The following is a 61,815-nucleotide window of genomic DNA, read 5'->3' as shown; positions in this document are numbered from 1 at the left end:
TTAGCTTTTTTATAGCCTTCTACTCCATTCGTTTCTAAATATTCGACGCCGTTGACTTTTTAGCACATGTTTAACCATTCGTCTTATTCAAAAACTTTTGTGAAATATGTAGAACTATATGTATACATATAAGTATGTTTAACAATGAATCAAATGATTAGAAAAGAATTAATAATTATTTAAATTTTTTAAAGAAAACGAACAGTCAAACATATTTAAAAAAGTCAATGGCGTCAAGTTTTCAGGAACGGGTGGAGTATTAGAGCAAGTTTAATAGTATAGCCAACTACTAGCTCCAAATCACATATAGTCAACTTAATAGCCAATTTATACAATAGTTACATACTACACTATTAATATCTGGTCCCACCTGTCATGCACACACTGCATCTTGAAGTCCGTACTACAGCTGACTATAAATCTGTAGCCCGCTGCTCTTCTCTTTCCTATTTTATATCTCCTTAAAATATAGGATTATTTATAACTGGCTTATAGCCTACTACTACTGTACCTACAATAGCAGGCTATAAGCCACCTATAAACATATTTTAAAGAGATAAATGAAGAGAGAGAAGAGCAGCGGGCTACAGATCTGTAGCCAGCTGTAGCACAGACTCTAAGACGTAATGTGTGTATGACAGGTGGGACCAAGTATTAATAGTATAGTAAGCAACTATTGTATGAATTGATTATTACATTGGCTATAAATGATTTGTAGCTAGTAGTGGGCTATGCTATTAAACTCGCTCTTAGAGCAGGTACAACAGCATGCTATAAGCCAGCTATAAACATATTTTAAAGAGATAAAGGAAGAGAGAGAAGAGCAGCGGGCTACAGATTTGTACCCAGCTGCAGCACGGACTCTAAGATGTAATGTGTATATGACAGGTGGGACCAGATATTAATAATATAGTAAGCAACTATTGTATGAATTAGCTATTACATTAGCTATAGATGATTTGGAGCTAGTAGTTGGCTATACTATTAAACTTGGGCAACATATCCTATGCACACAGGCCCTCACGTGTACACACGTGCACACCAACTAAAAAATATCAGAAAAAAATTTAGAAAAAATCACACACATACTTTCAATTGTATTACACCTAGGGTTAAAATCTTAACGTCAAATTCATTATATTTTAGCCGTAACAAAAAAAATCTAACAGTTTTAAGGTTGCAATTTTGTCAGAATTTTATCTTTTTTGTTATTCTCTATGTAGAATGAATTTGAAGATGCGACTTTGCACATAGATACTATTGAAAATACATGTATGAATTTTTCTAAATTTTTTTAATAATTTTTATTTGGTGTACACGGTATGTACACGTGAGGGTCTGTGTGCATAGGATACGCTCCTTAACTTCCTCTCATGCAGATCTGGACCGCACTCTCCACCCTCCCTCGTGGCCCGTGCGCGCGCGCGTGCGTAGCGTACGGCGCATTTCCTCGGCACCTTCCCCAACTTGGCCCTGTACGATGTTGTTGGCTGCCTGCGGTTACGGTATGGACGCGGGTGCCGAGCTGCCTGTGGGTTGGTGGGTGGGGGGTGGGTCGCTCGTATCGATCTTGTCCTCGATTTTATTTTGGGGGGGGGGGGGGGGGGGGGGGGGGGTGTGGTTAATCTCGCCTAATCTTATGGCCAACTTGCCCCGACGATGCGTGCGCGGTGCGCCCCGCCTGCCTCTCTCGACCAAGTGGCCTCCGCCTAGTTGGCACGCGGCCGGCGCGGGAGCCCATGGACGGGCCATGCCCATGCCATGCATGCGCCACCCCAACCCAAGGGCCAGTTGGGAGTGATTTCCTTTTGGGCATTTTGACTTGACCTGTGTGGGCAAGGTTCAGTTAATCAGTTCGATTTCTTCGCACGTATTTCGCGTGCATGTGGATACATATATACGTTCCTGCGCAGGACTTTTCTTTGCGGAAATCTTACATGGTTTTATCGTTTTTATTACCGGTTTGTTTCGATTTGCAAGTTGCGGTTTTAGTTGTGCATGCTAGAAAACGAGTGTACAGGGCGAAACTTCAGCTTCATTGAGAATTGGGATGACGCCATGGGATTCTTTGGCCAAGTGCGTAACGTAAGTGATGATATGCACATGCATGGATGTGGTCAGCTCGAAGCAAGAAGCCAGCGTCGGGTCATCTGGTCGCTAGTTTTGTTTGCACTTTGCACACGCCTTCATCATTGTCTCGTGGCCTTCGTTTTCTATTATACTCATAAATGGGATGAGTTTCCTGTTCGGTTGATGATCATGTTCTGTTTTCAGCGATCGTGTTCTCTTCAGTTCCAAAATACACCCTCCGTTCCAAAATAAGGGGTGTTTAGATATAAGGGTGCAAAATTTTGACGTGTCACATTGGGTATTATATAGGGTGTCGAATGGGGTGTTCGAGCACTAATAAAAAACTAATTACATAATCCGTCTGTAAACCAGCGATTGTTTACTGTAGCACCACATTGTCAAATCATGGAGCAATTAGGCTTAAAAGCGTCTCGCAAATTAGTCGCAATCTGTGCAATTAGTTATTTTTAGCCTATATTTAATACTTCATGCAGATGTTCAAACGTTCAATATGACATGGTGAACAAATTTAGGGTGGGATCTAAACAGGGCATACATTCATTTTTCACACTTCCCACACATATTACAAAACCCCAAAAAACTATGATATCCACACTTTTATCAAATCCTAATGTAATTATTTTTTCTATATTCCCATTACATCTATACCACATTTTCACAAACTCTGATACAATGACTATAAAAGAATATATTCTAGGACAAACTGAAGAGATTAAAAATAATTTAATTATAGAACGGATGGTTTGCTAGGGTCTAGGGCTCTTTTTATTCAACTTAGGATTATTATAATCTGGATTATTAGAAATAAGCTGAAACAAACAGATAACTTATTATGATATATTATTATAATATATAAGCCAGATTACTACAATCTAGTAATCCACTCTAAAGGTGTTTTTTTAGACTATTGGGTGGCTAACAGCTAACAAACAGCTTATAATCCAGGAAAACAAACGGCTCACAGCTTATTTTATATCGGCTTATTATAATTCAGCTTACAGTAACCTGTCTCAATAATATAGATTACAATAATCTTAAACTGAAACAAACGGTTCATAGGTTAAGAGAACGCAGGACAGTTGCAGCTACCGGTTGGGGTGTTTTCACTCCATCTTCCTTTTTTCTTCTCCTTCATCTTTCTTTTATCTTCTTCTCCTTCTTCGAGCAATCTTGTTAGTCAGTGCGCGGTACACATCCTTTTGGAGGCCCTGTTCTTTTCTTCAAAAAAAAAACTGGATAAACTTTTAGATAAAAGTGGTAAAAGTGGCACGTTTTTCAAGTTGCTAAACGGTGCGTTTCGCGTGAAAACTTTCTATATGAAAGTTGTTCTAAAATATGAGATTAATATATTTTTCAAGTTTTTAATAATTAAAACTCAACTAATCATATGTTATTATCACCTCGTTTTGTATGAAACAATTAATTTTTATCTTTATCTTTATCTTCATCTTTACGTGATTCAAATATCACCAGAAGGTTACATTTTGAGATTAGCTCACATCTATCCTTTTTTTTTTTTACCAAAAGAGAACCAGCAGATCGCTCTTCCCTAATCCACTCATGAAGTCCAACGCACTCTCCGCTTTTCTACCTATCACGACTTTCTCCTAATTGTACTGTTCTGTTTATTTTCTCTCGTTTTGAGCTCAGTGTTTCCAACGACACTTGCTCTTACAATCCACTATTTCCAAATCTCATGGTATATATGTATGATACATGCATGACATTTCATCATTCATACCTTCTTGCATTCTGAGGACTTAAATAACTTTTATTATAAGAAAACAACCGATGCCTAGTCCAACCTGTCTGGTTAAAATTAAGATCATAGCTATAGTTCCACTGGCTGCATCTATTTGAGGTGTGCTTGTTTCTGAATTATCGGAGCTTGACCCGCCAATTTCCCGTTTTGATATTTCTCAACATGGCCAGATGGACCGTTACAAAAATTCTTAGATTAATGGCCCCTTTGAATCAAACGATTTATGTAGGAATTTCATAGGATTCAAATCCTATAGGAAATTGTTCTATTTGGCCCTTTGATTCAAATGATTGAAGCTTTTCAAATCCTATGAAATTTCTATGGAATGACACATTGCATGTGGATTTTGGAGGAAATTTAGCAAGAGCTCCAACCTCTTAGAAAATTTCCTTTGAGTCTATCTCTCTCATCCGATTTCTGCGTTTTTCCTGCGCTCCAATCAAATAACCATTCATGTGTTTTTCCTATGTTTTGCAATCCTCTGTTTTACACTTTAAGGGCCCCTTTGATTCGCAGGATAGGAAAAACACAGGAATAGGAAAAACACAGAAATTGAAGTAGTATGATTCTTCAATCCCGCAGGAATCAAAAACATAGGAAAAAAATGAAAGGTGCCCTTTGATAGTGCTATAGGAAAAATACAGGATTTCTCTTCCGGTTTGAATTTGAACAGATAGCCGTTGGCGTTCAAAGCAAGTACTAGCCGTTGCATGTCCTTATATATATTGCTGTAGCTGCAATTGGACATCAACAAAACTAGCTCACCTCACCTTCGATTGTATCGGCCAAGCATGACAAGAGCTCAAACGTGGCAATTCATTTGGTAAGTCATAAATGATTTTTTTTTTCTTTTTGGTATGTATGTAAGGATTAGCAACTTATTTGCTTGCTTCTGCTCTCCTATAGATATTGGTAGACTAAACCATCAGATTTATTATTTGTTGTTGATTTCCCCTGTGATTGTCATGGATCCAAGTTATCGACGACGGTCACAGAATGAAGATGAGTTCATGCTTTTTGTTCTCCCTACCATCGAAGGAGATTCGTCACAACCATCATCTAGTAGGAAACCGATGCACACATCAAAACTTTCAGGGGCTTGTCGTGTTAATGAAATCTTAACAGGTCATCAGAGCCTAAGCAAAAGGAATTTTCGCATGGAAGTTAATGTTTTTCGAGCTTTAGTCAATAAGTTGCGTGAGAAACAACTACTTGCTGATGCAAGAGATGTCTCAGTAGAAGAACAAGTTGCTATATTCTTGTATGCACTAGCAAAAAATGCAAGTAATGAGACCTTGCAAGATCAGTTTCAACACAGCGGGCAAACAATAAGCAAGTATTTTGGGGTTGTGCTTGATGCAGTTACACAACTTACATGTGTATATATACGGCCACCTTTCCTACACCCCCATCATATCTTGAGAAGACCAAAATTTCACCCCTTTTTTGAGGTATGAACAGATTCATGTTTTGATTTTTTTTTTACTTTGAGTTAAACCAATCATTGTACATAAAAAGACTTAATCAAGGTTATATTTGTATTTGTATAGAATTGTGTTGGCTCTATTGACGGGACACATGTACCAATGATACTTCCACTAGACCAGCAAGAACCATACCGGAATAGAAAGCAAACAATTTCTCAGAATGTTATGGTAGCTTGCGACTTCGATCTGAAATTTGTACATGTACATGCCGGCTGGGAGGGATCAGCTTCAGACGCAAGAGTTCTTCAAGATGCACTAAACCATGGTTTTGAAGTACCTCCTGGTAAATTTTTTCTTGTAGATGCTGGTTATGCAAATACAACACAGTTTCTAGCACCGTATCGTGGGACAAGATATCATTTAAAGGAACAGGGCAGAGCTAATCAGAAGCCACAAAATTATAAGGAGTTATTCAATCTTCGGCATGCACAACTCAGAAACCATATAGAGAGAGCAATTGGTGTATTAAAAATGAGATTTCCTATACTAAAGACCGGCTCACACCACCCAGCTCGTAAACAAGTTGATATTTCGGTTGCTTGTTGTGTTCTACACAACTTCATACGCCTGCATAATGGAGATATGGTGTGGCCAAGTAATTGTCGTTTGGAGATTGATCCAGATCATATTGTTGATGTGCCAAATGGAGACGAGAACTATAATGGTGATGTACAAGAATTTAACAACTCTAGAGAAGCTGGGAATAGAAAACGAGATGACATGGCACAACGGATGTGGAACCATTACGTAGCACGAAGGAAATAATATATTGCATTTGACCACCATGGCATTCAAGGTCAATTACTAGTCTTGTACTCCAAGTTTGTCACATTCTACTTAATGAAGTAACTACTTGCATGCACTCCCTCTAAGCAAAAGTATATCCTACTACTATCTGCTTCACAAAAGTACCCCCTTTGTTTCACAAAAGTACTATCCTTCTATTTGCATGCCATCTGTTTCACAAAAGTACTATCCTACTACTTGCATGCCATATGTTTCACAAAAGTACTCACTCTAATGCTGCGATTTCCTTTCTAATCCAAGCCAAGCGTAATGCATCACTTGAAAAGGACAAGAAAACTTCCCTATTATCCTTACCTTTGAAGATATCAGCTGCCACCAATATATCTCCTATTTGTAGACCATGTAAACCTTCAAGCACTGTGATACACTTGTTGATGTTGTAAGGATCCTCCAATTTCTTCTCCTCAATTGCAGCAAATCGATCTATTTCTTCTTTTTTAAGTTTTAGGTATCTCTCATGAAATCCATCATCGGGACTAACAGATTTGATCTTTTGTTTCTTCCCAGGTCGAGATTCAGGAACCTCTGAAGGTGTTTGTGCCGAGCTAGGTGGGACTTTTGTGAGATGGACAGGGGTAGGTGAATGCTGTGAAAAGTCCAAATTGGCTGTCTCAACCTCTTCACCAAAAGGAAATTGCAAACCTGATTCACCTAGAGCATTTGAATTAGGGGATGGTGACTGATATGTATCAACCGCATTTGCTTCTTGTGTTGAATGAGCTGGTGCATTCTTTGTCTTCCTTGCATAATGGTCCATACCATGGCGAGTTCTCCCTTCAGCATAACGACCTGCACAATTATATTCTCCTCACGATCAGCATAACTTGCCTAAAACATTTCAACAAAACAAACAAACCACTGATAAAAAAAAATATAAAGCTCACCATCATAAAGTGGAGCTAAATCATCAAAATATGGGAACGACTTATCTCGCCAATGAATTGCATCTTTGTTCTTGCGATCAGCAAAAGTGTCCCAAACACTTTGTGGTGCACTCACCATCATTCTGTCACTATCCCACCCAAAACCACTTTGATCCAACAAATCTTTAACACTGCGATAATCTTTCTTCAAATCCTGCTCCTTTTGCTTGACTTGGTTGGTCGTAAATGATGTACCGAATTTTGTATTTAGGCGGCAAACAATATTTGTCCATGCTTCCTTACTCCAAGCATTTTGTGTTCGAAAACCTGGCACGTCATGATCTGTTAGGAGCTCAATAAGGAACATCTTCATCTGGTGACTCCATCTGGCTCTCTTTGCCGTCCCTAAATTTGACAAACATTTAACAATTTCAGTTTCAGCAGCAATATGAAACAAAAAAGGTTTGATGCAAACAACAAGTGAAACTGAATTTGCAAATATTACCTATTTCTTGACGCTCTGCAGTCCCATGCTCACTGTCAACATCAACATAAACCTGTGATAGAGGTTGCTGGCCTCGTCGATCGGACAAATTGCGTTGATTTGTCATGGTCATCTGAGAAGAGCCTTTCGATGGCATTGCTTTCCTAACCCCAAAAAAAAAAGAAAGAAAAAAGAAATACACAATCCTTATCACAGAGGGATTTACACCTACAGTGCCAATGAAACAAACTAGTTCCAAGTAGTCAGCTTAAAAATTCACTAATCCATAGATCCAAAGTACAGAAGCACTAATAAGTCAATAATAAGTCAAGTATGAAAGCTCAAAAGTGCAGACAAATACCAAATCGATGGCCCTGGCTGCTGCCCTCGATGGCGGACCTGCCGCACGCCTCCGCCTAGCGGAGCCCAACCTGCGCGCCAGATGGATGCTGTGCTTGGTTGCTGCGTGCTGCTAGTTGTTGGGCCGGCGTCCCCAGCGGAAGCCGCATACGCGACTGAGCCGGCGAGCCTCGCCTCCGCCTTGCACCCCCAGCGGCCGGCTCAAGCTGCTGTCTATCTCTATCACAGTTGGCTTTCTTGGCTGCTAATATGTGGTCCTCGGTGTTCTCGTTCCCATCTTTCTCTCTCTCTTTTTTTCTGGAAGAAGCGCGAAGGGCCACGGTTTACCGCCAAACACACAAAAGTGGCGCCAACGACGACGTGCGCACGCGTGGGCGCGCCCTTCTTTCGCGCCAGGAAAGTTTCCAAAGAGGTCAGACCTCTTTCTTATTTTCCTGTGAAAATGAACTAAAGGAATGCAATCCTTAGGAATGTTTCCTTTCATTTCCTATGAATCAAAGATATACATAGGAAAAAATCCATAGGATTGTAAATCCTACAAAAATCCTATGCCAATCCTTTGAATCAAAGGAGCCCTAATTCTTATCAGAATCCTGTGTTTTTTCTATTCCTCTGCTTTTTCTGCTCTACGATTCAAGGGGCCTTAGCCATTTAGGTGCTCACCGGTTGGACCTTTATCCCAAGGAAAGGAAGTTTTGACATAGGATAATGGGCCTGTCAACAGTTGGAGGAATATGGGTCCTTTCTGGCCCAAACATGCATGAACGACGAGAACGCGAGGCCCATTTAAGTTTACCGCACGGGCCTTCTATCTGAAGAATCTGACATAGGACAGCCTTGTGCTCGGACCATTTGCTCGATCGCCGTTGGCCGCACCGCGTGAACGAACCGAATTCAGCGATCAGAATTCAGAAGACCAATATGACAGGATATCAGAGCGAGCTGAGCGTGTAGATCACCCGAACACGAGATCCTACGCAGAGGGGCACAGTAACAAGCATAAGCTAGCCCCATAATCTCCACTATCCATCTGCAAATCAACGGAGGCTATAGTATACTCCCTCTGGTTTCATTTTAATTGACGCTTTGGACAATGACACGCTCTACAAGATATATCTTTGACCTTATTTTTCTATTATAATATATACAATAAATAAATGCATGTTTATTTTATTATAGTGTTTTGAAAGACAAATATATATATATGTTTTTCTAGTTTCTTAAATAAAATATTTTTAAAGTTATTGATGGTCAAAGTTATAAAAATTTAACCTTAACCCTGTTCAAAACGTGTCAATTATTATATAACCAGAGGGAGTATGTATTTTTATACAGCGGTAATCACCTGCAAATCAACAAAGTATCTTTATTTTTGTGTTTGTCCCTCAAGGACTCTTATCTTTGAAGCAATTAAACAAGGTGTAGCTATATTTATGGCGCCATATTTTTCACCAAAAAATAGTCGGCATGTATTTACATTGTAACTTCCTAAATTACATATGTAATTTTAGTGTATTTATAATGTAAATCTTGAAATTACATATGTAAATTCCAAAATTACATATGTAAATAGTAAAATTACATATGTAAATAGAGTGTAATTTTACATGTAGATAGCAAAGGAACGTGATCGATCGGATAAATCACAGCAAGCAGCACAGGTGCATGTGTATGTAGTACGAACTAGTGCTTGCACGCACGATGGCAAATTAAGTAGTCCTGCACAAATCTAAACGAAACTTTGAGGGCTAACAAACTGACTGTAATTAGAGAAGATTTATGGCGACATAACTATAGCAAAACCGATTAAACAATATATTGAAGTTTGCTAAAATATAGGATAAACGTATTGAAATTCATTAAAAGTGAGGACAAATATATTAGAGTTTGTTAAAGTATATTATAGTGTTTTACGGTATGCAAGACTGGGAAAAAAGGAGACGGAGCAAGTTGCAGTGGTGGTGGAGAGCCCCTAGCGCAAACAGGGCCTATAGTTCCCATCCTCTCCAAATTAATACAGGGAGCCTCCACCCCCACCATTTTTGCTATAGAAAAGATACTACTGCATGATGATTGATGAGTAGTTTCTTTTGAAAAAAAAAATGATTGAGGAGTAGTTGTAAAATGTAGAAGAGTGGTACTTCTGGAGGGTGGAAAAACATATATGGAATATCCTTTTATCGGACTGCTCCATGTTTAGATGTAAGCAGAACACATGGACAGCGTCAGGCTTGATAATGTCTTTTTCCCCCAGAAAGGAAGGATTAACACTCTAACTAAGTAACTCGTGATGACCTTCGGATATGATAGAGCTTTACAGATATGGAGTATACTCATTCACGAGCCTTGTCTTACCCCGTACATCACGGATTCACATCAAGACCAGAATTCTGCCCACCACTGGCATTATTGTCCTCCAAGATGAAGGACAGTGGTAGGCGCAAGTGCACGACTCTACAAGTTCTGCACAGTAAGAGAGCAACGACGACGATGACGGGTCAGTCAGTCAAGTCAGAGTAACATGGTCACTGAACTGTTCTACATATCGTGCACGGGAGACCCCTCTCCTCGTCAGTTTCAACCAACGGAGTGGTCTCTCTTTTGAGATCCTCGAACGAATTCTCAGGTCTTCGCGAGAGCGCGAGCGTGATCAGACGCGCCTAAGAACAAAAACCTGCCATTCCTGCCGAACAAATTGAAACGCCGCACGTCGCATGCTGGCCGTGATGGTCACTCACTCATCACGCCCAGATGGCGATCATGGACATGAGCCCTGCGCCGAGCAGCAACGCGACGTTCATGGCGAGCTGCAGGCGTCCCCTGCTCTGCACCTTGGTCTTCATGAAGTCCTCGGCGAGGATGTCGACGAGCGCCATGTAGACGAGTATCCCCGCTGCCGCCGCCTCGAGGAGCCCCTGCACCACCAGCGCCGTTGGGCTGTTCGCGTCGTAGACGGAGGAGATCCCGATCCCGACGGCGATGCCGGCCGGCGTCGTCAGGGAGAAGAAGAGCGCCATCGTCACCACTGACCTGACACGGAACTTTGCCTGCAGAAACAAGAAAGAACAGGTTATATTATAAGTTATTTTAACTTTTTTCTTAATCAAACTTATTTAAGTTTACCTAAATTTATAGAAAAATTAAGGAGTATTAAGAAAACCGCAGTAAGTTTTTTGAGTGAAAAATTTTCACATATAACTATAATATAATTGAAGTGAAATTACATTGTAACCACACTGCAACTGCGTTGTAACTGTAATATAACTTATATAAAACTTATATTCTACTATGTTTTGGTTAGCATCAAGTTCTTACGCGTGAAATGGGTGAAAATTTCTTTCTACCAATTATTTTCCTTCATACACAAATCTCGATGTGATCTGATGGCCACAAATCTGAAAGTTTTTTGGGGGCAAAAAAAACTTGCGGAAGTTTTCTAGCAATTCTGAAAAATTATTAACATCTACAATACGAAATTAATTTCATTAAAATTAACATAAAATATATTTTGATAATATATTTGTTTTGGGTTAAAATGTTGTTATATTTTTCTATAAACTTAGTCAAATTTTAAAAAGAAAGTTAGAACGATTAATAATAATATAAAATAGAAGGATTACTTTTGATTGAGATTAATTAGTGGAGGCCCAGCCGCCCAGGGAAGTAGGATGGGATGCGATTTGAGTCGTGATTTAACAACTGGGCCCCTCAAAGTACTAAGGCCCATCTGTAAATCTGCAAAATCGGAACGTCTTTTTCTAACTTTTTGGTAGTACAAGACATCAGTTGTCCTCTTGTTTGAAATCGGTATCTTCGGACGAGTTAGTAAGCACGATGGATTGATAGGATGAACACCAAAAACGTTGAAATCTTTCTCTCTCTCTCTCTCTCTCTCTCTCTCTCTCTCTCTCTCTCTCTCTCTCTCTCTCTCAAAAACAGGTTGAAATTGACAATTGTGAGTGCGGAGTAAATGTGTGGGTAAATCACCTGAACGATGCATCCGCCGAGCCCGATGCCCTCGAAGAACTGATGAAACGTCAGCGCCGGCACGAGCGGCCGCACCGTGCTCGGGAAGTCGGAGGCGCCCAGCGACATCCCGATGATGAGCGAGTGCACCACCACTCCCAGCTCCAGCACCTCCACCATCAAGGACGCACAAGCAAAATCGATTAAGAAAATAAGAACAGAAATTTTGATTGACTTTTCTTAATTTGGTTGCGATTTTTTGTTTTCACAGCTCTGTTTCTTGAATGGCGCGGTGGCGGGAGATGTAGTATGACATACCTGAGAGATGACGCGGTGGCGGACGAGGTCTTCCTCGCCGGCGGGAGCGACGGACATGACGGACATGCCGTGGGCGTGGCCGTGGCTGTGCTCGTCGGAGGCCTCCAGGTCGTCGGCTGGCTCGTCGGCGACGGCCGCGGCCTTCCTCTTGGCGTCCGTGCGGTGGAAGTACCCCGTGGCGACGGTGTCGACGATGAGCGTGCCGATGGCGGAGACCATGGCGACCATGCCGGCGAACGGGAAGCGCTTCCACGGGCCGCCGACGAGGCACGGCGAGCTGAGCGCCTCGAAGGCCGCGGGGAGGATGTGCACCAGGCCCGTGGCGAGGATGACGCCGCCGGCGAAGGCCTTGACGGAGAGGAACACGTCCGTCTCCGGCTGGATCGCCGGGAACCTGCCGCCCAGGGACGGCAGCGCCGCCCCGACGGCGCTCCCGGCGAGGATGCAGAAGATGGCGATGACCTTGAGCCGCAGCGCCTGCGCCTTGTCCCGCCCCGCCGTGTCCGTCGCGCAGTCGCACTCCGCTGCCGCCGCGTGCGCCGGCAGGTAGCACGCCGCCACCAGAAAGAGCAGGACGAACACCTTGGTCATCGCCGCCGTCGCCATCGCCGATGGCTCACCTGCAGCTAAGCTTAGCTCGCGCGGCGAGATGTCGCGGCGTTTCGCAGCGGAGGTTCAGGTTGGCACATGCGCGAGCTAAGCTCCGCTTCGTTCTTCTAGGCCTTTTGAACCCGTGGACTCTCCATTTCAGTACATTCTCTAGTATATATGCTCCGATCCGTTGCATGTAAACAAACAAATTTAAAAAAGAAGAGAAATAATTGATTGCTGGGGCGTTCGCGCGCTCAACTGAGATTAAATTATAACTACTTAGTTAATTAATTCTTCGAGCAACAATAACAGTCTGGCTGGCCTTGATGCGTTTCCAATTTTTTGTGTGGTTTGCCTTTGCCACAACAGGTATATGCATGAAAATGTGAAACATGCACTAATCCGGTTCTTCTATTTCAATGAAATTGGTCAAAAAAAAAAAGAGAAAGAAATTCAATTTTGTAGGACACAGGAGCAGGTGAGGATGCCACCTCCTCCACCAAATGTGAGATGCACATGTCGATTCCTCTGTTTTCGAAGCAGAAAAGAATTGAAGTGTGTACTTGCTGCTCCATGCTTGCCGTACTTAATTACTCTCATCAAAGCATGCATGATAGATCTTCAGACCTAACGAGGAATTAAAGAACTACTCGTACTTCTATTACTACTCTTCGCAGAGACGAAACCGGAGCTGGAATTATTAATTAATAAATAAATAAACTATGAGCTCCTCCAAAAATAATTAGCTAGCAGCATCTAATCTACTGGTAGTTTATGGAAGTCGTCTCCATGATAGTACTGATTGAAAATTGGCAGTGTTGCTATAGTGTCGACATTCATCGATTGGAAGTATGCAAAGCTAGGTCATCTCTCCTAGATTAGATTACATTTGCTAATCTAGTGCCAATCTAGTGGAGTTGCCTAGCTATCTGGACTTTTCAAGTGTTGTTAAAGGACATACTAGTGCTGTGTTTAGTTTGTAAAATTGAGGAGAAGTTTAGAAAAATTAAAGTTGGTAGTTTGAAAAAAAAAGTTAAGAGTTTATGTGTGTAGAAAAATTTTGGATGTGATGGAAAGTTGGAAGTTTAGGGAAAGTTTGGTGTGAACTAAACGGAGCCTAGATTAGATTTAGCAGACGAAGTTTCTACAGCAAGCCACCGTACTTGATATAATTCTTTCTGTTGTACACGGCGACATTCTGGCGACGTATATATATGCAGTCAAAGTTTTGTGACTTAATAGTTAATACATATATAATGGTATTCATATTTATCGAACAAAAATATAAAGAGATGAATCATCGAGGAAAGCACTAAAGATGTGGTTATATAGGGGTTCAAAATCCTGGTGCTGATGAGTGTACGCTCTCGTTGGTGCATTTATAACAAGGATTTAGTGAGGCACGTGATTTGTTGCCGGTATTACTAAATAATCCTTAATATGTCATTTCAACAATCAAGCAAGGAGTAAACACTATATTAGTTATTAACAATAAATAAATTTTTTTTATGCTATGTTTGGAGAGAAATAAATTTAATAGCTAGCTCTGTAGGAGATTGTAAATGAAATATTATGTTGTTGGCCAAGATTTGCATCGCGAGATGTGGAAGGTGTGTTTAGTTCACTCCAAAATTGAAAGTTTAATTGAAATTGGAACAATGTGATGGAAAAGTTGAAAATTTATGTGTGTAGGAAAGTTTTGATGTGATGGAAAAGTTGAAAGTTTGAAGAAAAAGTTAGGAACTAAACCAGGCCGAAGATAGGAAAAAATGATGAAAAGCTAAGGTTTAATCATGAAACAAACTAAATAATATCCCGTGCATTGATACGAAATATATGGATAAATATATATTAAGTATTTAAAAAATGATGGATAAATATGTTAAAAATTACGGAAATGATGTGAGAGGCGATAATTGAATATGCTTTGCGTGTTATTTTGTAAGATTCAATAAATTATTGATGATATTGCATGCTTGTAATTATTGCTAGTGGATAATGATGTAGCATGTTTACGTGTTGAGGTTTAAATTTAATAGGTTATAACTTTATACAAAGTATAGATTTAATAGACATGAATTCGCCGCAAGTCTTTATCTCTTTTGTCTTTTGAACATTATCAATAAAAATTTAGTGAGACCAAAGATTTGTTGTTGCCGTAGTCCCAGTTGATTTCATTGTGTGTTAAGACTTTCGCTACAGGATCTATGATGGACAAACACTATCAGGGATAATAGAAAACTGACAAGGATTGCTCGACATGAGTAGGATGATATGAACATGAAAAACCAACTGTCAGGGATAATAAAAACTGAAAAGGATTACCCGACATGAGTAGAATAACATAAACATGAAAAACCAACATGAGTAGTTGAGTAGGACATAAAAAAACACATGTTAAGTACCGGTGTGAAAATGTTTCGTGACGGTTTATCGACAGAGATAATCGAGAGGGAGCGATTCCCTACTGGTGGCTTAATACTCCCTCCGTCCCGAAAAGAGGCAAACCCTGGGTTTCTGTGTCCAACTTTGACTGTCCGTCTTATATGAAATTTTTTTATAATTCGTATTTTCATTATTGTTAGATGATAAAACATGATTAATATTTTATGCGTGCCTTGTCTTATTTTTTTCATAATTTTTTTAAATAAGACGAACGGTCAAATGTTGGACACGGAAACCAGGGTTTGTCTTTTTTTTTTTGGGACGGAGGGAGTACACCTTAGGAATATGGCAGTACAGTGTGCACCCAAGAAGAAAATATCTCCCCTTTATGTCAGATCGGTTTTCTAGTAGTTGTCTCTCTTTTATCTCTTTTAGGGCTGTGTTAAACTTCAGTCCTTTTTCATCACATCAACCTGTCATATACACATAACTTTTCAGTCACATCATCTTCAATTTCAACCAAAATCTAAACTTTGCGCTGAACTAAACACAGCCTAGGCTTTGTTCGGTTAATCCCTTTCACAAAATGATTGAAGGGGAATTAGAGATAACTTATACCACTCCTATTGAGATGTGAAATTAGTCCCCTTCAATTCATTCATTATAGGGATTAACCGAATAAACCCTAGCTAGGCGTGATTTGATGGTGTGTGCAATTATCAATAAGTTATTATTAAATTACTCCGATTCCATTATGTTCCGCCATTTTTCGCGTAAAGATAAATAAAAAATGGCGTCAACTACAAGTCAATTAGTACTACTAGTACCAAAGATCATAAAACGATAGAACCTGCAGTTTGAATTAATGATTGCGACTAAGAAAGCGCACCAACTTTTTCTGAGCCAGACAATGGACAATGAAATGGCACCATATGCAGCTTTATTTCGTTTGTTGAACTTCTGAACGAATGTCATAATTAATTTATTTAAAAACAATAGTTTCATAAGGAATTTGTTCCGTGCCTCTTTACACAAAAATCACACGGAATTTATTCTGTACCTTTTTTTACATCAAATAGTCAAGAATCAAAACGAGAAAAAAAAACACGCTCGCAATGTCCCAAAAACAAATTGAAAAAAAAGTACTCCCTCTGTCCCATCATATAAAGGATTTTGGGTGGACGTGACATATGCTAGTACTACCTCCATCCCAAAATAAGTGCAGCCGTGGATATCCGTGCCCAACGTTTGATCGTCCGTCTTATTTGAAAAATTTGTGAAAAATTTGAAAATATTTAGTCACACATAAAGTACTATTCATGTTTTATCATCTAATAGCAATAAAAATACTAATCATAAAAAATTTTCAAATAAGACGAATGATCAAACGTTAAACGTGAATAGTGCAAAACTGCACTTATTTTGGGACGGAGGGAGTATAACGAATCTGGACAAACGGTATGTCCAGATTCATTGTACTTGGATATGTTACATCTATTCAAAATCCCTTTTGTTATAAGACGGAGTGAGAGTGGTCAGATATTTAAGGAGTTTCTTCTTAAGTTTTATTCAAGCCCAAATACCAAGCAAGGACATCAAAGCTATCCCAACCAGCAGCGAGATGCTGATGATGAGCTGCAACCTTCCGCTCTTCCGCACCCTAGGGTTCATGAAATCTTCAGCTAGAAGGTCGACGAGCGCCATGTAGTTGAGGATTCCAGCAGCCGCCGCGTCAAGAATGCCTTCCACGATCAGGGCCGTGGGGCTATTCTCATTGTAGGCGGAGGAGATGCCGATACCGATCATAATCCCAACCGGTGTGGTTAGCGAGAAGAAGATGGCCATTGTCACTGCAGACTTAAGATGGAACCTAGCCTGCAATTATATATTAAGTGGGTAAATTTCACCGCCCTATATATCGATCAGCGTGCATTTATATAAAATGATATTTCTACGTTTGAAAGGAGTCTCACTACTGATATTTTTTTTTTGGAATCTAAAATTCTCGTATTTTCTTTTAATGTATCTAACATCTTTTACTTACAAGTGTTTTTTTTCTTTCTACATGTTAAGTTTTGAAGGTTATGAATAAAACTAAGAGTCATAGACAAATTTGTGTGGAAAAATCCGTTACTTATGTTTCTAAGTTTCATAACCTAGTTATTCTTTAACAAATATAGTAAAAAGGTTGATAATTTATTCCTTCGACCTAGTTAAATGGGTTTCTCTTGACAAAGCTAGCAAGATCACACACTCACACCATCCATGATATCACACTGCTATAGGATACCTTATAAATGCTAGTTTTAGACCATCACGTCAGTCTTGGTTTGTTTCTCGAACCGGCACCTATACATGTCATCAATGCCGGTTTTTGCTCTATTTGAGTGTGCACAGTGTTGTGCGGGGAGGAGACCCATCGGGACGGATTTTTTGTCTAACTGGCACTGGTAGGACGTCTCATATGAGATGTTATTATAGTAGTATCATCTTTTAGAGAAAAATAAAGTGGTACAGAACCAGTTAACCATACACCGAAGAGCTGAAGTCTGTAGATAAATGTTGCACCTTGGTAAGCTAGCGAGCTGACAAGAATGAAGGCTGACCACTTACCATGCTGTATATCTGTACTTTCCTAGGCTCGATCCCACGTTCCCACCGGCCTGGCTAATGGAGCCATCGATCCCCATCCGCCCCTATACACTCCTCTCCGGGTGTGGCTAATGAGCGATCGATCGCTTGGTCCCCATGCCCCCGTACACACCTCTCCTCCCTTCCCCCTCCCCTTCTTCTCTTCCTAATACACTATAAATTTAAAAAAAAATAAAAAAACAAAGTTGGAAAAATTTATGTATAGAAATACTATATTAAAAAATATTTGAATTCAAATTCAAATTTGAAACGGGTATGTAAACTTTTTACTTATAAACTTTGGGTCTATAAACTAATATTTGAATTCAAATTTAAATTTGAATCGGGTATATAAACTTTTGACTTATAAACTTTGGGTCTATAAACTTTAGGTGTATAAACTTTAGATGTATAGAAATACTATATATAAAAAATATTTGAATTCAAATTTAAATTTGAATAAATATAATTCAAATTCAAATTTGAATCGGGTATGTAAACTTTTGATTTATAAACTTTGGGTCTTAGATGTATAGAAATACTATATAAAAAAAATTTGAATAGGATATATAAACTTTTGACTTATAAACTTTGGGTCTCTAAATTTTAGATGTGTAAACTCGAGGTGTATAAACTTTAGGTGCATAAATTTACTAAAATAGGAAAGTAATGCGGTGCCAAAAAAGGAAACCACGTGGAGGAGAGGGGGAGACCAGATCCGATCGCCCCTGGTGTCCTCGAGTGATCAATCGCCCATTAGGAGTTTCGCTCCTCGCCTCCCTTCCCCCTCCCCTTCTTCTCTTCCTACTACACCATAAATTTAAAAAAAAATAAAAAAACAAAGTTGGAAAAATTTATGTATAGAAATACTATATATAAAAAATATTTAAATTCAAATTCAAATTTGAAACGGGTATGTAAACTTTTGACTTATAAACTTTGGGTCTATAAATTAATATTTGAATTCAAATTAAAATTTGAATCGGGTATGTAAACTTTTGACTTATAAACTTTGGGTGTATAAACTTTAGATGTATAGAAATACTATATATAAAAAATATTTGAATTCAGATTCAAATTTGAATCGGATATAATTCAATTTCAAATTTGAATCGGGTATGTAAACTTTTGACTTATAAACTTGGGGTCTATAAACTTTAGGTGTATAAACTTTAGATGTATAGAAATACTATATATAAAAAATATTTGAATTCAAATTCAAATTTGAATCGAATATAATTCAAATAGAAATTTAAATCGGGTATATAAACTTTTGACTTATAATCTTTGGGTCTATAAACTTTAGGTGTATAAACTTTAGATGTATAGAAATACTATATATAAAAAATATTTGAATTTAAATTCAAATTTGAATCGGATATATAAACATTTGATTTATAACTTTGGGTTTCTAAACTTTAGATGTGTAAATTTGAGGTGTACAAACTTTAGGTGCATAAATTTATTAAAATAGTAAAGTAATGCGGTGCCAAAAAAAAGAAAACCAGGTGGAGGGAGAGGGGGGGATCCGAATCTGATCGCGATCGCTAGGGGCGATCGATCGCCCCTTAGCAATCTCGATTCCGACTACCATTGAGGATGAGCATACAAACATTATGAAGTGAATGGGATACTCACGTTTGTACGCCCTTACTCACTAGTCACTACAACAATAATATTTTTGCAGATTTCTCACATTTCGTGTTGTTGGAAACACTACCATAGAATTTTAAATGGATGGCACCTAGTATGGCACCATTGGACAAAAACCCGGCCACACACGCACTCTGTACAGGTAAAAAAGAAGAGCACTGATAACAATTATTAGTGTTGGTTCCATATAAAAAGATACTAATAAATAATCGATATCAATAATAATTATCAATAGTAGTATTTTAGAAAACCGACACCCCAAAACTACTATGTGTGCTGGTTTTAGGGAACCACAAAAAACTGAGCCGATCAACCGAGTGGTTAAGTCCCATTACACGACCGACTGATCCTTGAGGGCATATGCTTCCCCTCTCCCAACCTCCCTTCGTCTCTTCGTCTCTCCCCAGCAGCCCTGCCTCTCTATGTCCACTCTCCCTTCCCTCGATCCCTGTCACTTGACCCACGCCGGCAAGCGGTACCGTAGGATCCACCTCTCCCCAGTGCGGTGACGACTCTCTACCCCTCCCTAGCACATCAGCCACTAGATCGAGCTCCCTAGAGCTCGGGGGTTGTCGGATCATGCCACTTGGAGCTTGGGGGCCATCGGTTGAGCTTGCTGACGTTAGATTTGTCGTCACCTTACCGATCGAGTTAGCGGTGGCGAGGTCGGATCCATCCAGATCCCATCATGATGCCATCAAGTCTTACCATCGATAACCCATGTACCTGGTTGTATTCATGTCCCATTTTCCCATCACTGCTGCTAACCCCATCGACGACGAGAAGAAAAAAGTATGAGGATAAGTTCACCATATCGGATTTATGATGTGATTCAATTCTTTTTTTCTTGTTGTTTCTTTTTGAGAGAATCTATTCTATACCACTGAGCTTGCTCAAGTTCAACAATTTGCCATCAACATTGTCGTTTTCTATAATATACCGACGACTTTATTAATTGTTCTACAATACGTCATTGGGCTAAGTATTCTTTTCAAAAATACCTAAAATACCCCTATGGATATATGAGGTTAACAATTGATTTATCTAATTTGAAGTTTCAAAAAAAAATGAAAACTTTCATGTGGCCTTCTTATACAACATGGAAATTTGTATAGAAGTTTTGAGTTTTTTACATTTCTATTTTTTAAAAAATATATAACTTATTTGTTATATGCTATATAAAAATACTTTTTTACTGTTGTTTTTAATATAAATCATCTTTCATACACTACATAAGATATTTTTATTCTATTATGTCTTATATAAGCAAATTCTCTTTCACATACCACATAAAAATATTTTTTCTAAAAACTAAATATACCAGAAAAAAACTTGAAACTTGTATACAAACTTCCATGTTGTGTAAGGATGCCATTTAAAAATTTTCATTTTTTTTGAAACTTCTAATGAGATAAATCAATTGTTAATCTTGTATGTTTCTAAGGGTATTTTGGGTATTTTTGAAAAGAAGGCCCAGCCCAATGACACATTGTAGAACAATTGATAAAGTCGTCGGTATATTATAGAAAAAGATAATATCGATGGAAAATCATTAAACTTGAATAAACTCAGTATAGAGTAGATTCTCTCTTTCTTTTTTGGTTTGAAACTTAGATCCTTTTCATTTGAAGGTATACACGTTATGTGATGTGAATGGTAGACACGTGATTCCATGAGATTTGTGATTCAGATATGTCTTTTGTCTTTTAGTTTGTCATGGTAGATATTCTTTTGTCTTGAAGCATTTCCGTTTTGTGAGTAGTCCCACACTCCCACATAAAGCACATAAAGACTGCATGTAATTTACAGAGTTTATAGTTTCTATAATCCTCTAACTCAAATCCGGCTCAGCCTGTTTTTTTTTCGAGAGCTCAGCCTTTTTTTACTCGTTCGTCACAGATGAGCCCTTTTCAGTGCCGAGAACATAGAGCCACGGTGCCAGATCCAAATCTAGCACAGTTGGCCCTTTTGGAACCGACACTGAATTAGTGTCGTGTGGTAGTGAAAGGAAAACACATACCTGAACAATGCATCCTCCCAGCCCTATCCCTTCGAAGAACTGATGAAATGTTAACGCGGCCACGAGCGGTCTGATCGTGCTTGGGCTCTCGGATGCACCTAGGGATATCCCGATGATAATCGAATGCACTATGATACCCAGCTCAAACACCTTCATCCACACATGCAAATTCATATCAAACCAAGAAACGTATGAACATTAGCAAATTTAAATTAATTAACGCGCATCCATGTTCATCGCCCAGCTATATATATATATATATATATATATATATATATATATATATATATATATATATATATATATATATATATATATATATATATATATATATATATATATATATATATATATATATATATATATATATATAAGTAAGTAAGTTGTAATTAGTGGCAAGTTAACCTGTGAGATGACGCGGTGGCGGACGAGCTTCGCGCGGTCCTCGGCGTCGTCGCAGTCGTCGGCGGCGTCGTTCGGCATCGTCGCCGACGCGATCACGGCCGACGACACGCCGTGCGCGTGCCCGCGCTCGTGGTCGTGCGACGACGACGCGTCCCCGCCGCACGCGGCGACGGCGGCCACGGCGCCGCGGCTGTCCTGCGCGCGCTGCAGGAAGTAGCCCGTGGCGATCGTGTCGAGGAGGAGCGTGGCCACGGCGGCGAGCATGGCGACGAGCCCCGTGAACGGGTACTTCCGCCACGGCCCGTCCACGAGGCACGGAGAGCCGAGCTTGTCGAAGGACACCGGGAGGATGTGCACGAACGCCGTGGCGAGGATGACGCCGGCGGCGAACGCCTTGAGGGCGAAGAAGAGGCTCGTGTCCGGGCGGAGCGCCGGGAACCTCCGGCCAAGCGACGGAATGGCGCACCCCGCTGAGCTGCCCACGAGGATGCAGAAGATGGCGATGACCTTGAGCGTCCGGGACTTGGCCGCGTCGTGGCCTTCGTCGCTGGGCTGGCACTCGCAGTCGGCGGCGGCGGCGAGGGAGAAGACGGCGAGGAGGAGGCATGCGGTTAGCTTGAGATCGAAAGCCATCTTTTTAGCCTGTGGCCAAAGATTGGTGATGATCGAACAACCAATGTGGAGATAGTATCCGTACAGTTATACTGATATAAGGGAGTCCCAACCCTCCACCTAGAATGGTGTCTATGGCATTAACTTCATTACCATGTAGGACTTTTAACTTATGTGGTACTATATTAATTAAGAGAGAGAGTGAAGAGAGGAAGAAACTGAGTCTCATGCAAGATGCAGCTTCAATATGAGAACCTATACACTAGACAATATCAAGTTTTGCATTGGGAGAGAATAGTGTCTTCATATTAGATGAAAAATAAATATGATTGGTAGAAAAGAGAGATGATGCATTTATTAATGGTCCACTTTAAGAAACTATGGGTTGTAGAGAGTGTAGTTTCTATTGTGATGTCTTATTAACATGGCACCATAGACACTGCTTATGAACATTATGGGTTGGGACTGCCCTAAGTAGAGGAGCATATATATTGATATAAAATAGTTTTATAGGCTGGATAAGAAAAAGAAAACCCTAAGAGTTACCCTAAGATGCTAGTGAAAATATAAAATAAATTACCCTAAGATCTATGAAAATATAAAATAAGTTTGTAAGTATTGATACAACAAGTGCCAACCAATCCGAGAAATATAAAGACAAGTGGATAGCAACGTATAGCTTTTTATAATATTAGTAGTTCGTAAATCTAACAAAATAGAGTAAGTCATATGGGAATAGATGTCAAATAGGAACATATTTGATGGGGCCTACTATATACGTGTTTGGTTGGCATAGTTGTCAACCGATGAACGCACATGGTGGGCCCCCACCAAATACGTGTTTGATGGGCCCCGCGATTTACGTACAATGTGCTCATCATATTGATATGTATAATTGATTATTTTGTACCAATAATTTAGAATTAACAACTTAAATGTATGAAATGCATATTTCTAATCATGAAAGTATTGTTAACAATATCATGTATGCCATGTTGACAACTCGAGATAACAAATCTAGAAGCTTGTGCCATGGGGAGCTGTATATTTTCCAGCAAAACAACCGATTATTGCATGCATTGGTGATAATCTTTTTTAAGAGATATCGACGAAATGGAAGTACATGCAAATTTTTTAATCCAATTAAATTAAAAAGCATATTCATTTTTTACCGTACGTATAATTTGATGTACGTACGTGAACATCTCCTCACTTTTCTCCACAAGAGAGATTTTCCCATCAAGCAACTTATCACCATATATACAGTTAAAGTTAATATTAGAACATGGTGAATCGTATTAGATCATTTGGAATGCAGAATAATCTTTAGTACTCCATCTAATAAAGCACACAATTAAATCACATATGTTTTCCCAGCTAGTTGAACCCTGCATACCAGCTACAACACTGAACACTGTCATCACACAACCAAATTCACCAGTAGTATTAAAGAATCACATAAAACACTGTCATCACGATCAATCTTTCGCAAAACCCGGTGTTGGCTTTGCAAATAAATAGTTGTAGTACTCTACAAGTCTATAGATTTTTTCAGATGTCGACACTATGAGTGTATGTAGAGTGTGACACATTATTGCAACATGTAGTGAGATGAGTTGCCATGGGCGAGTTCATAAGTTTAGTATTATATTAGTTGACGATGTGTCTGTTTCTGTTAACCCTGACCAGGCAAGAAGCACACCGGCCGCATGAAGTGTGCCCTAGCTCTCGAGAAGCTGCAGATAGAAGTATTTTATCCAAACTACTCATCTCGAAAACGGTGGCATGTGTCCTCATATGAGCACACATATGTCGCCATCTTTAGTGCAATCGTGTTTAGCATCTGCAAATTAACACGACTGCAGAGATAAAGAATTAATTGATACGTACGGTGGCTTCATTTGATTGGGTCATGACGATGAGACCCCAGGTTGCTATAGTAATCTAAAATGGATTTGACTTTGAGTTGCATATTACTACTCCTTTGTAATGCCATCTTCTTTCTTTCTTTTTTCCTTTGTAGAATAATTCTCGTAATGTCAAATAGAGCCTTTAAAACTTGTTGACACATATATAGTGACCGATAAGGCGATAATAGAGAATTCACGATAGCTACACGAGAAACACGCTAGGACCCTCAAATTGTACTGCGCGCATTTTGAATCGGCGGTATGGGTCTAATTAATTAGGTTTGTTGTGATGGAATGTGAAGAGGCATTTGATAGTAGTGGTAAGAGGTGTGTGATTTCAACTCTAAGATCCCGTGTTAATCCCCAACATACTTATAACTTTTTCTTAAAAGATATTTGGAGTGACATCTCTTCCTCCAAATCTCGTTTCTCTTTTCTTGTTATGGAACATGCATATCCAGGTTTGAATTCTAAACTTCACACGGTGCTCCTTTTCTTGTTACGGAACATGCATATCCAGGTTCAAATTCTAAACTTCACACGGTACTCATATTAATGGCTAATTATTCGTTTAGTGTTGTTATACAACATATATGTCGATAGCAAGGCACCCATTGTAACCCCATTAATCTCAAAAATATACTGGCCCAATTTTTTGCAGGTACTCATGGAAATAGGACGTGCGTGCGTTTATAAGGTGAGCTTTTGCATTTGCATTTGTACTATTTGTTTTTTATTAAAGAAATACTCGAACCATATAGGTCCTTGCTTTTTGACTGGTTGATATACTAGTTTGCGTTGTTGGTAGGCCGCAGGCCGTGCAGTTCGCAAGTTCACATTGTTAGGTGGGCTGAAATATCAGCCCAACTTATGCAGAAAGCAAGTTCCCCTAACATGGGCCGTGTGGCCTGTGGGAAAAGCCCAGCTCAATCTAGCCCGATCCACCTGTGAGTCTGTGACCTCGATCCAGCGCTAGGGCTGTCATTCTGGCAAGCGGCAACGGCGGCAGTGCTGGTTGCCTCCTCCGCACGCGCAACGGCGCCACCGGCGACTCTCCTCGCCGCCGGCCACCGGTCGCCTGGCCCGCCTCTCGCGCCCCGCCAGCCACCGCATCGGCGCAGATCGACGGACGCCGAGACGCGCAGCCGCAGTCGCGCAGAGGCGCCGAGTGCCTGAGGGCTCAGCCAGCCGCCGACCGCCGCGGCCGCCTGGCCCCCCTGCCCGTCTCGTCTTCTCCAGTCTCCTCCAATCCTTCGTGGCAGGTCTCCAAACTCCGGCTCCCCGCTGCGGCGCTCCACCTCCGACTCCGATTGGCGATTGGACAACACTGAAGGTCAGTGACTCTGTGACGTAACTCAATAACTTTGCCTCACTGCTTATTGTCATGGCTAATTAGTTAGCTCATAGCTTAGGTTGCCAATTTGTGATTTGTGAATGGCTGAATGGGAATAAATCGCTGCTGTTATTGTAGGATTGAAATTAGCTTATTGGGTGAAACATAAAGAGGATTGGGGATTGGTATTGACCTATTGTAATATTTGCTCATTTTGAACTTGCTTGTTAAATTAGTCGGCTATTGATGTTATAAGATACTATTGTTATATATGTGTCGCCTTTTATTCAAATTTTACTTGTATATGGGATTTGCTGTGTTTAAAAAATTTGGTAAGTGATTTGAACTATTGAAGTCGGACTAGCCAAGAAAAATTCCTAGCTACACCAATAGCCCACTTCAAGATAGCAATTAGTCTTGGTCTGTGGTTCGGCAAAATCCTGGGACTAGGGCGGAGGGCTCAGTAGGGCGAGGTGTGGCGCTCGCCGTACCTCGTGCCGCCTGCTGACCACCCCCCCTTCCCCCTTCCTCGTACTCCTCCGCGTAGAGCAACAACCGGGTCAGAGAGAATGGCGACGCAGCATCGTGAGAAGACGAGCGACGGCTGAGACGTGCTGTGGACGCGTCCGCGTGTGCCAGTGCTGGTCCTCACTGATAGCTAGTAGGTCCATTAGGCTTGTTTAGTGTAAATGCGGCCTGTCTTGTTTTGTCTCTTGAATCATCTCCTCCACCCTCCCCCAATCCATCAATCCCCTTCCCCAATCCCCATCAGTGGACGGCGGCTGCTGCGGTGCGCGCCACGCGCTGGAGGGCTGGGTGCGGTGTGGAGGGCGTGGCTGCCAGGCTTCCGGCCTCCAGGGCGCAAAGCTGCGGCTGCGGCATCCTCTCCAACCAGGCGGCAGCGCGACCAGCCGCCAGGGACCAGGGGGGCCTGCGAGCAGTGTAGGATCGCACAAGACCAAACAAACCTACCAGAGGGGGGTGAATGGTATGGAAGACCAAAAACCCAAAAATCTTTTGCGGAATTAAAGATTACCCTCAAACGAAGTAGATGACGAAGTCCAGTCGCCGTTGGTCGAACCGCCCACCTGCCGCCGGTCAGACCGCCGAAGCCTCGCCGGTCAGACCGCCGAAGCCTCGCCGGTCAGACCGTCCGAACACCTGCGGTCGGACCGCCACTATCCCACTGGTCAGACCGCGCGCGCACCTGCGGTTAGACCGTCGGGACCCAGAAACACCGGTAGATGACAAACTTGAAGATGTAGATTGAAACTTTTTGACTTTATTGCATCAACTAGTGTTTACAAAGTGCACCAACAGCACTCCTCACCAAAATCTCGAACTAAACTCGAAACCCTAACTTTCTCTCAACTTGTGTCTCTCTAAAACTGATACCAGGAGGCCTCACCCTCCCTCTCTATTTATACCATAAAAACCCCCTACTCAAAGTAGGTGTAGAACTCCTATTCACAATAGGACTCAATCCCTTAGTTTCCAAACCTATTACAATTTACCAAAACCTGCTCCCACACCGGCCGCAGATAATCACACCGAGTCAGACTCCCTTCTCTGTCTCTTGCTCGGTCTCCTCCTCTGCATCGATCTCTCCCTGCGTGCCGCCTCCGTTCCCGAGTCGGCCTCTCGCATGAGCCTGTCTTCCTGGCCAACCAATCACAAGTCATCAACACACATGCATACCGCACGTGAGCTACCCGGCCTGCACACACGCATGCATCGATCACCATACATATGCATACTGCACGGCACAGTACATACATATGCATGCCATGCTACAGTACCTCGCTGTACTGCAGCGCCATGTACTCTTCTCCAGTTTCTTCCAATCTCCTTCGCGAACACCGACGCTTGCACGCACACCTCGTGAAGCTTGTTGCGAAGATCTCTCCCACACGGTGTCCATCCACCGTATGCCATCTCGTATCCAACTTCATCACCCGGTATCCTTGACCGTCTGGAACTCAACTCCTCCCTAAGTCTAGTCCCGATCCCCACCGTTGACCGAAGTTGACCTCCAAGAATCCTGACTCTAGTCACCTTCTCACATGGTATCCCAACCGCACTAGAACTCTGTTCCTCCCTGAACATAGTCCCGGTCCTCACCATTGACCAAGGCTGACCTCAAGTCATCTGCACACAATCAGACAAAACAACCGTTTCTGGGCACATATATCACAACCTGACCCACATTAGTCACACGCACTCACACCAACATCCACACATCTTTTCAAACCAATTCATCGATTAAATCATTTGCATAACCAATTGTTCATCACAAATATTAATCATGACAACGATTTCACAAGCAGGGTGGGACGAAGGGCACAACATCTGTGCAGGCGTGCAGCACCAAGCAGTGACAGCAAGCAAGCCAACTAGCCAAGTATCCATCACTCCATCAACAGATTCTACATATGTGAACACTAATCAATCTTTGGTACTAGTTGTTTTGTAGATTCCACATATATATCTATCTATTCTTAGTACTGTAGTTCCTATATGTGATGTGTTGTTGAAAACATGAATCTTGAGAAGATGAGATATTTTCTAAGTACCTATTCTTCTATCTACACTTGTTTGCAAATGGATGATGAATCATGAACTTGTGAGTAGTTCTTGTTTGCCATGCTTAATGTAGACTTATTGAGATGATATTGTGTCGTATAATGACGTGCATTGAGATTTTTCGTTCTGTGCTAACTTCCGTGGTAATTCATAGGCCACACCTAAATTTTTTTCCTTCCTCCGGCACTGATGGTAATATTTGCTCATTTTGAACTTGCTTGTTAAATTAGTTGGTTATGATGTTATAAGATACTATTGTTATATCTGTGACGCCTTTTATTCAAATTTGTACTTGTATATGGGATTTCCAGTGTTTAGAAATTTTGATTAGTGATGTGAACTTTTGAAGTCGGACTAGCCAACGAAAAATTCCTAGCTACTCCAATAGCCCACTTCAAGATAGCAATTAGTGTTGGCCCAGGGCTTGGCAAAATCCTGGGTCCGCCAGTGAGCCTCCTAGCTCTTCCTCCTCAAGGAGGTCTGCACCGAGGGCTGCCTCGGCTTGGAGGTCTCTTCTTGCCAAGCTGCTGCAAGCTGGCAAGGTAAGTTCCTTTGCAGAATCAATGTGCCACCGGAGGGAGGGGGAACAAGGGGCTTGGGGCTGGCCAGTCACAGGGCATAGGGAGGTCTGCGGCCTGCTGGCCAGGGGGAGAGGATCTCACCAGCATCCAGCCCTGCTGGAGAGAGGGACGAGAGAACTTCTGGAGTGGGATGATGGAAAGAGAGGAAGAAGGTCATAGGGGCAATTTAATCAACCAATTTAGCTTCATAGTGGCATGTTTCAAAATAATTCCACTTTGGAGTGGCATATTTCTAAGTCCAAACTTTCAAGTGGCATGTATCTTAAGTGCAAACCTTGCATTCTATGCATCAATTTATTTCCTATCATCGTCTAGAGTCTGCTGCTTGTTACTTATTTTCGTTGGTTTGCAGAATTATCAAACTTGTGGTATGGAAGGCGATTCCTTTCTTATATGTTCATTTGCCTTGTGAACTGAGATTCCTCTCATTCGTGTTGAACTGTTGATTAACCACAGATCTTTCTTATAGGCATGTCAACTATTTCCGATCAGAAGAAACGGACCTTAGAAGCCCTTCAACAACGTTATGCTGCTGCAAAAGCTAAGAAACTGCAAGACAAGCCTAGGTGTCAGACAAGGAATAAAGATAGTGCGCCCAAGCCCAATCTTGATGCATCAAGGAAAGGCAAAGCTCCAGATTTCATTCCATCTCGAACTTCTGCTCCGTTTCCTTCAAAAAAAGGTTTAATGTTGCCCATCATTCTTTTGATGCAGTTTTTTTTTTCTGGCCATTTTTTCTAACACTGCTTCTGATCTCAGGTCTAGCAATCTCCAGTTCTTCTGCTTCCTCAGGTGCCTTCTTAGGCTCTAACATACGTAGATCTGTGAGTTCTGTGTGTGGCTGTTTGACATGTACATTTAACTTTGTAGGTGGAGAAACCAATCCTGTATACTCTGAACTTTCATTTGCTCCACATGATAATTTGCTCCAAAGAAGCATTTCGGTACCTATTCTCCGTGTGTGGGTTTCAAAAATTAAATTTAGGCATGAGGAAATAACTTATGATATTTATTGTAGTGTACTTCATTATTGTAGGATTTGGACAGTATGGATGTTGTGCACAATGTTGTTTATGACATAATTCAGAAAGGTGGAGATGCTAGAAAAATTACCAAGGGAGCCAAAAAGTTAAAGCTGGAAAAAGGGATTCTGCTGGATAACTATGTTCACAGGGGTCCTAGATTAGTTGACGCACAGGCAAAATCTTTGTTAATTCATTCAAAGCGATCAAAAAGGCACATGTCACTTAAGCAACATAAGAAATGTGGGTCATTTGATTTACCTGAGACACTCACACTCCGCAAGTAAGTCTTGTTCCGAATAAGTGCATAGATTGACTCCTTTTCTTGTCCTCAGTCATAATTTCCTTATCATGGTTTTCTTTTGATAAAATGGAATCCCTTTAGGGTAATGATTAAACTACACTTTACATGTTTGATTGAATCTTCACATAATATAGTACCTTTGGACATTATGTACTTTTTACATATGTGGCTTGCCCTTGCAGGTTTGACCTCTACAAGCCAATGCATGAGATGTGGAAAGAGTATATCACAGAGCTTACCAAAAGCACACCGTATGGATTCCACCATCTTTTTGGTTTTGTTATTACTGTTCTCACCTTCTGGTTCTTTACTTATTGCTTGGGGCATAGAGTTTATTCTGTTATATACTAAAACTGCAGTAAAAGCGAAAAAACATTAAGTGCACAAATGTTGGGTTCTGCTGCTACCAGTCTCTCGATGTTAGCTTCTAACCTCACTGACCTTTGGCTGCTTGTGCTTTCTTTGATAGAATTAGCTGATAGGTTTACTAATTTGATTCTACCCTTTTGAACTCAAGTTTTTCAATAAGAACTATATGCTATAATAAAATTTAGTCCACCCAAACTGCTTATGTACAGAAACTTCCTTGACTGTAGGGACTAAATCTTTTGGTATGCATATCAAATTATTGCTGAAATCAGGTTCATTTTATGGAAGTGGACTACACAAAGTTCTCAGAGATTAAATGAATATACCATTTTTAGCTCTGAATTATTAACACATTCAAAGAGTTGGATAAATCAACAAATGCAATAATGATTTCAACAGCTTAGATAAAACAATAGAGTAAGGGATCAATTCCTCCTTTTTCCAGAACTTCGTTATGACCCTTTTATTATGACCTTTCTATACCATATATGAGTTATTTAATCACAAAAAAGTATTTGTGTACTGCCTTTTCTGCAGGAAAAAGCAGTTATCTGAAAACCTCCTCTCAGCAGATCTTCATGGGGCTCTTGTAATAGGTGATTTATATGCTTAAGATGAGCTGCGTATTCAATTGCTTTCTTGTTTCTGTTAGTTTTATCATCATTTCTTATGGTTTTGTGGCTTTTGCAGTGGCAGAATGCAAATCAGCCTCTTCTTATCAAGGCGTATGCGGCATCATGATTCGCGATACTGCAGAGACTTTTGGAATCATATCAGATGACAATCACTTCCGAGGTAATTCTTCAAATTCCTGGTGCAATATTTAACCGCATATATAGGATGAATGCTATTTTCCTCAAGTCAGTGTCTGTTTCAATCATATAAATACGGTTACATCGTTCTTACGCAGCTCTTTTCCTCCATATTATGCTCATTGAGCTGTCAACTGAAAATAATGTGAGATAGCATAATAAATTTACAGTAGGAAGGTGCTCTGTTATGAAAGCTTATGTATTGCTCTGAGGGCTACGCACTTGAAATTTCCATCCAGCAACCTGAACGCTTCTTGCTCGAGACACCTGAAATACTCTTGTCAGTCAGTCCATCGGCTGGTGTTATCAATCTCTGTTTGCATGGAGACATTCGATTCTATAGATATTATCTGCATATCTTTGTGGCTTAATTACAAAGTTTGAACCTGCAGTTGTGCCAAAAGCTGGGTCAGTTTTCATCCTCCAAGCAGACTGTTGGAAGGTCACGCTGATCGGTGACAAACTGTCACCCAGGGAGAAGCTGAAGGAGAACCAGCGTCAGCAGCGAGTGCAGGCACAGATCAGATAGAGTTTTTCATCCTTTGTCTGTTGTAATTTTGGTTGTTTTTTCTCCCCCAGAAACATGTACAGGGTTTAGTTGTTTAGGTGTTGTTACTGAAGTTTAATGGTAATCTCCCTCTTCACACCTTAAGCAAGTATCACTTGAATACAACTACAGCTCTACCTTATCACTGCATTTAGAGCATGGCCCACAGTTCCCCTAAATTCCAATTCAATAATCTTATTGCAGGATTCTTTGATGGGCATTTAGGACTTAAAATTATGGTTCTCATAACCTAAAACTTGACTCCCTAAAATAAAAATATGGGACACCCTAAACTACTAACATAAATCTTTGTTGCATCCTGATGTGTCGCACGATCGCCTCATCCTCCCCGGTGCACGATCGATTAGGAGCGAGCGTGACGCCCAACTTGTGAGCGATTTTCACGGGAAAGGGAACTTCTTGAGTAGATGTGACGCTTAAATTGTGAAATAGCGATTTTTACAGGAAAGGAAATTCTAATTCTTGAGTAGACGATTAGGAGAACTGTTGGAATTACTTTGTAAAATGAAATTCCTTAATTTTAAGATGAGGAGGACTTAAGAAAAATTGTTGGTGATGCTCTCACATCGATCGGCATGTGCCCTCCATCGATTCGGAGAGGCTACATTTTTTTGGTTTTCTGGTGCAATACCATGTAGCTGTAAGCCCTACTCTCTCCGTCCCAGAAAAAACCAATCTAGAATTAGATGTGACACATTCTATTACTATCCCATAAAAAACTAATATAGTACTGGTGTGACACATCTTAATACATGAATCTAGATGTATATCTATCCAGATTTATTGTATTAGAATATGTTATATTTAATACTATATTCGGTTTTTTTGGACGGAGGGTGTATACTTCTCCGTACGTCTGTTACTAAAGTCCGTTAATGTTTTTACTAGTCTGTAACTGAAATCCAGGTGAATGTTTTTTGACTCGGTGATTGGCGTAGACGAGAGGGTTGAATGAGTTCTGGCAAAACGGGTATAGTTGCATTACCGCTTTCCTCAGTGCGTCATTACCGATAACCAGAATGGAATAATCACGTTTCGTCAGAGTCAGATAACCCGCCAAGGACTCGACGGGATACCGGCATATCGCACTAGCTGCAACAAATCATAACAAAATCAGATATCGCACTAGCTCTGCAACAACGAACCATACCAAAATCGAAGGGGAAGAAGGCTCATCACCACCGTCGAAAACGACCTGCACCCACCGCCACCGCCGCCGCCGCCGCCACCGCCGCCGCCGGCCGGCCAAGGCCAACCACGCAACCCGCCGTGGCCGCGACGCTCCACTTCCCCCCTGACTCCGTCCTCCCACCCGCCCAACCAACCGAACGACCAACCGAGTGAACAAGTGACCAACCACCACCACCACCACCATCGCCACCACCGTCTTCGATCTCTCTCCGCCTCTCCGGCATCTCTTCACGGCGGCGGAGGAGGAGGGAGCAGCGACGATGGCCGTGCCCACCTCCGACCAGCGCAAGCGGCGGCCCTTCCTCCTCTCGCTGTCGCTCTTCCTCCTCGTCTCCGCGCTCCTCGCCCTCGCCTTCCTCTTCCTCGACCCCTCCGCGCAATCCCTCTCCGTCCTCTCCTCCCGCCTCACCGCCCCTACTACGACGCTCGCGCCTCCCGCTGCTCCGGGAGAGCGAAACCCAACCCCAATTCCCGCCCCCGGAGACACGCCGCCTCCCGCGGTCGTCGCCGGCGGCGCCGAAGCCGGGGAGAGCGCCGACGCAACCGAAAAAGCCGAAGAGACCGCATCGCGACCAGACGACACCGCCGCCGCCGTCAACGCCGACGCTGCAGCAGGGGAAGGTGGTGGAAGTAGCGAGTCGCCACGGCTCGATGCGGATAAGGGCGCCGCCGCCACGGAGGGAGTGGCGGATGACGACGGCGGCGGTGGCGGGGACGAGCCGGCGGCGAAGGTGAGGTGGGAGACTTGCAGGCCGGGGAGAGGGGTGTCGGCGGCGGACTACATCCCGTGCCTCGACAACATGAGGGCGATCAAGGCGCTGCGCTCGAGGCGCCACATGGAGCACCGGGAGCGCCACTGCCCCGTGGCGCCGCGGCCCAGGTGCCTGGTGCGGGTGCCCTCCGGGTACCGGCCGCCCGTGCCGTGGCCGCGCAGCCGTGACATGGTGAGGACCTCGCGCGCTTGCCTCCGTCGGTGAGGGAGGGAAAGTGGCTCTGGCTGTTGATACTCTTTTCCATTTCTCGTATATAATATTCCTTAGTGTTCTTGTTTAATTATGGGGAATTGGGACTGGTTTGGGTGCTCATCAGATGGCTGTTTGTTTTATTCCAATTGCTTAGTTATGCTATATGCCAAGTGCTGGAACCGGCAATCGCGCATCAAGATAAACAATGCAAGCACAACATTACACTCTAAGAACATTCTCTGTTATCTTCTGTTTTTGGAAGCTACTGTCGTGAGGCAGAATAGAGAATGCCAGATAAGAGCTGTAATGTTGGGTGTCAAGCAGATTGTGCTTAGTGATCCTTTAATGTGGCTAAATTTCCTTTTGTGCATATACTATTTTAACCACTACTATCGTTTTATAGGCTTTCAACTTTCAAGGCAGTGAGTGCAGTGTGTTTATTTATGATAGTTACATGAATACCTTATGGTTAAGATGCCATTAACTGACTATTTGAAGCCATCTCATTTCATTTCCAAATCCAGATTTGGTACAACAATGTTCCTCACCCTAAATTGGTGGAGTATAAGAAGGACCAAAACTGGGTAACAAAATCTGGTGACTATCTTGTCTTCCCTGGAGGTGGAACTCAATTCAAAACTGGCGTTACAAGATACATTCAGTTTATTGAACAGGTAGATATTACTTTGAAGTATCTTGATGTCCAAATGAGTTGTTGGTCTTGTGAATTAGGACCCTCCTTAGCCGTATTCCTGTTGTTCTTTTCTTCTACTTTATAGTATACTGGCAATTTCAATATTGTCAATTTTTTTTATTCTTAGACTTTGAGGGGGCTAAACACAAAGGCTATGCTTGCATTGACTCTGTGTTGGGGTTCGGTAATTTGAATGTAGGACTGCTGCCACCAGTTCTTTGTCATAAGTCATAACTTGCTGTTTCTAATGTCATGTATAAATTTTGTTTACAGATAATGCCCACCATTCAATGGGGAACACACACAAAAACTGTCCTGGATGTTGGATGTGGTGTTGCCAGCTTTGGTGGATACTTGCTTGACAGGAACGTCATTACCATGTCATTTGCCCCAAAGGATGAGCATGAAGCTCAGATACAGTTTGCATTAGAACGTGGTATTCCAGCATTTCTAGCTGTTATTGGAACACAAAAACTTCCTTTCCCTGATGAGGCATTTGATGTTGTCCACTGTGCAAGGTGCAGGGTCCATTGGTATGCGAATGGCAAGTATTCTATTACTTCACCAAATTTATAAGAAGCTACCACAGTGTCTATATTATTTTCTCAGAAAACTGTCTGTTTTGGTTTCTTGCAAATTTCTTTATTAACTATTATTTGCTACTGGGAATTTGCAGGTGGAAAACCATTGTTGGAGCTTAACAGAGTTCTCAGGCCTGGAGGATATTACATTTGGTCTGCAACCCCTGTCTACCGTCAAGAAAAAAGAGATCAAGATGACTGGAATGGTTTGTGTGGTGTCATGTTCTATTATCTGCCAAGCATTCAGCTTAGAATATCACCCAAGAAAACTTTTGCTTAGTACTTTCCTAATGAAAATAGCCTAGTACTTTTGCTTCTTCCCAAAACAATGTTTACTTAGCAAGTTAACATTTGTCGTTTATTTGGTGGGTTATATCTGTGTTCACTGAAATATCCATTTCACATGTGGCAGCAATGGTTAAACTTACCAAATCAATCTGTTGGAGAACAGTGGTAAAATCTGAAGATAGTAATGGAATTGGTGTTGTCGTATATCAAAAACCAGCATCAAACTCTTGCTACCTGGAGAGAAGGACAAATGAACCCCCTATGTGTTCTAAGAAAGATGGGCCCCGTTTTCCTTGGTAATTTATAGCTCATATCCTTCTCTTTCTTCCCTGTTCTCACAAAGTCAGATTGCATCTGATCCTGTAGTCACCAGTGGCCTATTTCTGATGATTACTTATTGGTTCATTGTCAGACAACAGTGAAAAGATAATTACTAACCTATCCTGCTTAAATATGTTTTAGATACCGTTAATGATCTATAGTGTATTTTCTGTTTGGTGACATGTATACAATTTATCTTTTGCAGGTACGCTCCTCTTGATACATGCATTTCCAGTTCAATTGAAAAGAGCAGCTGGCCCCTTCCTTGGCCTGAAAGACTTAATGCCAGATATCTAAATGTGCCTGATGATTCTTCAAGTACCGACGAGAAGTTTGATGTTGATACGAAGTATTGGAAACATGCCATTTCAGAAATATACTATAATGATTTTCCAGTTAATTGGTCATCCACCCGCAATGTAATGGACATGAATGCTGGTTATGGAGGGTAAGAAAACACGACTTTCTGCTGCTTATTCCGCGAAATTCTCTTGGATTGACTTTTAGTAGAGTTTTAGTGGTTCAACTTGGGATGGCATGTTTTGGGGGGGTCTATACGAGGTGCTTGTTTCAGTCAAATACTTCATTCCTTTCTTTTAGAATCACTACAGAAATGCATTAGACCATGTTCTGGCATTGTTGCTGTATACATGGAGATCTAGAGATTTAGTACATGATGGTTGAACCTGAGTTCTTGCCATTCAATCTGAATATGTAGTTTTTGTTAGAAAGATGTAGGAACTAATCATTAAACATAGCTTGAACTTGTGCATTGCTTCAGCAATGGATTAAATGTTGCTCTTATTTGTCCATTTGGACCCAGGTCTCTTTCCTATATTGGGATCAGGCGAACATGAAACTTAAATAATGATATTAAAGATCTTAATATGGCTAGATGCTGACCTACATAATATATGTTATCAAACAAAAACACGACTTCATTTCTTGTTTTGGATGTTAATCAATCTTATTTTGTTGAACCAGTTTTGCAGCAGCACTTGTTGATAAACCATTATGGGTAATGAATGTTGTTCCGGTCGGTCAGCCCGATACTTTGCCAGTTATTTTCAACAGAGGCCTTATTGGGGTATATCATGATTGGTGTGAATCTTTCAACACGTACCCACGGACCTATGATCTCCTTCACATGAGCTATCTTCTTGGAAGTCTTACAAATAGGTATGCAGCGAGGCCTTGAAATATTTACTACTTTTGCTCCATTACCTCATAATCATCTAGGGTGATCTTTGCATCTTTATTTTAGGTGTGACATCATGGAGGTAGCAGCTGAAATAGACAGGATATTGAGACCTGACAGATGGTTTGTGTTGAGAGACACCACAGAAATGATAAAAAAGATGCGGCCAGTTCTCAAGTCCCTGCACTACGAAACTGTAGTTGTCAAACAGCAATTTCTTGTTGCTAAAAAGGATTTCTGGCGTCCTGGCAAGTGAGCCTCCTGATCAGAATGACGCTCAAATGTTTTCAGGGTAGTCATCAACAGCAAACAATTCAATTGATTCTTTACATCCCTATTGATTAGTTCTTTATACAGAAGACAGAGTTTGATCAAACCAAGGATTAGGCATGTTGATTCTACAAAATACATATACAGAACAGTTAGTTCGACAAAAGTACATATACACATCTTGTTTATGGGGGGCCATTACAGTAATAGGCTTAGGCTAGTCCGCTAGTGCTCACAAGTTTGTAATCATATTATTATTCTTTTACATTCAGAAACAGATACTCTTCAGGAAAACATTATGCTCTTTCACGAATACATCCTCCGTCCAAAAAAAAAAAATCAAACTTTGACTATGAATCTGAACAAGATTCATAGCTAGAGTTCAATTCTTTTTTGGTACGGAGAGAGTATATGTGATCTGCGTGCTTCGATCCGTGATGCAATGTAAGCTTTGGGCCATTTCTGTCTCGCTGAATGGAGGCTAGTGTACCCCTGGTGTAACGTACCACTGCTTAAAACTCTGAAGCGCGTGTGGTACTTTTTACGTCGCACGCGTACACGCGGCAGGGCGTGTCGGTCGCTGAGTGCCCGGCTCAGCACCTGGTCAAAGATCGCCGGCCGGGACCCCTCCGGCCCACGTTTTCCGCCGGCGGGAAGAGACATCAGTTAATGCAGTGCGCACGCACGCACGTAAGGGGTACGTACTTACGATGGTACGAACGTACGCCTGCCGCCCGCCCGTACATGCATGCACGTACGTAGGAACCCAAAACAAAAATTATCGAAAGTTTAATACATATTAGTTAACATGCTATAATTCAGCTAGAATTAAATAATTCACCCGGGGTACTATAAAGCCTAGCACTAGTATAAATCCGAGCATACCAATCGATCTATATGTGACGGAGGTGGCCCGTTACAATAAAGGTATTCATCTTTGTCGGGTCGTAAAAAGCCCCATCACAAAGACACTGAGTTAGGGCTAGGCCAGTCACCGATGACTCTCATCGGTTATGGGGATTAGTTATGCTCGTTCAAGGTAATCGGTGAATGATCGATACGATACCCTATCACCGATAAGAGTTATCGGTGACGGACCCAACGTTACGACTTGACAAAGATAATTGTGAAGCCCATCACCGATGAGAATTAATCTTTGATGGGGTTTGGTTGTGGCCTGTTATGGATAGCTAGCTCACATTATAAATCCCAACCCAGTATACTGTTCCCTAGGTTCACTACAATTTTTGTGTAATATATAGTTACATATATTATATCTATTTTTTCATAATTTATAGATGGATAAAAGTTGGATGTATGGAAGTGATCGCGCGAGCCTAGAGTATAGAAGGGGTGTTGCCGATTTCATAAATGTTGTAGAGCAAGACAAGAACAGAACGAACGATTAATAGACGACGTGCCCATGCTTTGATTGTAGGAATAAGAAGATGCTTAACAATAGTGCTAGAATACACACGCATCTTATCTGTCGAGGCTTCATGAAAGGTTACTCATGTTGGACCAAGTATGGAGAGCAATAGCTAGAAAATATTGGGGATGAAGCGGACGACGGTCTGAATGAGGAAGACACAAAGATGATATGTTTGTTCAATCCCTGTTGGGTGATCATAGGGTGCATGTCGATAATGATACTCTTAAAACAATGTTGAGGACCTAGCTTACAACGAGAAAGACTATGAGAAGTTTATCGGTTGGTGAGTAATTCCGAGACACTTTTATATGCTGGATGTGTGCGAAACACACAAAGTTATCTGCAACCTTGGATATGATCCAGCTTAAGGCAAGTAATTGATAGAGAAACAAAAGTTTCATCCGTTAGGGGTCCTAAAAGATTCCGACAAAGACGATGGTAGTTAATACTACTTTAAAAGGCACTCACTAGTGGTGGTGGCAGTGAATCTATAACTGTCACCCCATCACTACTTTTGCAGTTTTTATAAATTAGCCCATGATATTTTTTGATGTTATGGGGAGCGTATCCTATGCACATAGACCCTCACGTAATACACACCGTGTACACCAACTAAAAATTATCACAAAAACTCTAGAAAAAATTATACATGTTCTTCCAATAGTATTACATCTATGTGCAAAGTTGCATCTTCAAATTTATTCTATATAAAGAGTAAGAAAAGATAAAATTTTGACAGAATGACAACCTTAAAACTGTCATATTTTTTTCTGTTCTAAAATATAATGAATTTGATGTTAAGATTTTACCCCTAGGTGTAATAGTATTGAAAAACATGCATGAATTTTTCTAGATTTTTTTGTGACATTTGTTAGTTGGTATGCACGTGTGTACACATGAGATCTTGTGTGCATAGCATATGTTGCCGATATTGATGGTGTTAGTATTTATTTCAAACAACTAACTACCACATATTTAAATAGGCAACCAAGTAATACTAACATATTTGATTAAAAATGTATCTTGTCTATGGCATATTATGATATTTTTTTTACTCATAGCTAGCAAAACATGTGCATTTTGATAGTGCGTGTTTATTATAGTACCACTCTACCAATAGGTACGTATAATTATCATATATATAATATACGTGCGTGTATAATTAATATACGGATTTACGGGAGTAGCACACTCACTGTCACGGGACGATTTAAGTAACGATCGATCTGTACATATATACATGCCTGTATGTATAACGACCGTGCGAGAGTACGTACAGTTGCGCGAGTTGCCCACCGTACGTGTATTACGTAACGTATACGCGCGTACGTGATCGATCTATCGCCGCGCTGGATCCACCTGCATGCGTACCGTTTTCTCAGCGCGTACAAACCATTATTTTACTACTTTGTCACAATTACTAGCTAGCTTGCTCTGTTTGGCCTACCTCTCTTATATCTAACCCGCATAGCCGACGGTCGTCTTCAAGCTCAGTCTCGTGTCCCATGCCAAATCAATTCTCACCATCAAATCCGGTCGAATCTTTATCAATCTTCTAATTAAAATTGGTTGATGATTTTTGATACACTCGATCTTCTCTTTCTATTTTTATTAAAATCGAAGTGAATCCATAAAACTCGGGATAAAAAAAGGTGAATAGAGATTAAATTCGGTGAATTAAAACGGAATTGAAAGGAGAAAAATTGAGAGTAGTGGAGAATTAATTTTTACAATTAATTGAGAGAAGGAACACATGGGGAGGCAGTAACGAACAACGCTGGGTTTTAATTTGGCCCACGAGGAAAAAAATATGGTAGATAAAAAAACAAATCTAAAAAAAGGTAGAAATAAAACAGTGGATGGAAAAAAGCGGACAGAAAAAAGGCGAAAAAAAAGATGGACGGAAAAATAGCGAAAAAATAGACGGACGGGGAGAAACGAAAAAAGCGGAAAAAATGGTGTGAAAAAGGACGAAAAGAAAGAAAAAAAGACGGACAGAAAAAATGAAAAAAAAAGGACGGAAAGAAAGGAAAAAAAGGCGAAAAAACGAAAAAAAGGAAAACGGCGAAAAAGAAAAGGAGTTTTTTTTTTACTGGACCCTTGCTTATTTTTCAGTTAGGTATATAGATATAGATATAGTAGTTTACAGTAAATTAGTTGTGTGTTGTATGGCACTGGATATCGATGATGAGCTGCCAAAATTGTCTAACTAACTACCCTCTTACTAGATATATAATATTATATAGTACCTATTTTCTACTACATACTTAGAGAGAGGATCCCAATATACAAGCGTTGGGTGTAAGAAGAGAAGGGTACACTAATTAGATATGAGATCTCTAATGGCTATACTTCGTCCTTCGTCCTGAAATATTACAACCTACAAATCTGGACATAGCAATCTAAGTTGAAACATTCTAGAATGGATGTAGTAGGTATTTGCTTGACGTACGTTATTTATGAGGGATTGTATAGCTTTTAGTCACATGATAATACCCATAAATTTAGTAGCTTTTAGACGATCCAAACCACATTAAGATTTGTGGAACTGTGGTACCCTACCCACATTATCTTATCTCTCTTCCTCTTCCCATCTTTCACATGCGCACCACTTGAACATATGTCTCCTATGCCTGAGCTAGTGTGTTACCCTCCCAGCCATACTACTGCTGGTGAGACCTACCACTGGTCTCCTCCACCTCCTCCTCTCCTCTCCTCCTCCTCCTCCTTCTCAGTTGGACAGCGAGAGCTAGCTTCCATCCTGCTTGTCTTCTCCATCTCCGGTGGCTTGCGCCATCGAGATGCCCTTGCCTCCTAACCACTCTAGATATAACGCCCTGCCGCCAACCCCATCAACCATCCCCCTCCAGCTTCATCTGGCCTCACCGCCTATCCTTGTCCGTCACGCAGTGCTAGTCTGCCGCCTCCCTGGAAATCCCTCAAAGCGTAAGGAATCTGCCCTCTTTCCCCTATCCTAAAATCCTAACCCTCATCTGTAAATTCTTCATTGGAGTCTAGTGTCACGAACAATGGAGAAAGATGAAAGGATAGTTAAGGAGCTAGTCGGCTGCATCGGTAAGCTACCCTCCCTTTTATGTTCTTGCCTTCCCTAGTCCCCCTCTCCCTTGGTGTAAGGTTGAAGACGACTTCCTAGCCATTAGATTAAAATCTAACAGCGAGGAAACATGCAACCACATAGAATCTAGCATATGCATTTTCCTATTTCGAAATCTTAGATTTGATATACACATCTAAGTTCAATGCATGGATGTACCTAACCATCATGTGTTGCGTATGCCAACACCAACATGATCAAGAAGTAAAGGATTTTGGATCTATGAATCGACTATATATGATTTGAGAAAGCTATTACAGAATGGTCACATGGATGTGACAGAGAGATGGCTAAAAGGATAGTAGAGGCAATTTCCTTTAAAAGTAATGCGGGGAGGGGGGGGGTCAAGTGGTTAACATAAATATGGACTCATATTCAAGTTGTTTAATTTGATGAATCGGTCCATCCAAAATACAACTAAACTGTAATTTATGCCATGTTGATATAATAATTAAAAATAAGAATTTACAGGGCTTGGTCGTTCGAATCCTTTGGAGCATATACATTTGTACGTTCCAAATATCAATATCCTTCTCTGTACAATGTGGCTCGAAAGAGACATTCTACTTTGGCAGAGGTTATGAGCACCAACACCATTGAATGTTTTATTCCGACGATCAATTCTAGGGCCAAAGTTAGTTCAGTGGAATGATTTGATTTCTCGACTAGCTAACATAACCCTGTCAAATGAAAAGGATTACTTTATTTGGTCGCTTCATAAAAATGGCCATTTTTCAGTCAAATCCATGTATAATGCGATTATCAATTCCAATGTAAGAATCCGCAAGAAGATCTTATGGGAGGTAAAGGTACCACTAAAAATCAAAGTATTTATGTGGTTTCTTAAAAAAAAATAATCTTGACGAAAGATAACCTCATAAAGAGAAAACGGAGGGGAAACAAGCAATGTTGTTTTTTAATGCACAAGAGACCATCCAACATCTTTTCTTTAACTGTCATGTTGCATGTTTTGCTTGGCGATGTGTCTTCTTTGCCTTCAATATCCCCCTCCCCACAATGCAAAAGATATTTTTGGTAACTGGCTAAGGGAAGTGCCTAGACCCACAAAAAGATTGATTTTATTTGGAGCTAGTGCTCTATGTTGGTTAATTTGGCGATGCCGTAATGATATAGTTTTTACCCATAAAAGAATGTCTAACATCATGCATGTTATCTTCATGTGTTCCAATTGGCTCCACTCTTGGTGTATGATGCTTTCACAGGAACAACAGGATACTATGCGCAATGGTGCTACACGTTTGGAATTGGTAGTCAAGGAACTTTTATTCCAGTTTGGATGGCGTAGTACCTATAGAATTTCGTGATAGAATCTATGTGATTTTAAAAAAACATTATCTTAGTAGATCATATTATCGGCAGAAGTTGGGGGTTTGTCCCATCTCGCTTTTTTTAAGTTTTTTTCTGTTCACTTCTGGACTTTTTGGCTGTGTGCCTACAGGCAGGGTCCGGAGATGTAACCCATTTTCATTATTAAAAAAAATGAGTACGTTCCTCACTCAACGATACCAGAAACTAGCTCCATGATTTCGATCGGATCGTGTATATCGGTACAACACATCCGCTTTGCATGATTTCATGCGCTAGTAAATCAAACCAGCTAGCTGGCTATATATATAGGAAGAACCATGAACACGCATGCATGTGTGCTTTAACTGTTACCCCTAATTAATCAAATTATGCATTCCTTGCTAGCTTAGTACTGTTGTTTAGCAATTCTTTAGGAGGCGCCACAAGCTATTTTTGAAGTGTAACATCTTAATGACCGTAAAATCTCTTTTTCTGTACCGAACAGCACATATACGTACAGATACGTGATCTCTTCCTTTTATTTTCCCTTCTCTCTGTCCTTTTCTCTTACTATTTCGTTGTCAGAGCGCCATTGGCATACACTGTAAGAGCTACGCTGGCGATATATTCGACTTCATATTTCCTGTATCCTCATCATAAAGTGTTCGTACATATGCTATCATAGCGCATAATTTTGTGGGAAATATAATTAGAAGTAATCTTGATCAGACCCCACTAATTCATTCCAGAGATATTGAGTGCTCCCTGCACTGGAAAAAGAATCATTCTGCATTACCTTTGCTTAACGTTGAGCTCATAGTTATTCTATATCTAGCTATGTATGGTACACGGCCCTCTCAAAATGAAAGAAATAAAATAACACAAAATAGTACAAGAACAGGTATTGCAAGTAGAATGATTGGGGGCACCTAACTAATTACTGTACTGTTTGCAAATTAAGGGATTAAGTACTCATGTAGTTACACTATAAAAACGACATATATCTATTGTTTATTAACACGATCGATTGAGAGGCCAGTATGATATGGATCAGTGTACAAATAATCCATAAAACTGTCCAATAAGTTTCTATCTGCCAATAATTTATTGGATTACACATCTCTATCAAATCTTAGAGGAAAACAAAGGGCAAATGAACCACTAACTGGAAGTATAAATCAGATCGAACTGTGTTCTCACCTAAAGCTGGTAGATATATAAAACTTAATGGAATGTGTACAAGAGCATTACCAGTTGGATTAATTTGCTTATATATCCAACTAGTGAAATATTTATGCGAAACAAATTAAATTGTGTGCAATTGCTTCGTGTACGTTCTCGTATAAAATGAACATTACTGTTTGCTTCTTTATTGTGCAAATCATATTGAATTGGCGGTTTTAGAGCACCCAAAGTAATGATTTTTTTTGGCGGTTTTGACTGACAAGTATGGATTTCTTGACGCTCTGAAAAGTTTGAAATGGTCATATCTTTTTTTAGCCAATAAAAACAAATTTCTCTTGCTCTCTAGACTTGGCGGATATTCCTTGAAGGTCAAAACTTATTATACTAGCGGTTTTGATGTTTTTCTTAGCGGTTGGTCCCTCTCATGAAATGTATTGATCCTTGCATCCACCATAATACTAACCGGCCACTATCGAGTAATTAAATTGAATGATGACTAGCTAGAAAAATAATTGTACAAAGTTTTAGTTTATATATATATATATATATATATATATATATATATATATATATATATATATATATATATATATATATATATATATATATATATATATAACCAAGCGTACACATATATGTTCCTAAACAAACCAATATCTAGCTAGGTAATTAGCAAGGTTCAATAGTCAATTTGTACGTAAGGACATTTGTTACAGAGAACTAATAATTTTTTTTAATTACAACAAGGATGAAAAGATCGCTATTAATTAATTAAGCTGATCAAACATCAACAAGCAAAAGTTGCATTGTAATAACATATATTATGAACGACTTTATTAATAAGGTGCTACGATGGGTAGTATCCATCCTAAAATATAATAAGCAGATATCATATTCCTCTGTGCGTAAGATATATAGTTACGCAGTCACCTGCATCTCCATGCCATTAGCACAAACTAAACTAACAAAAGAAATCTAGCTAGCAAAACAAGATGTACCCAATTAATCAGTTGATGAAAAGCCCCAAGTGGTTTTAAGGTAATTAAATTCTGAGCCCTTCAAATTACAGAGCCTACAAAATCGCGAACCACTTCGTGACTAAACTCATGGATGAATGATTACCATAGCAGGTGTGTGTTAATACACTGGTTGCTGCTTTATGGCACAAAAGAAAAGGATAAACAGTTTTTTTTTTTTGAGATGGACAGTGTTTTTTTCGTAAGTACTCGATTGGGTCCAATGGCATATTTTCTTCTTGGGCAAAAGCTGCATGCATATGCTTTGTGTCTTCAACCTGCATGCATATTCTTCCTCTCAACCACAGTAGCTACACTGTACATATATATATGTTCACCACACCCTGCACAAGCTGCAAGCTAAGCTAGCTCTGAAAAAGAAGACAGAATAGCAGAATGTGGAAGCATTGGCCGGGCTTTGTGCAGCTGCAACCACATGCATGCAGTGTCATATTACCAAATAACACAATTTGCGTCGTGCAAGCAAGGAACCATGTAGTAGTAGTACACCTAGCTAGCTACATTGTCTGATTGTCCACATATATCTGCAAGTGTAGCTAGTCATCACTGATTGGTCGTTAATTCAGATATCAGAAAGATACAAACACCAAACAACACCATATATATTAAAACCATCTCCTTCATTAATATATAAATCAGCTGAGACGTACACATGACGTCTAAGCTAGCTAACTGCATCTCCTTCCGCCTTATTAGTTGAGTGAGCAAGCAAGCAACCGATCAATCGATCAAGATCGAAACTGCAGATTATTGATCCATCGATCGTCTAGTGGCTAATCAGTCCGGCCCTCCTGCTGCAGGGGTACCAGCATATGCATCTCTTCAGGTAGCAAGGACGACGACGACAGCAAGGAACAAAGCGACGAGAATTGGGGGTAGCAGCAGAGCAGCTATAGCTTGTACGTTAGCCTAGCATTGCAGCGAATGTACGGGCCCAAATTTTTATGTCATGCCCCCAATCATCACATCTCGAGAATCCAATGATCGATGCTTGCTTGCGTTAGATAATTCCTTCTAGCTCCCTCCTGTTCGTACGCCCCCACACACATTACTAATGCTGTGCATTAGCAGCAGCAGCAACAACAACAACAGAAAAAGATATATAAAATCACTCGAACGAACGTTTGCAACGCAACCCGATCGATCGATGATCGAATAAAGCACAAGCAACCTGCATGTTATAGCTAGTGTATGTAGCGTCATTGCAGTAGTACTCCTAATATTATGATTAGCGCAGCAGTACCCCTAATATATACTATTATGATTAGCAGCTAGCTAGCTGCTAGTACTAGCCAGCTAAATTAACAACCTAGGAGTATTGAGGTTGCTTTTGTAGTAGTAGTAGATGAATCTAGCCTGTACGGATCCAACAAACATGTACAGTACTCCTACAAAGCACCTCAGACCTCACCTAGTTTTAGGATACGTACGTGCAGTGAAACATCAAAATATTAACCACTAATAATAATTGAATAAAAAGGGGTTAGTACTATAAGAGTAATATTAATTTTCTTGCTGAAGATAATCAACTCAACTGCCAATGGTGAATGGATCGCGGCCATTCCACGGTCTATCCCAATAAATTTGGGACAAGACCTGGCATTATGAGGGAAATTGAAAGCAAGCACTGCACGCGGGGAGGAGGTGCAGTTTATTTTGCCAACTGCATGCCCAGGCAACCACCTTCACCGTGGGTGGGGTCACGGCGAGAATGAAGCTATAGCTAGCAAGTGGAGGAGGAGGAGAGGCCACAGTTTCCATGGCGAAAACTGGGCGAAAGTGCAAGCGAGAACAGTTTCATGGTCAGAGAAAACACACGTACAGTGGCGAGGAGTACAGAGTTAGGCTCTGTTTGGAGGAGCTTGTCCCAGCTACAGCTTTTCTCAAAAGTCCCAAAAGCTGCTTATGCTAGAAACTGCTTCAAATAGTCTACAGCTTCTAAGAATATGTAGTTATAGATTCTGAAAAATAAACTAAGAAGCTGGAGAAGCTGGGTTTCAGAGCTTTTTCAGATTCTCAAAAGCTGGCTACCAAACAGCTGCTTCTCAGAATCTAAAACTCCACACCAAATAGGCCCTAGCTAGGTGATGAGTGATGAGGGAGGGAGAGGGGCATGCAAAAGACAAGACCAGCGAGAGATCTAATTCATTCTCTCTCTCTCTCTCACTTCCTCGCATCGGTCATCAGGCGGGAGGAGCGGAGGAGGAGGAGGCAGGACGCAGGTCTAGCTAGCGTGGGCGATGGCCCACTCCTCCTGCGCGCTGCGAGAAAGTGAGGGAGAAAAAAGGCTAGCTACTGTTCTTCTTCCTCTCCGTCCACCTCTGATCTCATTCTCCCCCTCTCTCTCTCTCTCTCTCCTCGAAAAAGAAACCTCGCTGCACCCAAATGTGAGAGCATTTCACAAGGAAAACAAATGCAGATGAGAGAAATATTGGGACCAATGGATCACAATCAATAGTATATTCCACTTCCACATGAACTTTGGGGGTGTGTGTTGAACTGTCCATCATCTAGCTAGCAAGGAGGCAAGGCCACAATGGATCAAGAATGTGTGTGTGAGTGTGTGTGTGTGTGTGTGTGTGTGAGAGAGAGAGAGAGAGAGAGAGAGAGAGAGAGGAGACCTGCATACATGCCTCGCCGACGGCGTCGCATGCAGCTGTACTGCACACTGCAGGAGGCGGCGGCCGGCGAGGAGCAGCAGCAGCAACAGTGGCGCGCGTACGCGGCTATACGCGCGCGTGCGGCCGCCGCACGTGCGGTCGCTGGTCAGCGGCTTACTCGGTATAGCCTTAGCTTAGCCAGCTACAGTAGCCCCCATCGTCCTGCCGGCCGGGGACCAGGAGAGGATCTTCATCAGTCATCAGTCATCACACCCTCTCCCGCCGCATCCATCGGTCCATCCCGACCTCGACCTGCTCCTCCATGCACATATCTCTCATTTATTTAAGTCTCTCGAGGCAGCAAAATCATCGTAAGCTAGACGCATCTGCATGGCTGCTTCATCGTCCTGATGGCCTCCTCCGTACCTCCCGCCATGGAAACTGACAAATACTACTCTAGCTTGAACTGCAGCAAAAAAAATTGCTAAAATGGAAGAAATTGGTGTGCTAAAATGGAAGGAATTGATATGATGGTAGTGTGTGTGTGATTCAGGACATTGATTTTTTTATTTTCCCCTGGCGTGTGTTGAGACTGTGTCTGTCTGTGTACATGTACGAGCTGAAGCAATGGAGTAGATGCGCCATTTGATGCAAAGCTTTTAATTAGTTTGCCTCTCTACCTTGCACAGTATGAGGGAAACACCAAATTAAGTGAAGATGTGTGTGGAGCACTGCATAGCACTATAGTAGTATATGTAAATTATTCATCGAAAACTATAGAGAAACAGTCAGTACTAGTTGTCACTACCAGTCAAACAATATGTATATATATTGAGAGAGCGAGAGAGAGAGAGATCCCGGCTGAAATGGAAAGATCTTAAATATATATGTATGTATATATATAAGCAATTAAGCTCAAGTATTGCTTTCATCTCATCATGGGTAGTAGTATGTGTATATGGGAGATGAGCAAACAGTAGTACTATGACAATTAAGCTCACTTCCCTATCTTACTTATTACTCCCAATTACCAGTTGCCGATTGCAATATATATATACTCACTGACCTAGCTAGCTAGGTAATTTAGCAACAAGCTAAGGAGAAAGAGAGAAAAAAAAACTAAAAAAGACCCAAGTTTAAGGGAGGAAGAAATCAAGTGAGAAAATGAGGAGAGGAGATCGTTGCTACTAGCTATTGCTAAAGAGCCAGAAGGATACTAGAGAACCAAATGGCAAAAGAAAGTAGCTGAAATCTTGCAAATTAAGGGCGAGACGCATACGGAAGCAAATAGACATGGATGTGTTTGCAGCAAGGTGATCGATCTACTATACTCGGGTGGCGGTGGTCGGTGCAGCAGCAGAAGCGGTGGTGGTGGTGGTGCTTCCTCCTCCTCCTCCTCCTGTCTGGATAGTGGCGGCGGCGGCGGCGGCGGAGCTGCCACTGCCTTCTGCTGCGACGGCGGCGGCGGCAGCAGACGACGAGCTCGACGCCTCCCCGGCGGCGGCGCCCGGCTGGTGCTGGGGCGGCGGCGGCGGCGGTGGGGGAGGCTGCTGCTGCTGCGTGCGCTTGCGCTTCTTCTTCTCGTATGGTATCCCGCGGGCCTTGGCCTGCGCGTCGCGGACCTCGCGGAGGTAGATCCGGACGGCGCGCGCGGCGAAGGGGTTGGACTCCGGCGCGTGGCCGCTCTCCTCGTAGGCGGCGCGGAGGCGCCCGATGAGCGCGTCGAGGGACCCCCACGCCTGGCGCAGCGGGCACGGGCACGGCGCCGGCGGGCTCGGCTGGCCGTAGTAGGCGCACCCCGACGCGTGCACCTTCGTCTTCCCGAACTGATCCAGGTACTTGAGGAACTCGATGACGTGCGCGCCGCTGCACCTCGCCAGCGTCAGCGGCGGCCGGTGGTTCCGCAGGTACTGCAGGAACGTGTTCCAGTCCCTCCTCTTCTGCGACTCGTACCTGCTCAGCTGCTGCATCGGCTGCATCGCCGGCGGCGCCTGCGCCACCGGCTGCGCCTGCGCGTCCGCCCCACCTCCTCCTCCCTCCATGCAACAGCTTAAGCTAAGCTAACTCCACAACTACGCGCCTAGCTAACTACTACGACGGCGCCACCACCTGCGCCGGCCGGCCGCAGCCGGCGGCCGGAGCGATCGATCGGTGGCGGAGGAGAGTGGAGGTGAGATGAGACGCGGGTTGGGAGGGGAGGGTGGCGATGGGATGCGGGGGAGAGCGACGGGGAGAGGAGGGGGGGAGAAAGAAAGGGAGGTGAATGCGGACGGAGGAAGCGGTGAGTTGGAAGGTGATAGGAGGGAGGCGCGCGGGGGGGTGTGGGGCCCGGTGGGCCATTCACGTGGTGGTGGTGGCCCCCGCTGGCCCGGGAGAACAATTCCCCCGTATAGGAGTACGCGTGTACTATGTACGTATACCGGAATACGTACGTACGTATGCATGAACAGTAACATCCCGCGCGTATACGTACATGTACTTATACATGCGTGCGTGTGGGGTAGGAAAAGATGCGGTGAAACGGGCATACCTTGCTGCCGTACGTAGTACGTGTATACTCCGTATGTACGTAGGCTGAAGCTAGTGCCTAGTAGTGCACAATTCCCGGCTGTTGTCACACGAGGAGTAATAACTCGATAACAGCAATGTCCCTGTTCGAAGATTAGGACTACTCTGTTTGAGTTATGAGAAGAGTAAATTGTGCATATATTAATTGCGCCGGGTAATGCGTATATTGTTTTACTCTGCAATGGGTTTACTGATACTTTCACTAGTGAACTCTATATTAAAGAAAAATCGTGTGAAATATGATTAAAAATTATAAAACCTTTTTGAATTTATACCATTGTTTCATGAGGATTTATTCAAAATTTATGAAATATCATGAAAATCCTATATATTTGATAAAGTACCCTGATGTTGAGTGAAACTTAACTAAAACAATGAGCTCTGGTGTAAGGAGAAAGTACGTGCTAAATCTGGTGTACAACGAAACAAGATATATTTTATCTTATGTAAAGTGCAATTTTCTCTTATTAGAAACTTAGGATTGTGATAAATTTTTTTGAGGATCTGATAATTTCATTTGTTGCAATAGTTATTATATATATATATATATATATGAATTGCTTTTATGTATTCTAAAATGATTGCACAATTGTAATGAGATTTAGCTAACAAAATCTGTAGAACAATTCTTTTCATTGATACGAGAATATTATATATATGTATGACGGTTTTTTATATATTATTAATTAAATAGACCCTTTTTAATGGATAAACAGTAATTTAAATCCTCTCACTTTTACTAAATTGTCCTCAACAAATAATCTCATCCTAAGTTTTTCACTGGTCGTTCTAAAAAAAGCCTTGTTTAGGTTTTGCTTGGCAAAATAGTGTTAGAACAAAATACCAAAATTAGTTTGAAATGAACCCTTCTTGGTATTAAGATACTCAGAACTCAGCACTAAAACTTGTTTAATTTGTAACTTATTAGAAGTGTCAGGCAACGAGATGTTGGACTCAAAATCCACATGTTAGACCCATATTGCTAGTGAGTTTCACATTGTGATTATAGATACATATATATGAAAAATAGTACGTATATATAGTGATGATTTAGTTTAATCTAAATATATTTATTGGAATTTCTATTATCCATAACCAATAAGATATATAATTTATTAGTGAGAATTTCAATGATTTTTCTGAAGGATGTGTATGCGCGAGAGTCTTAAACTTATTAAAAATGAATGGTACGGTGTGCAGCTATAGATCTTGACTGCAAACTTAGATGCAGTTGTGACCCTATTATTTGGTACTGCTAGCTCTCTCTACCTAGCTATCTTTTCCAATACTAGTAACTGAATCCGTAAACTAAAAAGCCTCACATCTACAAGATCTGACTGTTGATTAAATGGACAATATTATCACAATCATAGATTATTAACTATTAAGAGTAAATAAAACATGCAATTGCAAATACCATGAACTTTTTGGTTGATTTTACTATGGTTTCACCATGAACTAAATTAAAAATGGCCTCAGAAATACCAAGGATTTGTCGCATTTAGTTTTTCTAAACTTATTTAATATTCCTTGTGTTTTTTAATAGATAATGTTGTTGACTTTTGAGCATATATTTAACCATTATTTAAAACTTTTATACTAATATATAAGATATAAATCATGTTTAGAGTACTTTAAGTAATAAAACAGCTCACAACAAAATAAATTATAATTATATTTTTTAATAAGACGAATAATTAAACGTGTGATAAAACGTCAACAGCATCATCTAAAACGAAGGTTGTGATTTTAAATTTTGGAATTGACAACTATGCAATAGTAACCTCACTGGACTCTCAAATGTAGCATTTTGTCAGAAATTCAAAATTCACAGCTTGCAAGGTTAACCCATGTGTGGACTCTTCTTTAATCTACTAAGTTGCTATATATGATTGGAAAAAAATAACAGTGTGTTTGTCACATGATTAAAAATAATACCAGTAACAATAGTCCGTAGTATGTACTGTATATTACACATGCATGCTGGTTACGCGCCGTTCTTTGCTTTCTTTATGTACTCCTCAATCTTATATATTTTGTGCGCTTCTTTTGTTTGTCACATATATATCTTTATGATAACTTGAACGTCACTTTCCCATTTACATTTTTCGCTTTAGGCCGGTAATAGGAGATTGATTTATCTAATTTGATGTCCAGTACGTATAGGATCTGGCTGTTAATCAAAAGTAGAAGCGAAAGCTACTTTATTACGATAAGGATTAGCGATAATATTTCTTATACTTACATTTTGATCACCCGTTGATCGCGGTCAAGATCTGCCTACTTATTATTCTTTACAAAGTCACATGCAGTATTTCTTGTGTGTATACATGTATGTTGTTTCTTTAATTAAACATGAAAAATGATATTCTAAAAGCAACTCCTGCAAGATTTCTAAACACGGCCTTAAATCAATTTTTAAGGTTCACGGTATTAACAAGATCCTAATAAAGCCCTAAAATCCAATCCATAGCTCCTATTCCTGGGACACTAGGCTTCCCATCCACTAGTTATTAGCATAGGAAGACATTTTATTTTTTTTCCACCAGCGCATGCTCCTCCCCCATGTAGTCCCGCGCGCGCCTCCCCCATGATATCGGACCGCCAATTGACACTCTCCATGTCTCTGTTGTGACGTCCCCCACACCACTCCACCGCCCCTCCTCCATTTATCACTAGTACAACAACGGTTTTTGTGTGCGGGCTAAAGAGATTTTTCCGTGCGGATGGGTGGCCCGCACGCACCCAGGGGTCTGGAAAAATCGCGATTTTCGCGTGCGGGTGCTTATGTCGTCCGCACGGAAAAATAAAAATCCAAAAAAAAATTATAAAATTTCAAAATAGTGAAACCCTAACCCTAGATTCGGGCACCCTGCCGCCACCGCCGCCGGATCCAGGCGGGGGGCAGCCGCCGCCGCTAGATCCGGGCGGGGGAGAGGGGGCAGCTATCGCCGCCGGATCCGAGCGTGAGGAGGGCGGTGCCGCTCCTGGCCGCCTCCTCGCGACCGTGGGGAGGAGGGGGAGGAATGGTCGAGCAGCGGCGGCGCCTCCTTACAAGCGTGGGGAGGAAGGGGAGAAGTGGTCGAGCGGCGGCGGCGTCACCGCTCCCGGCCGCGCCGCCTCCTCCTCGTCGTCGGCGGCAGCGGCCGCTACGCCGCCTCGCCGTGCGGGGATGGCCATCGGGTCCCGCACCTCCACCGCCGTGCCGTGACAGGCGTGAGAGAGAGAGAGAGAGATGTGTGTGAGAGAGAGGAGAGGAGAGGCAGGTGTGAGAGAGAGAGGAGAGGCGAGAGAGAAGAGTGAGAGGTGAGGGAGAGAACCGAGGCACCGGATAAATTAAAGAGAGAGAGGGGACCGAGGAAAAAATAAAATTTTGAAATGGGTAGGAGGGAAAAGAGGGATGAGTATTTTTGCGTGTGGCTCTCTTAATAGGTCCGCATGGGAAAATCGGCTTATTTTCCCGTGTAGTCCATTTAAGAGGAGCGCATGGAAAAAGCACGGGAAAATGAGCTGATTTTCCCGTACGGACCGAGTTACCGCTCGCACGCAAACTAAAAGGCTCCCTGTCCAAGAAGATCGTTTTTTAGTAGTATGCATCACCGAAAGAACGAAATGATGATGCCACGTTTGTCGCGGTGTCACCAGACCTTGAGCTCCCTCCCCAACACCCCCCCCCCCTCCACGTGTCTGTAAGCATCCTCCCCGCCCTTGGTGCCTGATAGTGGAGCACGGGCCGTCTCCACATAACCGTTAGCTTTTAGACTCACAGTACAGTGCCATGGAGTTTAGCCCAATCTCTAACCTCCGGAATTCAGGGTCGAGCTCAACGAGCTCCATGACTCTTTCCCCAAGCTTTAAGACCCCCCTGACCCCGAGTGTGACAACCTTCTTCCTCCTCTTCGCCTTTTGCCGATCACAACGGAGACTAGCTGCATCTTCCCCTTTGTTTAGTGTTGTCCTTTCCTCTCCTCCTCCACACCCAACAACTCCACCCTCTCCGTTCAGCGTTGCTACTTGCTTCATCGTTGTGTCCTGTCGTGCATGCCCACCACGTTCATGTCATGTAAACATCAGGTATATCGTGCTTCTCAGACTTGTCTTGCTGACGTGTGGATCCTAGAAAATAGGCGTTGCTGCTAGAGTTGGAGATACTTTTGTTGGCCTCAGGAAACGCAGTACTTCAGGACTTAAATTGAGGCTATTATTAGAGATACTCTCAAAATTTTTTCATTAATTCTTCCATTCTTAGTGTACTTTTCGTGTTGCACAGAAAGATAATGTCATGATTATTGGCAACGCGGTTGGTTTGTTTCGAGGCAGCCAACAAGCCGTGGTTTTCTACAGGGAAAGCAGGACTGATTTGCAGCTAGCGCATCTGGCATTATATATCTCTTCAATTGTCACAGGACGAAAGTAACACCAATTGGAATTATTAGTGGAAGACTACCAACTGATGTCCTTTCATGCAGAAAGGAGTCAGCAAATTTGAAAATAATGTTCGGCGAAGCGTCCACGTCTTCATTTTTAGTTCAAAACATTCTCTCTCTACAGCGCGTAGCTCATAAACCTATCAAATCACCTGAGAAAGCTAGCCACGAGAATGCATCCCTAACCCTAACACTTTCACACATGTGCATGCTTCACTACTAGTAGTACTCTCAAAATTAAAGTAGCTATAGCTGAAATTAAGCTCGCGTAATTGTGTGGCCAAGCTCGTTTAGCTGCTTATTCCATGAAACAAACTACAGTCAAATTGTCATCATGGTAGCTACAGTGTACAGTCGTCGTCCAAGCTTGGCACCGAGCACACGTTAGCTAATACTGTCAAAAACTCAAAGGTTGCATCCACTGTATCCGCTGTGCAACAGTGCAAATGACAGTGCAGCTAGCAAGACGTACTCGTACACGCCTTCAGAAATTGAGTTGTTCTTTTATTCGTCAAACCTCGTTTCACTAATTAAAGAAGGAAACTGAATGGGAATTGAATTGTTAATTTGGTACAGATCACTGGGGGTATAAACAGCCTATATATTGAGTGAACATCCGGCTATTACTTGGGCTTTTTGCTTGGATATAGAGCAGTTTCAGTTTTGCACTGTCATACACTCATACTATCCCAACGTAGAGTGATATGTACGCAAACAATTGTTCATTCTTCTACCTTAGTCCTCTTAATTAATGAGATGATCCATCACGATCTAAAAATGAATTAATTGCAATTTAGACAGACATGCATGCATGTCAAGTCTTACCGGCGTTTGTGCCTGCCATCTCCAAAGCTAGCCGCCACTGCCAATATGTGCACGTTCTCTTCTCATTTCAAACGTGAAAACCATGCGTGATACATGACATGGACCTAGCAACAGCGTAGCTCCTGGACCATTAACATGTCAAATACCTGCTGTTCTTGATCAATTCCAGTGTGCTCACCTCTCACCTGTAATTTCTTCCTGAAGACTCGATCGAGCAGTGGCGGCGACGACGACGACTACGGGAAATTAAGCTAGCAAGTAGCAGCAGTAGCCTGGTTCTGGCTGCAGCAATTTGCAGTCCCGATCGAGTTGATCGATCGAGATGATGATCTTGGGCATTAGGGCCGAACAGCCGGGTCGAGATTAGTAGCTTTGCTTATTCGCTGGGCACTAGCTTGATTGATGATTATTTTAGTGAGTATATTGGTTAACTTCTTTACCCCACCTGGACCGCGGGGGGGAAGGCGACGGCCAACATTATAATTTTCTCTCGACAGATTACGACCACCTTGCTTGCTTTTCTTTGTCAGGTGCCGTTCGGTTCGATCGGTCAGAAGGGAGGGAGCCGTCGGCGCGCGCCGCCGCCACCTCTGCGCGCGCGGAGTTCTGGAAGGAGGTTTGTGTTTGAACGAGATCCGGCCGGAGCTAGCTAGATGGCGTTGCGTCAAATCGTCAGACACTCATCAGACTGTGCGTGGCTAGAGCTAAAACGCCATGCGTACGGGAACGTGATGTCACAGGAGAAGCAGAAAGCCCGTAACTGTATTCACAATGGGAACCAATTCTAAAATTGGCCGAAGAGGAGATCAAACATGCCACGTACTCCTTACATCTCAAAGTATACAGAATATGATATATCTTAGTACTATAAATCTAGACAAAGTAAGAATTACCCCCTGAAGTATTGGGTGAGTACGAATTACCCCCCCCCCCCCCCCCAAAAAACCTGAAAACCAGTCATTTTTCATCCTCAACTATCGATACCGGATGACCCCCCCCCCCCCCCCCCGAGCAGCTTTGTAAGCGGTTTTGGTCTACGTAGCAGTCCAGTCAGCAAGTTTTTTATTTAAAAAAAGGATAGGGCCCACCTGTCAGAATTCAGATATATCTTCTATCTCTTTTCCTCTCAAATCTCACCCCTCTCTCTCCCGTTAGATAAAGGCGGCTACGGCTCGCGCGCCGGCGGCAGCGGGTGCCTCCTCCGCTGCCGTCCTAATGGCCTAATGCTCTAATGGCCTCCTTGAGACGGCAGAGCGATGGCCAGAGCTACGGTGGCAGTAGGCCACAGGTGGAGCGGCTGTGGTGGCAAGCCGCAGGCAGAGCGGTGGGGTGAAGCAGCGGTGGCAGAGCAGGGCGGGCGGAGCGGCAGCGGCCGAAGCATGCCGACAATAGTAGGGCGGGTGGAGCGGGGGCGGCCAGAGAGGAAGGAGGTGAGGAGGCCAGGGAGCGGGCTGAGGAGGGAGCAGGCCGGCGAGGGGGCGAGAAGGCCGGGAGAGTAGTCGGAGTCATCCCTGCCGCCTCCGCTGTCATCGTTCGAGCCGCTTCCACCGGAGTACGAAGATTCCAGCCATCCTCGTTGCTGCGATGACCACCTTTGGCTCTGGCCCAACGACGACCGCCATGCCCCACTACCCTTCCTCGACGCCTGCTCGCTGGGATCTGGCTGGAGACGGTGGTCGCGGGGGAGTCCAGCCTCCTCGTCTCTCAGCCTCCTTGCGCCCCTCGCGCACGAGCTCGTTTGCAGAGAGGAGCACCGCGCGGCATGGCGGCAGGGGAGAGGAGAGGAGCGCCACCCGCCTCCTCCCTCTCGGCACGCTTGCCGCCTCCACTCCGCAAGCACTCGCCGGCATCCCAGCCTCCCTCCGTTGTCCCCTCCTCCCGCAACCCTGAGCTCCGTCCTGTGCCGTCCCCTCCGCCGCCCCGAGCTCCGCTGCCCCCTCTGCCCTAAGCTCCGCTCACCGCCGTCCCAAGCGCCAGTGGCTGCGGGTGCCCTCTTTGCCACCGCCCACTCCACCCGCCATCGTCCCGAGCTCCTCCCGATGTCTCGAGCTCCACCGCCCCCTTCGTCGCCCCGTGTTTTCCCGCCGTCGTCCTCGAGGTGAGGGAGAAGAGAGAGGATTTTGGAGAGAGATAGAGAGGTGAGGGGTAAAAGAGAGGGTGAGAGACTGACATGTGGGGCCCACTGATTTAAAAATAAAAAAAATGTTGACTGGACTGCCACGTAGACCAAAGCCACTTGCAAAGCTGCTCGGGTGGGTTTTCCGTCCGGTATCGATAGTTGAGGGTGAAAAATGATTGGTTTTCAGGTTTAGGGGGGTAATTCGTACTCACCCAATACTTCTGGGGGTAATTCATACTTTTTCCTTTCTATTTTACTGTACATATTTTTTTTTCAGTTTACATATAAGTCTAACATTTAGCACCATACATAAAAAAAAAACTAAACTAGTATAAAATCTAGACATCTCCTCCTGGTCAAATTGATCCCCTCTCTGCCACCACCTCTCCACCTTACATTTTTCCCTTCTTCGTTAGCACGAGTTGGCAAGCTCAAAGGACAAAGTGGATGATGAGCTACGAGGCTAGCATGGATCATTGTGGTCTGGTTTGCCGAACCTCCAGATGATGCAACCTAGAAAACGTTGACAAGATGTCTATGGGAGGCTCCAGCTAGAGAAGGCGGTGGTACTAGAGTCCTCCTGGGAACTCGTAGTTAAGTTCCTCCTAGCCGTTATCCCTCCAGATTTGCCTCCCCCTCTTCAGCCACTGCCTTTACTCTCTTCGGTTGCCGCACCGACGAGCTTATACCTTTTCCTAATCACACTAACAAACCGCATGTAGGAAGGAGGCAAAGAGCGTCATAGGGAGACGGCCTTGCCCAACACAAGGCTTCGAGCCATGGTTTTTGTGTTATCATGCCATGCATGTTGCTAGATACTAACTTATCAATTAATAGAGATAGTTTAGCTCCAACAAAGGGGTGCACTCTATATGTATGTTCTTCTCTTTCATCTTTTATGTTGGTTTCAATCTTGTATTATGTTTGTTAAGTTAGGAAACTCATTGCAATGGTTAAGTAAAAAAAGAGTCTTTTTTCATGAATATAGCTAGCATCAACATTAACCCCCTATCCATACGCTGAAGAGCCAATCCTCTAATACCCTACTATCTGCTATTTAGTACCTAGGGAGAATGACGAGGACACAACTAGCTCGGGTATGACCATGACTAACTTATGTATTCATCAATCAAAGGTACATATGTTCTATGTTAGATTTACTTATTATATATTTGAACAAACGTTACTACACCATGAGTTTTGTATCTTTTCGTTTGCAGAGATACTTGCTTGGGTGAAGGAAAAGAAAAAGAGCATAAGGAATGTATGGATGATCAAAGAAGTTGATTGGGGACCAAACCAAGACATTCTCCAAGTCTAATGCTACCTCACCACGTCACTTTTGGTCCATACAAGATGAGAGATAAAATTCTAAACGTCACTTTTGGTCCATACAAGACAAGAGATAAAGTTCTACAGCATCAACTTCAAACGGACTTAGCCACTGATCTAGAAGGAATTTCGGGGCCCATAAGTACTTGTTGGAAAGCTTATGGAGTCTACTTTCGGATGGTTTTGGTCCCACATTAAAATTCTCACCAAGCTGTCGGGAATCTACAAAACAAGCCATGTACCTCATCCAGTCCGAATCTAATTTGGTTTTTCGGCCTTGTAATTGTATTGTGGGCTTAGCCCAAGGGAGTGTGCACCCTAGGGCAACCCTAGGACGTCCCTAATCATATTTATTCAGTAGCCATCATCGTTTAGAGTCAGGTTTTCCTTAGATTATTTCTGCCATTGTAGTTTCGCCGCTAGATCAGTTTGTGGAACCCCAAATTCGAGTGCTTAATCATTCATATGCAATTGTGTTGCAATCTATCTTGTTCTTGCTTGTGTTCATCGATTCGCATGCAGGGATTAGCCTTCTCGGCTAGGTCAACCGGGTTTCGGCACGGTTGATAACCAGAGGAGACGTGGTGTTGCGATTGCAGGGTCCGGATCGTGTTGATCGGAAGCCGGATCGTGTGTGTCAAGTTTCCCACATCGAGAGTTATCAATACCTATCGAAAGATTAGGACCTAACGTCCCCATCAGAGAAGGCAAGGAGCAGCGGTGTGAGTGCGCGAGGGTGAGGAGAGGACAAGGAGCGGTGCTAGTGGGCTAGATAAGGATGGGCGAGGGCGTGAATGGATACATAAGGATGCACGCTCCTGCAGGTTCAGCTCGGCTCGATTTATTTGGGTACTGATTTTCTAAAAAACCGGTACCTATTATATTTTACAGGTGCTGGTTTTGGGACTTGAATCAGCACCTATACTTTCCTCCTATATGTGTCGGTTTTTTTCGAAACCGGCACTATAAGAGCTATAGATGTCTGTTTTAGGTTAATAACTGGCACATATATATACTTCGTAGGTTTTTGGTGTAAACCAGGATCTATAAATGAGAATAGGTGCCGATTCCAATTGAATCGGCACCTATAAGTCGTCATCCATAGGGGTTTTGTAGTAGTGTCTGTCTCAGTAGGATTTGTAATTGGTGTGAACATAATAGTATAGTGATGCATATGCACTAGTCTCTTTTGAGAGCGTAACCATATAACCGCATGATAACTATATATATATATATAGCATAAGCAAGAAAATAAATGTCTACCTAACTTGTTAAGAGCCATTGAAATACTGACATGTTGTAATTATGCTAGTTTCGATATTAGTGTCCTAGAATATCCGCTTCAACTGAAACTTGTTAACAAATATCAAATAATGTGCATCATATATCTTGGATCTTTTATGATGTTATTCAATTAGGAGTTACCACTGCTCATTTTGATGCCAGTTCTAAAACAATTTGCTTGTAGTCATAGGATTCTTACCATAGATATGATCCATTTTGCCTCGATTTGTCAACTGGTGCAGTAGTACCGCTGAATATAGGCCCTAGTTGAAACCTTATTGGTCTTCATGACATACAGAGGAGCATTTTTGCTGACATAGGCCGTGTTTAGTTGTTTTAGTAAAAAAAAATTGACGTATGCGGACACATATTTAAAGTATTAAATATAGACTAATAACAAAACAAATTACAGATTCAGCCTGTAAACTGCGAGACGAATCTATTAAGCCTAATTAATCCGTCATTAGCAAATGTTTACTGTAGCATCACATTATCAAATCATGGCGTAATTAGGATCAAAAGATTTGTCTCGCAATTTATATGCAAACTGTACAATTGGTTTTTTTCGTCCACATTTATTGCTCCATGCATGTGTCCAAACATTTGATGTGACGGAAAAGTTGAAAGTTTGAAGGAAACTAAACATAGCCATAGATTCCCAAGTCGTAGTACTGACATCGCACGTTCAAATCATGCCAGAATTTTTATCAAAAACTGTAAAATAAACAAATTGATCGATATATTTTCTACGATACGATATGTGTGCAGGAGATTGAGAGCAAGTCATCTAAGAGTCGATTCTTAGCATTTATTAAAGAAAAGTTTATTGCATATAGGTAGAGAAAAGACAAAAATAGTAATAAAAAATATTTTGGTACACTAAAGATGAGAGCTTTTGTTATCTCAACTCTTGGAGGATGATAGTTTCTATGTGAAATATATTAAGCTAGAGTATATATCAGGTTTTATCTTTGTACAAGTCCTAATACGCCCAGTAGCAGAATCATACGGTGCCGTGATGGAATTAAAATGTTAAGTTTTTCTTTTTACTTTTGACTAAATTAATTTGCATGATTTTGCCGGCCCTCATGATCTCCACTCTGCGCGTGGAGTAGAATCCGCGCGGGAGTCTGGCCAATATTCGCCTCCCCCGGCACT

The 61,815-nt window shown here is 42.0% G+C and overlaps 5 protein-coding genes across 7 annotated transcripts; 2 read left to right on the top strand and 3 right to left on the bottom strand.

Moving 5' to 3' along the window:
• Positions 1-9,995: 9,995 nt before the first annotated feature.
• On the bottom strand, positions 9,996-12,865 carry LOC127773953 (zinc transporter 5). Its single transcript, XM_052300199.1, has 3 exons — positions 12,139-12,865; positions 11,842-11,991; positions 9,996-10,901 (listed from the first exon to the last, which is right to left on the bottom strand). Exons 1-3 carry the CDS (start codon positions 12,742-12,744, stop codon positions 10,596-10,598), a joined length of 1,062 nt encoding a protein of 353 aa, XP_052156159.1. The 5' UTR covers positions 12,745-12,865; the 3' UTR covers positions 9,996-10,595.
• A 3,160-nt stretch (positions 12,866-16,025) lies between these two features.
• On the bottom strand, positions 16,026-22,488 carry LOC127773952 (zinc transporter 9). Its single transcript, XM_052300198.1, has 3 exons — positions 21,824-22,488; positions 21,419-21,568; positions 16,026-16,989 (listed from the first exon to the last, which is right to left on the bottom strand). The coding sequence occupies exons 1-3, from the start codon at positions 22,454-22,456 to the stop codon at positions 16,684-16,686; spliced, it is 1,089 nt and encodes a 362-aa protein (XP_052156158.1). The 5' UTR covers positions 22,457-22,488; the 3' UTR covers positions 16,026-16,683.
• Positions 22,489-25,345: 2,857 nt separating this feature from the next.
• On the top strand, positions 25,346-32,001 carry LOC127775149 (ribonuclease MRP protein subunit POP4). Of its 3 annotated transcripts, none has more exons than XM_052301467.1 (10): positions 25,346-25,678; positions 28,006-28,079; positions 29,312-29,524; positions 29,602-29,634; positions 29,713-29,786; positions 29,879-30,147; positions 30,351-30,419; positions 31,075-31,133; positions 31,228-31,332; positions 31,742-32,001. In XM_052301467.1, exons 3-10 carry the CDS (start codon positions 29,314-29,316, stop codon positions 31,876-31,878), a joined length of 957 nt encoding a protein of 318 aa, XP_052157427.1. In that variant the 5' UTR covers positions 25,346-25,678; positions 28,006-28,079; positions 29,312-29,313; the 3' UTR covers positions 31,879-32,001. The 3 variants fall into 3 exon arrangements, with proteins under 3 accessions (XP_052157427.1, XP_052157425.1, XP_052157426.1); XM_052301465.1 differs by having other exon boundaries at positions 28,006-28,133; XM_052301466.1 differs by lacking the exon at positions 28,006-28,079.
• Positions 32,002-33,031: 1,030 nt separating this feature from the next.
• Positions 33,032-37,734, top strand: LOC127774965 (probable methyltransferase PMT23). The gene is made up of 8 exons (XM_052301259.1): positions 33,032-34,052; positions 34,598-34,747; positions 35,041-35,311; positions 35,444-35,554; positions 35,761-35,932; positions 36,163-36,405; positions 36,942-37,136; positions 37,222-37,734. Exons 1-8 carry the CDS (start codon positions 33,369-33,371, stop codon positions 37,409-37,411), a joined length of 2,016 nt encoding a protein of 671 aa, XP_052157219.1. The 5' UTR covers positions 33,032-33,368; the 3' UTR covers positions 37,412-37,734.
• Positions 37,735-48,979: 11,245 nt separating this feature from the next.
• On the bottom strand, positions 48,980-50,350 carry LOC127772555 (protein G1-like8). The gene has a single exon (XM_052298490.1). The coding sequence runs from the start codon at positions 50,142-50,144 to the stop codon at positions 49,428-49,430; it is 717 nt and encodes a 238-aa protein (XP_052154450.1). The 5' UTR covers positions 50,145-50,350; the 3' UTR covers positions 48,980-49,427.
• Positions 50,351-61,815: the final 11,465 nt, after the last annotated feature.

This window comes from Oryza glaberrima, chromosome 5 (assembly GCF_000147395.1).
Source record: "Oryza glaberrima chromosome 5, OglaRS2, whole genome shotgun sequence".
Classification (NCBI taxonomy): domain Eukaryota; kingdom Viridiplantae; phylum Streptophyta; class Magnoliopsida; order Poales; family Poaceae; genus Oryza; species Oryza glaberrima.
This window is presented reverse-complemented; position numbering and strand designations above follow the sequence as displayed.

Coding starts and splice junctions, on each gene's coding strand:
- LOC127773953 (XM_052300199.1), bottom strand. CDS start 12,744: ATGGCGACGGCGGCGATGACCAAGGTGTTCGTCCTGCTCTTTCTGGTG. Junction 11,992..12,138: donor GCCACCGCGTCATCTCTCAG/GTATGTCATACT, acceptor TTGATGGTGGAG/GTGCTGGAGCTGGGAGTGGT. Junction 10,902..11,841: donor TCGGCGGATGCATCGTTCAG/GTGATTTACCCA, acceptor TTGTTTCTGCAG/GCAAAGTTCCGTGTCAGGTC.
- LOC127773952 (XM_052300198.1), bottom strand. CDS start 22,456: ATGGCTTTCGATCTCAAGCTAACCGCATGCCTCCTCCTCGCCGTCTTC. Junction 21,569..21,823: donor GCCACCGCGTCATCTCACAG/GTTAACTTGCCA, acceptor GTGTGGATGAAG/GTGTTTGAGCTGGGTATCAT. Junction 16,990..21,418: donor TGGGAGGATGCATTGTTCAG/GTATGTGTTTTC, acceptor ATATAATTGCAG/GCTAGGTTCCATCTTAAGTC.
- LOC127775149 (XM_052301466.1), top strand. CDS start 29,314: ATGTCAACTATTTCCGATCAGAAGAAACGGACCTTAGAAGCCCTTCAA. Junction 29,525..29,601: donor TCCGTTTCCTTCAAAAAAAG/GTTTAATGTTGC, acceptor TTCTGATCTCAG/GTCTAGCAATCTCCAGTTCT. Junction 30,420..31,074: donor GAGCTTACCAAAAGCACACC/GTATGGATTCCA, acceptor CCTTTTCTGCAG/GAAAAAGCAGTTATCTGAAA.
- LOC127774965 (XM_052301259.1), top strand. CDS start 33,369: ATGGCCGTGCCCACCTCCGACCAGCGCAAGCGGCGGCCCTTCCTCCTC. Junction 36,406..36,941: donor ATGAATGCTGGTTATGGAGG/GTAAGAAAACAC, acceptor TTGTTGAACCAG/TTTTGCAGCAGCACTTGTTG. Junction 37,137..37,221: donor CTTGGAAGTCTTACAAATAG/GTATGCAGCGAG, acceptor TCTTTATTTTAG/GTGTGACATCATGGAGGTAG.
- LOC127772555 (XM_052298490.1), bottom strand. CDS start 50,144: ATGGAGGGAGGAGGAGGTGGGGCGGACGCGCAGGCGCAGCCGGTGGCG.